General features: G+C 39.2%; 1 protein-coding gene across 1 annotated transcript; it reads left to right on the forward strand.

Moving 5' to 3' along the window:
• The first annotated feature begins 4,827 nt into the window (after positions 1-4,827).
• Orc5 (origin recognition complex subunit 5) lies at positions 4,828-54,970 on the forward strand. The gene is made up of 14 exons (NM_001271426.1): positions 4,828-4,979; positions 7,551-7,643; positions 8,598-8,798; positions 9,386-9,460; positions 15,160-15,271; positions 20,283-20,413; positions 26,358-26,406; positions 26,501-26,591; positions 28,775-28,827; positions 31,484-31,596; positions 32,911-32,958; positions 37,288-37,398; positions 48,699-48,811; positions 54,163-54,970. The coding sequence occupies exons 1-14, from the start codon at positions 4,908-4,910 to the stop codon at positions 54,206-54,208; spliced, it is 1,308 nt and encodes a 435-aa protein (NP_001258355.1). The 5' UTR covers positions 4,828-4,907; the 3' UTR covers positions 54,209-54,970.
• Positions 54,971-72,089: the final 17,119 nt, after the last annotated feature.

The raw sequence follows: 72,089 nt of genomic DNA on the forward strand, positions 1-72,089 counted from the left end.
TTGATAAACAGAAACCCACAGTTAAAATACTGAAGAATTGCCAGGCGTTGCTGGCACACGCCTTTAATCCCAGCACTCGGGAGGCAGAGGCAGGAGGATCTCTGTGAGTTCGAGACCAGCCTGTTCTACAAGAGCTAGATCCAGGACAGCCTCCAAAGCTACAGAGAAACCCTGTCTCAAAAAACCAAAAAAAAAAAAAAAAAAGAAAAAAGAAAAAAAAAAGAAAAAGAAAAAGAAAAAGAAAAAGAAAAAATACTGAAGAATCCTCACTCTCCTGTTCCCAGGAAATAATTGATAAATAAATGTAAACAGAAGAAATTCCTTCAGACTCTTTTTAGCTTGCTCAGTTATGGGACTTTTTTGCAGAGTTCTTTACTGACTTTAAAAGGGCAGTAAAGCACCACTTAGTGTTCCAAATAAGGCAATTTTATACTCTGTCAGAGTCTCACCTGTACAAGGTGTAAGAGAGACATGCCCAGGGATATGGCTCAGTGGTAGAGCAGTTGCCTAGCATCCTCAAAGCCCTGGTTCAATCCCAGTACATAATAAACAAAAGCAAAGAGAGACATGACTTACACAATCACCACACCACTTCCTGAAAGAAGCAAGAGCCAGATCATGTCCACAGAGTTTGATTATGCATAGAGATGTTTTCGTCATCTACTCGTAGTAAGAGAGGCATTCATTATTAGTGTAAGTGATATAACTCTGAAGGGAAAGGTACCTTGAAGTTGGGAGCAAGGAATACCATAAAGTCACACCACACAACAAACCCCACACAACAGATTTATTGGGAGAGACACAAGAGAGTTGCTGCCTGTGCTTGGGTGAGAAGCATCAGGGAACTGAGCAGGAGATAGACTTTATATAGGATTTCTTGGGGGAGCAATTTTACAGGGTGGAGATTTCCAGGTAAGGGATTGATGATATTTCAAGCCAAGCCCAGGGACTGGTGGGATTTTGAATTCAGGGACTAGTGGTCTTTGTTTTGAAAGACCCCGCCCCTTAGCTCTCTCCCCCTCGCTCTCGCGCACTCAGTGACACCCACACGCCCGGCCGCCAGCGCCCACCCGCCTGAAACCGCGCCCCGGGGCTGGGGTCGAGCGAGGAGCCCGCGAAGCGGCGAGAGGGCGAATGCCAGGCAGGCGGCCCGGCCCCCCCCCGCCCCCCCGCCCCCCCCTCCGCGCCCCCGCCCGATGGGGAACGCTCCGTCCCAAGGATATCTATGGTCAGCCATCTGGACGTGGAGGGAGGAACTGCCGGGAAGATATCTATGGTCAGCCATCTGGACGAGGAGGGAGGAACAGCCGGGGCTGTTGTAGCCACTGTGTACCCAAGATAAGATAGAGCCAAGGCTGCTTCGCCTGATTAACAGACCTTGAGAACATGCTGACTTGAAATAACTCTGTACCTCATTTAAATTGTCCAATAGAATCCCTGTAACTATGCTTTTCACTTCTGTACTGTGCTTTTTGCTATATAAGGACCCCTCTCCCTTGGCTCGGCGCGCTTGGCCTCACAGAAGCTAAGTCGCCCCGGGTACCCGTGTATCCAATAAAGCCTCTTGCTTTTTGCATCCAAGTTCGTGGTCTTGATGATTCCTGGGTACGGGTCTCCTTCTATGAAAGTACCTCTTCTGGGGTCTTTCAGTTTTTGTTTTTTTGTTTTTTTTTAAAGATTTTATTTATTTATTATGTATACAACATTCTGTTTCCGTGTATATCTGCACACCAGAAGAGGGCACCAGACCTCATAATAGATGGTTGTGAGCCACCACGTGGTTGCTGGGAAGAGCAGCCGGTGCTCTTAACCTCTGAGCCATCTCTCCAGCCTGACTAGTGGTTTTTTTGTGCTCAGGGATTGGTATGTTTTAGTAGGTTTTAAAATACAGAAGTGGACTCAGCTCTTTTACCCTACATTCCCCCCTTTTGTTGTTTATTTATTTATCTGTTTATTATTAAACAACCATAACTTAGGAAAAGGGGAAACATTACTTTACACCACTTCCTGCTGACTGGGGGCATTGACGTCCTTGGGGAGAACTTGACCTTCACCATCAGGGTATAATTGGGAGGTGCAGGCCTCTAGCTCTGTATCTAGGGAGCAGTAATCCTGTAATCCTGGTTGCAGCTGTTGTTGAAGATACTTAGACAAGAAATGTATAAGGCAGGATGTGACTGGTAGGATTAAGAAAAGGAAGAGAAAGGAGGTTAAGAAAGGCAGAATCCAATTCCATATTGGACTGTTAAAAGATTCACTGCCCAGAGGCATTGAGCTGTCCCCTGTGTTTTTAAAGATCCTTCTGGAGTCATTGAATCTTAGCTTTTACTATATCTGACTGATAGGCATAAAAGCAGCACTCCTCTCTGAGGAAGAAGCTGATACCGCCCTTCTCCTCTGTTAGTAAGTCTAATCCTCACTAATTTTGTAACACTATGGTGGAGAATGTATCTATTTGGCCCTGGAGTGTGAGGATGGTCTGAGCCACTGACTGGAGATCCTGGATGACTGCAAGGAAAACTGATAATAAGTAGTTAGGGGAGTAGTCAGTTGTACAAGGCTTTTCTTTTGGGTCACGGACCAGCTCCCAAATCATTACACAGAGATCTCTTATTAGTTAAGAATGCTTGGTCTAGTTTAGGATTATTTCTGGCCAGCTCTCTTTAGCTTAAATTAACCTGTTCCTCTTCATCTACGTTTTGTCTTGGGGCTCTTTACCTTTCTTTATATCTTACTTTCCTGTTGTCTCTATGTCTGGCTGGCTGGTGGCTGCCTGGCTTCTGGCCCCGGCATCTACCTCATTCTCTTCTCTTTTCTTCTTTTCTCAAGCCTAGATTTTTCCTATTAATTTTCTTTGTCTGCTAGCCCTGCCTATGCTTTCTCCTGCCTACCTATTGGCCCTCTGGCTTTCTATTAGACCAATCGGGTGCCTTAGGCAGGCAAGGTGAAACAGAAACACATCCTTTCATAATTTAACAAATGCAGCATAAACAAATGTAATACATTTTTTAAAAGATGCTTTAAAAAGGCAGCAGAAATAAATGTAACACACCTTTACACAGTTAAAGCAATATTCCATGGCATAAACCAAAGTAACACCTATTTACATAGTTAAACATCCCACAACAGTCAGTCCCACTGCCCCAGTGGCAACATCAGTGGTAATTACCAGCACCACAAGAAGGCGTAAGGCCTGAACCACTTGTGTCTTTCATGCTGTGTCACTAAAAGCCCTCTGATGAACGGGAAAGGGTTCCTTGCCAGGTACCACTCCTAATTTTTGGAAAAGGAACACCAAAGCACAAGTCCCAGACTACACAGAGGCTAGGTATCAATAGAGAGAGGATCAAGGGTCCTTTCTCTAGACTTCTAAGTTTGGCCCTAATGCCAGGGTAACTCTGGGAGAAGTATATCGTAAGGAATTGTTTCCCATCTTGGGTTTCAGGACCCAGACTTGTATTTTGCAAGAGGACCTTTGTAAGATGGTCTAGGAATTGACACAGGTATTTGTGTTTGTCCTGGCTCCTTGTTCCCAGGGAAGACACTATGTCTGTCTTCCAAGGCTGTCTGTTAGACAAACAGCATAGAATACAGAAACTAGAAGGAAAGAACCATTGCTGCCTTGTTTTCAAGGCATGGAGAACTCTCAGAGACCTTTCTTTACAACAGTGTTTTCCAGTACATTTTAAGGAAAAAATCCAGGAGTTATGAAGGAGTTGGGAAGTATTAATCAAGATAAATAAATATAAGATCTCAATTTTTTTTTTTGGTTTGAGCTACTAAAAAATATTGTCAAGTTAATGAAACGGAAAGGCTGTGGGAACAGATGGTCAAGAATTAACATCTGAGTCTGGGTCTGGGTAATTAATCAATAAAATTATAATGCTTATTGTATGTTTGGATGGCATTGTGTAAAGGATACTGCATGCATTCACTCTCTATGGACTGAGAACTTCTTACGTACTAGTCACTGTTGCAGGCTCAGGAGATGTAGTGCTCAGCAAAACCCACACAAACCCTGCCTGCTTTTGAAGCAGTTGTATGAGAGTAAGTCCCTTGGACAGAGAGAAACTCATTCTGAAGACTCTGAGATTTCTACTTTGTGAGATCATGATTGTACTCACACACACACAAACATACCCACAAACACACACACACACACACACATACATATGCATGCACACACACAGGCTTTGTAGATGAAGAAGCTAGCTTTAGAAAATAAAGATGCTGGAAGTCACAGTTACCTGGTATGTGAGATAAGATTGTTACCTAAATCTCTTGTAGGTATGCTCTATTATTTATCGTCTGAATAATATATTCATGTCTGTTAGTAAAACTAAACAGTATCTTCTAGTGTGTTAAATTACCCTGTCAAATAAGTTGTCTTTAGACACGCAGTATTAAACATTTAAAAAAGAAGTTATATGAAAAATTGATCCGGCTGTTGCAGTGGAAAATTTAAATTTGTTTTTCAACTTAGTTTGATGATCCCACTTCTGTATATAGTTTCAAGCTTGCAAAAACAAACGATTACTCTAAACTTATTAAATCCCAGAGTTCCTTTTTCGCGCAGATGGTCACCCGTTCCCACCTCCTCGCCGGGGGAAGCCTGGATCTCTAAGAACGCTCGTCCCCTCGGCACCTTTCCGTGAGCGACCTCCGGCGGGGACCAAAGCCACCGCAGGTGGGGAGGTGACGTCACGCCCAGCCCGCCTTCGTTCCGAGCATGCGCCGGGGAGGCTAGAGCGGCTGCCTCGCGGCGCGGTCTCGTGACGTCACTGGGTCGCGCCGGCCCCGCCCACAGCCTGGCGCCCGCGCTTCCGGGAGGAGAGCCCGTAGTTGTGTGGCGGGAGATACGCCGATCGCTGGGTCGCGGGCTGCAGCGTCGCGCGGTGCCCGCCAGGATGTCTCACTTGGAGGGCGCGGTGCTCTGTCGGGAGGCCCAGGTGTCCGCCCTGCAGGCGCTGTTTGGAGAGGTACTGTGGTGAGAAGTCTCCGGGTAACGGAAGCCCGCGCGCTGCTGGGTCTGAGGGGAGCGGTGAGTGTGTGAGTGGCCAGGCCGGGGACCGAGCCTCAGGCCGGGATGGGCGCTGCGGCCTGCCTGCCCCACCCACGCTCACCGCAGAAGCCTCTCGATCCCTTCCGGGACCCTGCCCGCGAGGGGTCGTCCTCTCCCTCGGCCACACGCGGAGATAAACGTGAGGCCCGAGGCAGCTTCTGCAAGCTGCTGCTGAGCAGGGTTTATGCAAGAAGCCTGTTTGCAAACTGTTTGCTAAGTGCAGGTTCAACCGCCGCGGTGAATGTAGATTAAGTCAGGGGCAGAGAGACGGTTGGCTCCTGGGATAACGCTGCGTTTTGGCCTTTAAAATCCTGCAGCTTTCCCAGAGTTATGAAAGCCAAGAGGTTTCATCTGGAATCCTCTCCCTGACTAGCAGCAGATGAGACGCGTTAGAGGGGAGAGGAGGCTCCTTTTCATAGGCGGGGTACCTCTCATTGCCTTTTGCTTTTGTACTCATTAGTTAGAATTAATTGCACTTTAGATCTCATCCGAAACGTGATTAAGTAAAATAACCATTTAGTTTGCTTTTAAAAATGCACTTTCATCCAGCTGAGTGTTGGGTGCGAGTCTGAGGTGCCCTGTGAAATATTAAAGGAGAAGTGCCCCCATCTAAAAGTGGCCACACGAGTTAAGACAGGTCAGCCGCATCCACTGTTTTTCAGTTAGAATTACCCATGTGATTGGAATACATCTGTGGTTATGCTCTATACATCCCTTCACTGGACTTGATAAACCCAGATAACTCCAACCAAAAGTGCTCAGAAAGAGGAGTACTTTTAGCAAATAGTGGTGGGTAGTGCTGATTTAGTAGTGGATCATAGAAAACGTTTTCATCCTTGCACTTTCTTCAGATTACATTAAAACAAAACAGTGTTTTTCTTCAAGGAAGTTTGCATGTGGAAAATACAAAGCGTCTCTATAGTAAATAACTACCCCCCCCCAAAAAAACCTACCTTGTGTTTCTTAGCAGATCATTTGTTTAGCAAGTGTGTATTTTCTGAGCACCCTCTCTGTGGAAGACACTGTGCAGGCCAGATTCTGGCTTATTACAGATGCTGGGGATTTTTATGAAGGTGAAAAGTAACAGTGTCAGAGTTCATTTTAACTTGAGAAAAGCATTATAAAGGAGGACTGTGCTGGTAACTGTTGACATCTGGGAAGAGAGACTCTCAATTGAGAAAATGTTTCTGACAGATTGTCTGTAGAGCATTTTGTTGACAATGATTGATGTGGGAGGGCCCAGCCCCCTGGGGAAGGTGGGAAAGAAATCCAAATAGCCAGCCATTATGGGGAGCAAGCCAATCAGCAGCCTTCCTCCATGGCTTCGTCATCAGTTCCCCCTCCCAGGTTCCTTCCTTGAGTTTCTACCCTGACTTCTCTTCATAATGAATTATAACTGTAAGCTGAAATAAACGCTTTCCTCTCCAAGTTGCTTTTATTCATGCTATTTATCACAGTGATAGAAGCCCGTTAGGGCAAGGAATATTATATTAGGCACCAAATAGTAGATGTAAACAGGTGTGGTAGGAGTCCAAAACTGATTTCATCTAACTTTGAATGTGGTCATAAGCTTCCTTTTTGCTTGTAAAATGATATCTGAAAATAGTTTTTAAAATTCATGTCTCCCCAGTAGATTCTAACCCTTCAGAGTCTGACCTGCCTTTAACTGATGTCTGTGCTGTTCACTATCTTATAGTTTTCAGCGTTTAATGACTATCATAAATATTGGTGTTCATCAAATAAATACAGCATATTGATGTTGGATAGGCTAATAATACCTTTGACGGTTTGCTTCTGGCTTAGTGTATTACACAACTATCTGCATGTGCATTTTGATTTAACTTTTTCATGGTACTGGGGACCAAATCTAGGACCTTGCATATTCTAAGCAGCTGATGTACCACTGAACTATATAACCCTGTATCCAATATGCTATGTAGATTTCGTCAATGTCAGATTTAATGAAATGTGTATACCAAAGTAAAGGTAAATGATTATGCTTAATTCAAAAATATATAAGATTTCTTAGGAATAAGACCTCAAAAATATCTCTTGTGTTGCATTGCTTTTAGTTTCAGGCAATAAAATGTATAATGAAATTGTAGCCTACAGTTTCATTAAATTCTTTGAAAAAGAATTAGATTCTTTGAAAAGGATTAAAAATGTAATTAAAAATTACCCTTGAAAACTCCCTTAAGTCTCTTACAAAGTTGAGAGTACAAGAGTTTGTATGTGGAAACCCATGTAATAATAAAAGTATGGTAATATAACATATAGCATATAATGGCCACTTATAATTTTACAAGATAATTTCATAAGGGAAAGTACTTTGAGTTGAGTTTAAGTTCAGAATATTAAGAATTTACCTGTATGCACCACTGAAATAACTTGGATTTACTATTATACTATACCAATAAAACTTTCTTACAAGTTTGTAAATGTTCATTTCTGGTTTCATACAGACAGAAACTCATCTCTTCTTTCCTAGAGACATCATTTCAGCTTTCCATCCATCTTTATTTATGGACATACTGCCAGTGGGAAGACCTATGTAACACAAACTTTGTTGAAAACTTTAGAGGTAAGCATAACCCTGAACCTGATGCTAATGGACCTTTATTCCTACATTGTTAAAGAGGGAATGAGTCTAGATGACTTCTTCCAATTTTCCTTTCTCTGGAATATCATCTATATAAAGCATTTCTGCCCAAGTCTTGCTGGAGTACTTTGAATGTGTATAAACTTCAAAAGCTATTAGTTATTAAGTAACTTAAACTCTGGCATTAGAAAGTTTTAAGTTGAGCTAAATTTTTTGTCTTTTATTGTCCAGTACTTGGACACACAAGTGATGCTTTTTTTAAAAAACATTAAAATTTGCCTTATAACATTATAAAATGTTTCTTTTCCATTTTCTATTTGTAATATTAATTCTGATAATTCTGATTTTTCACACATGTAAAGTTGTGCATACTTTGATCCTGTTCTTTTCATATTTCCTATCTGAAAAACCTTCACCATTAATATATTTGGCTAAATTTGCAATAAAAAACCAAAACAAAAAACTCTTCTCGTTCTTAAAGAAATCCAGTAAGTACATTCCACCATAAGGCAGCACTTCACCTATATTTACTCATGCCCATTGCTATTTCAGTTCTCTTACCGTTGTTTTTCCAAATATTTCTGCATAGTTCCTTCCCTATCTGTAAACTGGGGCAAGTAGTGACAATTTTTGGGATTGTCACAATAAGTAAATATTAACATGAAAAATGCATTCCACTCTGGTATTATAAGCAGTTATTAAAATTCAGATGCTATTTATGAATATTACCATCCCCCTGTTTATGGTCTAAGCCAGCAGTAAGCTGTGCCAATTTGAACAGGCCTGGCTGTGATCTTCAGTGGCTGAGTACAGGAAACAGATGTGCAGGCCCCAGGGAGGATGGAGAGCAGCGGGGTGTAAATCACAGAGTAATTAGAGACTGTCCAACAGAATACTGTGTATGCTTTTGTTATCCTGTTTGGTTTTGGTTTTCAGCTTCCACACGTCTTTGTGAACTGTGTAGAATGCTTTACTTTGAGGCTACTTTTGGAACAGATCCTAAACAAGTTGAGTCGTCTTAATTCTTCAGAGGCAGAATGTCCTACAGAAGTAACCTGTGAAACATTTAATGACTTTGTTCGATTGTTTAAGCAAGTGACCAATACTGAAAATCTCAAGGATCAGACTGTATATATTGTAAGTGATTTAACATGAGTATATCTTCTTTAATTTGAAAACTGATTGTGCAACAGATCCACTCCCATAGATTTATTTTGAGTCTTATTTTGTAACTATACAAAATATGGAAACTGCTTTGTAGTTCCAAAATGTGTTACTTAATATTTGAGTTATCCAGCAGTTTAAACACTGTATGTGTAGTTACCAAGTTCAATCAAGAAAAGTTCTGTGTGATGAATGTTAAAATATACTTCTGTCTTTCTTGGGTAATAAAGACTTGTAAATTTTTAAACTGGGAAAATGCAGTCAGAATTCTTCACACCATGTTTTTTGGGTGGTATGATTAGAAAGCAGCCTTTTAAAAGTAGAAATGATGTGTTTTCTCTTTGGATATTTGGATTACCATGTTACTAGTAATAGTTTTTAGCTTAATCTATTTGAAATATCTTTACAAATGTAAATAGCCTTTTGAAAGTAAATTTAAATTTTCTTTACAAAGTTATATTTTTTTCTTTGTGGCATGGAAAGTTTAAAAATCTTATGGTGTATCATGCTTTATAAAATACATTATGAATTGATTTTCATGTAGATGTCTCTTTTTAAAGGTTCTAGATAAAGCTGAATATCTAAGAGATATGGAAGCAAATCTTTTGCCCGGGTTTCTTAGGTTGCAAGAACTGGTGAGTAATAAATATATGAGAGTGGTTTTCCCTCGGGAGACCAGGTGTGCTCCCTACCCATTGTGTTGTCTTGTCTTATTTCTCTGTCATAATTAAAGTTCAGTGTTTCCCCCATAGTAATGTTAATTTATGACTTGATAGACTTACTAAATTATTTTAGTTTTCAATTATAAAGAAATTTGCTACTAAAGAATTTCAGGTGTTTAGTCATTAATGGGAGAGAGTTAGACATTGAATTCTAAGTAATTCTTAAATATCCTTTCATTTCAATCTATGGAAATCATGATGCAGTTATTCTGATCATCTGGATTGATGTCTGCTAGCCACTCAGAGTCAGCATGTGAGTCTTCACTCTACTATTTGAATCTCCTTGAACTGGTTTAAAATAACTGCAATGGTCATGGCAGTGCAAAAACAAAAATAGTAGGAAAGCTTTGCTATTCATATTATCAGATAGGAGAGTAATTATCATAGGGAAAAGCACAATAATTTGTGAGAACTCAGTTCTCACTGGTATCCATACAGGGATGCTGGGTCAGGATAGTTACGCATACCCCATTAGGGTTTTACTCACTAAAAGCAAAGCTCTGGCCAAACAAAACAGTGTCATTTGTCTTCTTCAACTAGGGGTAACTTAAACTTGGTTATTTTGTGGTTGATGTATATGTTTATTTTGGTTTTATTTATCAGTGGTTTGAACATAAAGCAGATTATACTTTCTAGCCGCACGTTTGTTTGTATTAAATTGTTAAATGCAGTATCCATCCAGACTTAATTTATGTTTTTCTTCATGTATGTGGTAATGGTGTTGAGGTGACCTTGACAGTAATTGGTGTTGTTCTTTGCTGCAGCTTTGGGCGTTGAAACACGATCCACCAAACTCAACAAACCCACATAGAGTTTACTGGGAAAGGGACCAAAGGGAGGTGTAGGTGTTAACCGATCAGGAGGAGAAATGGGAAGAAAGAGAGAGAATAGGCAGGAGGTGCTTGCTTATATAGGGAATGGGTATGGTTTAGAACAAGTCTCAACATTTGGGGCCATTGAAACTGGAGTCATGGAGCAGCCGTTTGCCCAACTCTGCATGGCCCCAGTTCCACATGGTTTCTGCATGCTGAGTCCTTATGCAGTCACCTAATGTATGCACGATGCAGTCCTGCTGGTTTCTGCATGCAGAGTCCTTATGCAGCCATGCAACCTTTGACAGCTGTCAGTGAGGAGTGATCACCTGTCAGAGATGGATCCCAGGGCGAGGGAAGGCAGCCTGGAGAAATGCAGTCCTGGGGCAGGGAGAGAGCCTGAGGATTAGAGAGTCCCCTTGACCAGGAAAGGTTCCCTGATGAGAAGGCCCAGGCCTAGGAGAGGGCTGGCACAAGCGACAGGTGCTAAGGAGAAACCACGGGAAGGAGAAAGAGACAAGTTGGGAGCAGGAACAGGGCCAGGTTGCCCTGGACCCGGGAAGAGGGAGAAGCCTGGATGTCAACAACTAGGACTTTCACTTTTGTTTTATTCTTAGTTATGGAAACTATTTGGAGAAAATTTCAGGTTCACTGTAATCTCTACTAGGACAGGGAACGTTTCTGAAAGGGTACTTGATTTTGAATTGTATCTCATTTCAGAGGAACTTAATAAAACCATTTCCTGTTTTTCACATTAAGTGTCTGAGTCCAAGGAAACTTAAATTATGATAAAACATTGTATACTGGAAGTATTTTAGGATTAACAGTTGAAAATATTACCAAATTCCAAATCGTTGATTTTGTTTTTAACTTCTCAATATGTGTTTAACTGATTTTATGAAATGCTGTTTTGAACTGGCAAGATGGCTCAGTGTCAAGTTGCTACCACGCCTGGTGACCTACAGACATTACCTGGAACCTAGATGGTCCAACAGTTTTTCCTTTGATGTCTACACCTGTGCTGTGCTTGGTGCTCAAGTGGGCCTACACATGTGAACACCAAATAAGTAAAAATAAATCTCGTGGTTTTGCATGAGCCTTATAGTCAGGAATGTGGATAGAACATATTTTTAACTCTAAATAAACTCAGAATTAGTTTTTAAAAATCAATGAATTTCTAAGGTAAAACCATCCAAAAAGCCTTCTTTGGGGCTGGTGAACAGCTCAGTGGTGGAACCTTAGCCTTGCATTTGTGAGAAATAAAGTCTTTTCCTGAGGGGTCCCTGCAGGTATCCAGGCAGGAAGTATTGGGAAGGGATGAAAATGAAAACCCGGTGCAGATTAACTTCCTCTACCTGGACCAGACCTCAGTGAATCTAATGTCAGGTGGCTGTTGTCAGCATATTTAAAGCTCAGTACAGTTTGGGAAAGGGTTTCTAGGCAACAGTCAGTTCATTCCCTGGTGTAGCAAGCTTTCTTGTTGGGCTGTCTTTGCATCGCCAGCCCCCAAATAAGGACAGGGAGACTTACTATTATTTATGAAAGTTAGTTGTTTAGGTTAGGCTTGTCCCCAAACAGCTCTTATAACTCAAATTAACCTGTCTCTGTTAATCTACCTTCTGCCACGTGGCTCTGTTACCTCTCCTCTGTACCTTATGTCTGACTTCTTCAGAGTCTCACTGGCATCTCTCTGGCATAATCTGCATGTCTAGATTTTTCCTTCTCTTCCTCTCTCTCCCCAGAAATCCCACCTATCTCTTCTGCATAGCTGTTTGGCCATTCAGCTCTTTATTAAACTAATCACAGTGATACATCTTCACACGGTGTAAACAAATATTCCACAGCAGTGTGACTACAGAGAAACTCTTTTACAAAGTATGCATGACCATGAGGGTGGGTTCTATAGCTAAAAGGCCTAGAATCTAATATAGTCTCTGACCAATAGCATAGAGGTCAGCAGGCCATAAAGTGCCTGCGAAATCTCCCTAAGGATGGGTAGTGGTCTAGGGAGGAAGAGTCTGGGATAATCATTCTGGGGATTTCGGGTGGGCTCTGCCTCTATAGCAGAAGGTGGGTGGGGTCTGTCTCTATAGCAGAAGGTGGGTGGGGTCTGTCTCTATAGCAGAAGCTGGGTGAGGTCTGCCTCTATAGCAGAAGGTGGGTGGGGTCTGTCTCTATAGCAGAAGGTGGGTGGGGTCTGCCTCTATAGCAGAAGGTGGGTGGGGTCTGTCTCTATAGCAGAAGGTGGGTGGGGTCTGTCTCTATAGCAGAAGGTGGGTGGGGTCTGTCTCTATAGCAGAAGGTGGGTGGGGTCTGTCTCTATAGCAGAAGGTGGGTGGGGTCTGTCTCTATAGCAGAAGGTGGGTGGGGTCTGTCTCTATAGCAGAAGGTGGGTGGGGTCTGTCTCTATAGCAGAAGGTGGGTGAGGTCTGTCTCTATAGCAGAAGGTGGGTGGGGTCTGCCTCTATAGCAGAAGGTGGGTGGGGTCTGACTATAGCAGAAAGTGGGTGGGGTTTGTCTCTATAGCAGAAGGTGGGTGGGGTCTGTCTCTAGCAGAAGGTGGGTGAGGTCTGTCTCTGTAGCAGAAGGTAGGTGGGGTCTGTCTCTATAGCAGAAGGTGGGTGAGGTCTGTCTCTGTAGCAGAAGGTGGGTGGGGTCTGTCTCTATAGCAGAAGGTGGGTGGGGTCTGTCTCTATAGCAGAAGGTGGGTGGGGTCTGCCTCTATAGCAGAAGGTGGGTGGGGTCTGTCTCTATAGCAGAAGGTGGGTGAGGTCTGCCTCTACAGGTAGCAAAAGATTCACCAGGTCCTTAACAAAATCCACTCTCAGCTTTCTGGATGGACTGCAGGTATTTGATTTTTATCTCCTCAATTGAGGAGACACCCCTGTATGATTAACATTCCTGGTTCTCTTAGTGCTACTCTGTGAGTACCAGGACCTCTGTGCCCCCAGCATCTTCCTTTCTTTCATAAAGATGATTGGTTTTTCTGTGGAATTATTCATTCATTAAGTTCAGCTGTTTTGGTTATTCAAAGGAATTACTTTTCTAAGTAATGCTAAACAGCATTCGAGAATCACACTTGCTAGGAATCAAATAGTGAATCACCCCCAAATGTGGTGCAGTTTGTGTATGAAATTGGGACCTAAGAATGCTTATAGACCGGAACAGTAACACATCTGCATTGCTAGCCAAAAAGAGTGCAGGAAAATGAAAACCTGTGTGGAAAATGAAGGAGTACGAAGATGAAATCTAGCTGTCATGCACAGTCTGTTCACGGATAATGGGCACATTCAGCTTTTATTACTCCTTTTGGTATACTAAGTGTAATTTTTAAATATATTTCAACACATACCTCTTTTACTTAGTATTGATGATTTAGAAGGATAGTATTAGTCATAATTATTTGTATTTTTAATATATAGTGGCCATTAGTGTTTCTCAATAATTTGAAAACAAATAGAAAACTAGTATTTCTTAATAATATGAAGTTATACAATATGGCATATCTACTTTTATCCAAGTCTATGTTTCCTTTTCTCTGAGTTGCTGTAACTATTTTATTGATGGGAAATGCCCAATTTTCTGTTGCTGCTGTTGTTGTTGTTGATTGAGCAAAAGCCTATCAAGATTTTTAAAAATTCTCACAAGGATTTTCACTTAATTTTTCCAAGCAGATGTGTTTTTTTTGTTGTTGTTGTTGTTGTTTGTTTTTTTTGTTTTGTTTTGTTTTGGTTTGGTTTTTTCGAGACAGGGTTTCTCTGTGGCTTTGGAGGCTGTCCTGAAACTAGCTCTTGTAGACCAGGCTGGTCTCAAACTCACAGAAATCCACCTGCCTCTGCCTCTGCCTCCCCAGCACTGGGATTAAAGGCCTGCGCCACCAACGCCCAGCCAGATGTGTGCTTTTTTTGTTTTTTAATAATTTTTTATTTAAATTAGAAACAATTTTATTTTACATCAATCTCAGTTCCCTCTCCTTCCATCCTCCCATTCCCCCACTGATCCACCCCCACGCCATTGCCCATCCCACCCCGATCCACTCCCCAGGGAGGGCAAGGCCTTCCATGGGGGAATCTTAAAAGTCAGTCTGTCACATCATTTGGGCAGGGCCTAGGCTGAGAGAGTATCCCTCTATGTGGAATGGACTCCCAAAGTCCATTCGTGCACTAGGGATAAATATTGGTTCCACTGCCAGAGGCCCCATAGACTGCCCAGGCCTCCTAACTGGCACCCACGTTCAGGGGGCCTGGTTCTGTCCTATGCTGGTTTTCCCCAGCATGGTCTTAACCCCTTTGCTCATCACTTCTCCTTCTCCACAACTGGACTCCAGGAGTTCAGTTCAGTGTTTAGCTGTGAATCTCTGCTTCTGCTTCCATCAGCTACTGGATGAAGGCTCTAGGATGGCATTTAAGGTAGTCATTAATCTCATTATAGGGGAAGGGCATTTAAGGTAGCCTCTCCACTATTGCCTAGATTCTTAGTTAGGTTTATCCTTGTGGATTCCTGGAGATTTCCCTAGTGCCAGATTTCTCTTTAAACCTATAATGGCTCCCTCTATTAAGGCATCTCTTTTCTTGCTCTGTGTACTTGTGTGTCTGCCCTAGTGCTCATGAAAACTGAAATGTTGACTAGATTATAGTTTGGTGGAAATTCCAAGCAACTATGTATGAAAATTTGCAAGTATTAATATGCAAGTAACGTGTTGCATATATTGAGCTTTGCTGAATTTAGTTGAAGATAAATCCAAAGGGAATTACGGCCCTCAAATTTTTAAGCACTAAGTTCCTTTCTTTTTGTTTATAGACTGACAGAAATGTGACTGTTATCTTTCTCAGTGAGATTATCTGGGAAAAGTTTCGTCCAAATACTGGATGCTTTGAACCATTTGTCTTATATTTCCCCGATTATAGCATAGGTAAGTTTTAATTGTTTAAACAAATAATCCTGTCTTTTGTTCAAAATGTTAAACTATACTGGGTTTAGACTGAAATACTTTGCTATCTCCAACTGTTTAGGTTTGTTGACAGTCTCAAGATGCTTGTATTGCTGCATTTACAGAAATTTTGTTTTGAAACTGTGAAGATCTGTTCTCCTAGTCACTAAATGAGCAGGTCTCATGTGTTTGCTCATGGTATACTTTCATCAGCTTTAGTTCGTTAATGTGTAGATACACTGTGATTATAACATCCACACAAGGAAAAGTCATACTAGATTGATAACGTGTTAGAATTGTAGAGCATCTTTATCATATACATGGATCAAGTTCCGTGTATGTTGAGTCAACAAATTTTATTTGTCATTGTTGTAACTCTTACTGTGCCAACTGCTAGTTCTTTTGTTTTCTTGGAATCTATTTAATCTTAAATTTTAGAGGTTCTAATAATTTTTCTATTTGGAAGAACACAGAACTTTTGTATTGTTTAATAAACTTGTAGATTAAGAAGTTTTGAGCTATGACTATACAAAGTTGATACATCTGACTCAGAGATTGACTGTGAAGCATAAGGTGCTATAGCAGGCTGTGAAAAAATAGCATCCCATGATCTTGGTTTCATTAACACTGTCCCTCTCAGCTAATGAGCTATAAACATTCATTGCCAAGGATAACACATTGTTGCCTGTTTTCACAAGAACAGGAGCCAAGTAACACCTCCTGCTTTAGCTGTTTTTTTTTTTTTTTTATTTAAAAGAACTCAAAATAGATGAAAACCTTATTTTTAATAGCTGTTCATTACAATAAGATAAGGAAAGAATAGGAAAGAAAGGCTTAATCAAAGGATTTCATTAAACAATTGCTTCAGATTTATGCCACCACTGAACTGACTTTTTTGTGCCCTGTTTTAATTTTAAATATTGAAAAGCTATTTTAAATTTAAGAAAATTATATGGGTGTATTGTTTATTCTGCATCATGAAGGTAAAAGTATGATATACTTGTAGAATCTGTTTTTTATAAAGTAGCATGAGTGGAATTTCAGGAAAAAATTAACATAGCAATTTTTCTAATTTTGTCATGTAGGAAGATAGTTTATTATGTATACAGTGTTCTGTCTATATGTATGTCTGCAGGCCAGAAGAGGGCACCAGATCTCATTAACAGATTTGCCATCATGTGGATTCTGGGAATTGAACCCAGGACCTCTAGAAGAACAGTCAGCGCTCTTAACCGCTGAGCCATCTCTCCAGCCCTGTTTTGGGACCGTTTTAAGTATAGCATAAGCACTATAATCATACATTTTCTATTCAAACTGAAGAATTAATTGGTAAATCAGGGCAAAGGGATTAGGGCTAATGCTACCCTGTCTTGTTAGCTTAATAGGTGTGTCATTTTTAGGGACAGGGTTTCAGTTTCAAGGACACCTCCTTTCTGGTTATAGCCAGGGGTTGTTTTTTTTCCCAGAGATCTAGCATTCTACTTAATGCCCATATATTCATCATTGTCTCTGCATCCTGACTAAAAAGTGGCATAAATTAAAAACCCATGGGAACTGGGAATTGTCTGCCCTTTAGTTTTCAATTTTGTTTTTGTCCTTTCTTCTGATTCCCAGTTTTGTCCTTACTCTGCATATACAAATTTATGTAAACTCAAGGCCCCTTGGCAGGTTTCTGCCCTTTTTTTGCTGTAACTCTGCCCTTGGATACACTGCCTGCAAATTCAAGCTGTCTTAACTCTACGCCATCTTCTTTCTCAAGTCAATGAGATTCTTGAGCTCCTTTGGGACTCTTTGTACCGCATTCTGGTTATAAAACCGGATTGAACCAGGCATATTGGCACATGGCTCTAAGCCCTCACTTGGGAGGCAGAGGCAGGCAGATCTCTATGTATTCACGGCCAGCCTGGTCTACATAGAGAGTTCAGGACAGCCAGGGCTACACCGAGAGGGAGGGAAAGAGAAAAAACTGGGTTGATGGTAGGACTCACCTGTTTTCCTTGCTCAGGTCCCACAGGCCTGTATTGCTGTTGTTTGAGGTTTGATTGTGTCTCTCCACTGTTGATTGTTCATTACAGAAAAGTTGTGTCTATGTCAGGGTGGCTTTTCTTTCTGTGGTAGATCGTGTCCTAAAAGCAAAATTCTAGGACACTCAGAACAATCATAAGGTTTTCTTTCCCTTTGTTTGCTACCTAGGATCCCAGCATTTGTTAGGAATGAGAGTTTTGTTTCCTTTATTCTTTGAGAAGTCCTAGGCTAGTGACATGACTTGAGTACAGTAGACTTACTCATTTTGTATGTACTGTATACTCAAGTAGCTGGGTTGTCCTTGTAGCAATTCAGTGAGAGTTTTGATTCTTGGGGTGTTCCTCGTGGCTGAAATGGGTCCATCACAATATGTTATGAACTTTGGCTCTGTTTATTGAAATGTTGATGGTGCCCCAGGAGTACAGTCTTGTGTTGGAAACCCCACTGTTCCCCAGACTCCCTCATCTGTGCATTTAAGCTAACTTTTCTGCATTTACTCAGCCACACAGCTCTTCCTTTTTGCTCTTCTTTCTGTCAGCTATTTAATAGCTTTTATATACAAATATCTTTATTTCCACTTGGAAATTTTCAGTGTACCAAATATTTTACAAGCATAGTTCAAAAAAAAAAAAAAGGTAGTGGCATTATATTTAAAGTTTGCTAGCAGATTGTAAAGGTACAAAAGCTACAAAGTCAAGTTTTAACTTTGTGGGGTTTTCTTTAGTAGTTTTGCTATGAAAATAACAATATTCTATCTAGTATCTAGGGTAATACTGTAAAAGTAAAAATAAACTTTGAAAATACTTTTTTCTTGTCATCTGTTATGTTTAAAATATCCCCTCAAGAGCCCATTCCATGTGGAGGGATACTCTCTCAGCCTGGACACATGGGGGAGGGCCTAGGCCCTGCCCCAAATGATGTGACAGACTTTGGGAATTCCCCATGGAGGGCCTCACCCTCCTTGGGGAGTGGAGGGGGGATGGGATAGGGGATTGGTGGTGGGGGGGAAGGAGAGGAGGGAGAGGGAGCTGGGATTGACATGTGAAGCAGGCTTGTTTCTAATTTAAATTAAAAAAAATCTTCACAAATTAATATATATATATATATATATATATATATATATATATATATATATTCTTGTATCCTTTCTGACCACAATGCAATAAATCTTAAGATTGACAGTAAAATAAAAGAATAAATAAAATATCCCCTTGAAATAACTATGTAACTTTTGCTGTGTTCCCATTGTTCTATACATTGTTAGTCCATTATTTGATCCTGTAGCTATATCTGAATTATGTCACAAATGAGAGAATAGTTAATTGAGATATGGTCGTAAGTGGCATGGAAATTCAATTAAGGACAACCTAAGTAAAAGGAAATTGACAGAATTAAAAAATTCTAGTTGAATTTATACCTAAAATTGTGCCTTAGACCCAAGTAGGCATTAAGATTCTCATTGTCATCTAAGAGGTCTTAACTGAAATGTCTGAGGAGTAGATTTCGCTATGAAGTCAAACAGTATTACAATGAGGAATGAATTACTGCTTCATTTTTGAAATTCTGAATAATAAATACTCAGTTCTCTTATTTATTTATTCGCTATTTTTGAGACGGGGTTTCACTATGTCTGGGACTCACTTTGTAGACCTGGCTGTCTTTAAACTCTGTGCCACCATGCCCAGCTAATGGTACTTTTTGTTAGTTTCAGCATGTTGAGGAATAAATAAAGCTAAGACCTTACACATGTAATACATGAAGAGTCTGAGCTATGAAAGAAGCATCTTTGTCATCTTTACAAGACATCTCACAGAAGGTCAGGTTGAGACTAGGTGGTGATTATTGCAAAAAGCATGTTTAATGAATAATTTTTAATTAGTGAAGAGCATTTCCTATATTGTTGGGAGTGTATATGTGTTGTCCACTTTTTTTCCTAGTTGATAATTCTTAATAGGTGAAAACATAAAACTAAAATGTAAGCTTTTCATCTTTGGTTTTTATTTTACCAGTGGTAAGAGTCTAGAGTTTCTCTCTCTGGGTGTCAGTGTTTTATGTTGGTGTCGATATATTATATCATTAAGTGATTTTTCTTAGACATTTGTAGGTTTTTAGCTTCACTTATGTTACTCTTTCTGGATTATTTCTACCCAAAACACTTCTTTTGAAACTTTCTTCCAGAAACCTTCATTAGAGGTTAGAGTCTCTGTCACACAGAGCTGCTTTTCTGGCAGATGCTAGCGCCAAGTGCAGAAAGAACTGTCTCCTGAACCCTGACTATAAATTGGGCTTCCCATGTCATCTATCTCTTCTGGTGTAACCATTTGCTGTAGAGCTCACAGGACTCAAGAAAGCACCATGCTTTCTTACTACTGCATTTACGACTGTCCGGTCATTGTAAAAGATTGGGAAGAAGAGAGATGAACAGTTGGATGAAGGGATACAAGACAGAGGTGCAGGGTTGTCCCAAGCCTAGAAACTATTGTCCCTGCAGAGTTGAGGTGTGTGTCCAGCATGTGGATTCATTTATCAGTCTGTGCTGTATCTGAACTCACTTCATTTTGAGGAGTTCATGGAGCTTCTTTGACATTGGTACAGTTGACTAAATCATTGACTAAACTTGGCCTTCAGCCTTTCTCTTCTCCCTGAAGACCAAGAAGTAGAAATTCTAGCAACTCGTTCTCACCTGTAAGTCCTCTAGAGACCCCAGTCAGGTTACCTCATTAGTGTAAGCTCAGGTATGTTTGGAAGGGACTTAACCCATCATTTAAGTTTTATGCTGTGAGGAAAAAGAAATACAAATTATTCTATCACAGAATTTCACCTTTCTAACTGGTAACCACTTACTTTCCTTAAATATTGTTGGACCTAAATGTTTTTTTTTTTTTTTTTAAAGCATTTATACAATTCTGGGACATAATGAATGTGTTTCTGTGCTGATCACCTGAGTTAGTTTTTGTTCTATGAACAGGAAACCTCCAAAAGATCCTGTCCCATGATCATCCTCCAGAGTATTCAGCTGATTTTTATGCTGCCTACATTAATATTCTCCTTGGAGTTTTCTACACTGTCTGTCGAGATCTGAAAGAGCTCAGACATCTGGTAAGTGAGCATTTTGTATGTGTGCACATACACATATGTCCTCTAATATTTTCTCATTTGGAAAATTTTGAGACAAGCCAGAAGCTGAAAAAGTATTTCAGAAATTGGATAATGATTGATGTCTATGAATTGTGAATTAGTGCATACTAAACTTAATGAGAAAATTTGCCTTCATTGTTAAATGTTTTCATTGTTATGAGTGTGTGTGTGTGTGTGTGTGTGTGCGTGCGCGCACGCATGCTCGTGCGCATTACATGTTTGTGCATGTGTGAGGGGCTGTGCACACAGGTTTGAGGAGGCTGTTAGTGTCCTGCTCTATAACTTACCTCTTTTGAGGCAGGGCCTCTCACAGAACCTGGAGCTTACATTTTTCTGCTGGGCTGGCAGTGAAGAAGCCCCAGAGAGCCTCGTATCTCCACCCTCCTCATTACTGGGTTACAGGTGTGTGTGACCCCCACACCTGGCTCCTTATGTAGGTGCTAGCTTGCAAACTCCAGCCCTCAAAAAAGCAAGTACGTTTAATTACTGAATCAAGCCCTAGTAGGAGAAACTATATAAATCTATTAAAATGCAAATGAAAAATAGCAGGGACCTCTAGTAACAAGCAAGTTAGTATCTCATTGCTGATTTTTGTAACACCTTTCTCCAGGTTTTATTTATGTAGTGATTGGCCTAGCAGCTTTCCATTTGAGTAAGACAAGAAACTTTACTTACAGCTCTTCACTGGCCAGTTATCTTGAATTAGTGATTTTATATAAAAGGCTTTAACTTTGAAAAAAGACTAAAATAGTTGTTTGTATTTTGCTAGAAGTTTAGGAAATGATCGTGTTTAACATTTATTCCATTTCTTAAGTTTTGGAGTTGTGAAAGAAAGGAGTCAGAATATCTGGTTTCCTTTTAGAAACCTCAGTTAAGTGGGAGGGAGGTGACTGGGTGGGTAAAGGGTGTGGCACCATTTGCATTTGCAATCCAGTACTGAGGGTGGAGACAGGTCCTCCTCCTCTGCCATTTCTGGGGAAATAACCTGTGGTTCACTGCTCCTGAACCCCTGAACCTCTGTGCAAGAAGGAAAATAATACCCTTAGGAAAACAAAGTAAAGAGTGAAAATATGTACTTAAATATGGTAGTGTTTTAAATTCCTTTGTGCTTTCCTGAAGGTTAATTTTAAGAATAACAGTCCTACTTTTGTGAACATCATATTCATCCTTTACCACTGATAATGCTAACAGATGTAAAAAGTCCTAAGCCTTGAAGAAAATACTGCACAAAACCTAAGTGTTCTTACTTTTCTCCATATCTAGAACATAAAGGAGTCAAGACATTTATTTTTCACCACATGCATACTTATTTCAAAGTTTATAAATGGCATATTTTCTGAAAATGTCATAACTAATTTATATAAAGTTCTTTTCAAGGTTTTTTTTTTCTGTGTGTGCTTTTAAATCTGCTTTAGGAGGCAAAGATCAGAGAAATAAACTGCTGTTTTGAATATTCATTTAGATTTGCTTTCTCTGAGAATGCATTTGGTAGTCTAAAAAATAGTAATTATAATTGTTAGAAAAGCCATCTAAAGGGGTTATTTTATACTCATCTAAATGCCAAATCAGAATAGCCTAATTCTTAAACTTAATTTTGCATATTTTTTAAATATGACATACATTTAAATTTCTTATATTTCAAACCTTTTCCCCCTAAAATAGAAAAATTAGAATGATTAGAAATCACTCAGAGATGACTGAATTGTGTAGATAGATGTAGGTAGTCTTTTAAAATGCAATACTAGTGTCTGCTTAAGCTGTCTTGTTTTCTTTGTCCCTTTGGGTGGTGGAAAGAGTTAGTGGCTTAGTGATCAAGAGGGTACCAAAATAAGGATAATTGGTAAGATGGAGAGGTGACAATGTATTTTGTATTTGATGGTGTTGCTGTAATTATAAGATAATGAAAGTATTCAGTAATTTTAAATTTTATTTTACAAATTTGAAAGCAGGTTTTAATTTATAGAAAGCTTAGAAAAAGTTCTCATCTCATGAAAGTAAGCCTTTACCTGATACCTTACTATTTCTGAATACTTCGGTATGTGTTCCCTGCAGAGACATACTCCCACCTAACTATAACACCACAATCAAAATGAGAGATTTGATTGGTGGGTGAGGGAGAGCTGGCAAGATGACTCAGTTGGTAAAGTACTTACTTGGCTTACAATCATGAAGAGCTGAATTTGATCCCCAGCCTCCCCACCCCACCCCAAAACTGTAATTGATGGCAGATGCTTATAATCCCAGAGCTGGGGAGACAGACGAATCCCTGAGTCCCCTGGTCACCCAATTTGCCTTCGTGGCCAGTTTCATGTCTCATAGAGAAATGTTGACAGGGGCTGGCCATTGGTGGCACACACCTTAATCCCAGCACTCGGAAGACAGAGGCAGTCTGATCTCTGTGTGTTCGAGACCAGCCTGGTCTACAGAGCAAGTGCCAGGACAGCCTCCAAAGCTACACAGAAAAACCATATCTCGAAAACCAAAAAAAAAAAAAAAAAAAAAAGAAAAGAAAAGAAATGTTGATAGCACCTGAAGAATGATACTCAGCTTGTCCTCTGGTCTATAGATGTATGTATGTACACACTCATTAACACACAAAAGAAAATTAATTTTTTCACAGTCTTCAGACTTGGTTCCATATATGTTAGTTATCCCAATGAATATGTTTCAGAGCAAAATAATCCATCCAGAATTGCATGTTGCATATAATTGTCAAGTCTCTTGAATTTACTTTCATCTGAAAACAGCTCTCGTTTTTAATTCTGATGATTTGGAGACCTTTAAAGATGACAGTCCAGTTGATCTGGAGAGCCCTCAGTCTGCATTTGTCATGTGTGTTTCCTGATTGGGCACAGGCTGTACATATGACAGGAGTGTCATGGAAATGTCCTGAGCAAAGGGATCCAGTTTACCTCACATTGTTCTGTTGACTTTTACCATTGATAGGATGGTATCTTTCTTCCTTTTTAATTAATATGTATTTGCTTGGGGAAATATCTTTACACTTGTTTACTTTAAGCCTATTTTCTCATTTCAAGCTGTCTTTGGGTTTCTATTTTAAGATAGGATGACTATCATGGAAGGGGTGTATCTGTCCTAATATTTGATTCATTTGCAAGCAGAATTTTCTGTGGTTACTGGAGATTTATATCATCTGTAAAATGGGCACAATAGTTATGCCTGTCACACTGGATAGTTTGAAGGACTGAATGAGTTAATATACATTAAACATTTAGAGTGGGAAGTTCTGGAACACAGAAAGAACTTACTGCTTGTTGGAAATTCCTATGTACTATTGGGTTCATTCAAGTGTTCTTAGTTCTGAGTTTTGTTGCTTCAGTAGTTAAGAAAGAGATACAGAGATTCTAAACAGGCAAAACAATTGAGAATTACATGTACTTGGCTCTGGGGTGTTTTTATTTTTATACTTCAGTGTGTATGTTGGTTTTCTGTTGCTACATATGAAATTGCCATATTTAGTATCTCAAATAGTACACATTTATTAGCTCACTATTCTATAGATCACAAACCAGGCACTGTTGCTAGGTTCTCTGTTCAGTGCTTGATAAAGCTGAAATCAAAATTTTCTGTGGGATGGATTTTCATCTTGAGGTTTTGGGGACACATCTGCTTCTAAGTGCATTCATCCTTTCCTTTGGGTTATAAGAATGAAGTTTCATGGCCCTGGTGACTGGATGGTATATGTCTCTCTCAGGCTATCGACAAGCCCATGACAATGCTTGAGTTCCCCTGTAATCACTGACTTCTATGACCAACCAGAGAAAAGTTTCTCCTTTGATTAGCTCTGATTCACATGACAATCTCCTCTATTGTGACTCTCCAATAGCTTATTCTTTGGAATCTTAATTTTATGTGCAAATTCTCTGCACAGCAATACCTAGATCAGGATCTGATTGAACTGGGAGAAGATGTGGGCATTTTAAGGGGCAAAGTCTTGAGGTCACCTTAGAATTCTTACTGCAGTTTACACGTATCAGACTCTTCCAGCATATGAACTTGCCTATCACAATGAAATTGTGCTGGAAATCTCACCCAGGAAGAGTTGGAAAAATGCCTTAACTTGCCAGCCATATATCCTTGTCAGTATTCATAATTGATTGTTTTACCACCTAAGGTAATGCAAATCTCTCCTTTAGAACTATGGGAAATATTCTGTTTACCTGAATTGGGCTTTAATTTTATTGATTTAGAGATACATTCTCATATCACCTCACAGATGGACAGTTAAAATCTAGGTAAACAGCCCTTTGTGCTTGTAGGCAGCTGTGCTTTGCTTCTGTTTGCCCTGGCCACCGGTGGTGTAGTCGAAGCAAAGTGAGTCAGCAGAGAGCTGTGATGCTTCTGCCTCCTGTTGCTATGCTGTCTTCCAAGTGTGGACACAGATGCTCATTGGGCATGTTGTCAGTTCTTTCTTAATAAAGTTACACCTGTGAGCTTCACTTTCCTGGGCTTTTGTTTGGTTTTTGTTTTTGTTTTGTTTTGTTTTTGATGAAACTAGTAAGAATATTTTAAGCTTGATTACTGGGGACAGATGAGGAGATGTGCAGTTATGGTAGAAATTTGTAATATCAAAACCAATCTAAAATGATTTTTGCTTGGTTTTGGAACAGTATTGTGGTTTTTATTAGCCTTAGAATTTTGTTTTTCTTGGAAACTAGCCATACAGCCTAAGGTACTAGTGAGTTTGAATTTCTATTATTATGCTGTAGTGAATCTGAGGATGGTTTGAATGAGAATGGCCCCCATAGATGCATATATTTGAACATTTAGCTCCCAGCTGGTGAAACTATTTGGAAAGGATCAGGAGGTGTGGTTTTGTTGGAAGAGGTTTGCCACTGGGGGCAGGTTTTGAGATTCTAAAAAGCCCCAGCTAGCTCTCTCCACCTCCTACTTGCAGATAACTGTGTCTGCCAAGCCTGCTGTCATGTTCCCCGTGTGAGCCCCAAGGCAAATGCTTTAGTTGGCCTGACCCATTAATAGAAAGTTAAGTAAGCTGAAATACTAATACAAAGTAGTAGAAATTTGCTGATATTTGAGAACTAAATGTAGGAGAAATGGGCATGATATTGGAGAGCCGTGCAGAATTTGGCTGGGCTATTAACTGGCTTTGTTAAGATGAAGCATTAGTATTAATTAGTTCAGTGCTTAGGTCTGAAAATCTAAAATTAATGCAAGAAGTTGGCTGTGCTATATAGCTCTCTTTTATTCCCTTCTCTTTGCAACTACTTGCAGTACTTATTGTCCTCTGAATTTGAATTTATACTATTACTATGTCTGACTCCTCTCTAGGCTTCATTATTAAATCATTGCATCATAAAATACTTGAGTTCAGATTCGTGTTAGTAAGTGACATTTTTGTGTATAAATACATTTTACTAATTCACTAAAACTGATTTCAGTAGGATTCTAGTATGGAAAGTATTAAGTAGTTGTGATTAATTAGTTTTCCTCACACTTCTTAATGCATAGAATTCCTGAAGAGATTGTTAAAACACGTAGTAGATTTGGGTCTTATCCCTAAATTGAGTTATCCTTAATTAGGTGATGCTTGGTTTATGATGGTATTCACATGCTGGAAAGTAGCAGTTAATTGTCTAGCTTTGATCTTTTTATTAAACATCATTATGGCTAAGAGTACAAATTAATGCCTTATCATTTATATGAGACTAATGTATTAAGTAGGATTTAACCAGCAGTGTGTATGCTGTTGTACTAACATTATTGATATTTTTGTTGCTTTATTGCAGTAATAAGTTAGAATTAGCCTGTACTTAAATACTGATTTTAAATAAAATTGCTTAATTTGTAATAAAACATTTTATGTGAAAAATTCCTAACTATAATCTTTGTCCTGCTTTTTTGTCTTCTCGTTTTAAATTTATAGGCAGTGCTTAATTTTCCCAAATATTGTGAACCTGTAGTTAAAGGAGAAGGTAACTAACTATAATTATTAATATTTCATTATATTGTTATTAGATTAATTATGTTATACACGATTTAATTATTGAAATTCTTTTCCTGGAGTAGCAGGTGAACGCGATACTCGAAAACTGTGGAGAAATATTGAGCCTCACCTGAAGAAAGCAATGCAGACCGTTTATCTCAGGGAGATATCAAGGTAATTATGTTTCTAGCATGTTAGATAGCATTTATCCGAAGTGGGTTACAGACATCAGGTTTGTGGTTTTGAATGTTTGTATAGAATTTGCTGATTAAGCTCCCTAATCCAAATCTAAGCTCTAGAATATTTCAAATTTGTAAACTATTTAATTTCATATCACAGCTGTTGTTCAGTGAAACTAAAGGATACACGTTCTCCTTTCCTTCCCCGAATTAAGTATGTAGAAAGAGAAGATTCAGCCGCAGCTATAATTGGACCTCATGGAGACAGGAAATGTGGGTTGTATGAGGTTCAGCACTAGAGTGAAGAAAACATGGTAAATGAAGACGACCTGCTTTCATGCACTGGAAGTGTCCACTGTCCCGGTTATCAGAGGGTCCTTTCCGAGACTCAGCTAGAATGCTGCATTCTTTTTTTTTTTTTTTTTCCCACTTATATTTTTATTTTGATCTATTCCTTGAGTAAAAAAAAAAACCTTATAGTGGCTGGACAAAAGGCTCAGTGAGTAAAAGTTCATGCTGCCAAGCCTTATGACATGGGACTGACCCTACTGTAGAATGCTGCATTCTAATAGATCACCACAGACACAGAGATTAAAACAATGTGTTTTCTTAGAGGATACATTCCTGCAGCTTCTGGTAGTTGCTGTATTCATCAGATTGTGGCTCTAAGTCTGCAGCCAAGCACTATCTCTTCTACCTGACCTCATCTCCTGCTGGAAGGGGTTTATTGATTTCACTGGGACTACTGGAGTAAGAGAAATTTTCTGTCTCAGGATCTGACTCAGCCACATCTGCTAAGGCCTTTTTCCCCACAAAAGGCAGCTTAATTACTTTATAGCAGCTTTGAAAGAAGCATTATTAAGTCTGCTATTGAGACTTGTAAACTGTTTAAACGGAAAAAAAAGGAAAGCACCTCTAGTATTCCAAGCAAAAAATCACTTACAAAAGCAAGTCAATAAAACCTGCAAATTGATGAGCATTTTCAAGAAAGTCAAAGAGAAGTGAAGCCAAATATTTATCTTTTCAACCTGTCAATCATGTATCAAAGCTGTAGAAAACAGGTTAAGCAGAATTAAATGGAGAACACTATTCATAAGGCATCTCTGAGCAATCTGCTAGTGACAGTCTTGGCATGACTGTGATAATATGGAAATTCTAGCCAAAAGACTATGGTAAACACTGAGTTTAACTTTGTCTCTAAATGATGTCAAACAGTATGCCAGTATACATTGCTTGCTGGATAAGCTGGAGATAGAACTTCAGAACAGTAGCGAGAGGACCCGCATGGTGGTCCATGCTTTGAATCTCAGCACTAAGGTGGCAGAGGCAGACAGATTTCTGTGAATTTGAGGACAGCCTGGTCTATAAAGTAAATTCCAGGCCACTACCTAGTGAGCACCCCACCCTGAAAAAAGAAGCAAGAGAAGTGGCGTGGGGAAGAACGTCTTGCCCTGAAGAAACAAGAGACAAATACATCAAAAGCTGAAGCTGTTACCCAACAGTGTACTCAAACACCTTTCTTCATCCTTCTAGCCTGGGCCTAACCACCTGTAGAGTTTCTGATTTTTCTTCCCTCTCTCTTTTGAAAAATAGGGATTTTGATAAATATGGATTCATATTTGGCTGTTTTTTGTTGTTGTTTTATTTTTTTTGGGTTTTTTGGGTTTTTTTTGTTTTGTTTTGTTTTTTGGCTTTTTGAGACAGGGTTTCTCTATGTAGCTTTGGAGCCTATCCTGGCACTTGCTCTGGAGACCAGGCTGGCCTCGAATTCACAGAGATCCGCCTGCCTCTGCCTCCTGAGTGCTGGGATTAAAGGCGTGCGCTACCAACGCCGGCCAACTGTGTTCTTGAAGGTCTCAGTGTTCTGATCATACATACTTCAGTTGATTACAGACTAGAATTGATGTGCAGTTGTATTCCATACAGTGATTAGAACTGCTGGGAGCTTATTGTAATCAGAGTGAAAAAGATAACTAAAAAATTAACACCTGAGCATTTTGTTACATTGTTAATATATTTCAAATGATTTTGTACAGGTAAAAACATGTACACGCGTATGTAAATTTTATTTTTCTATTTTCTGACTTAGATGAGAATATGTTCTGTGGGGCTCTTTTTACTAAAGGATATTGATTTCTTATATTTTCAATCTATTTTTCCTTTTTTGTTTTATTTTAGTTCCCAGTGGGAAAAGTTACAGAAAGATGACACAGACCCAGGACAGCTAAAAGGTATCAAATACAATACTGAGAATTACCAGGGGAACTGTTTAAACTATTATAAAATAGTGGTTAGTGATAAAGAGTCTTCAGTTAGCAAATGGAGTTTGAAAAGAGTTTACTTTTGATTCTGGATATTTTCATTAGTGATTTTTCTTCAGCTGAATACCAATTTTGTGTTTTCTTAGATTCTGTCATGATTGGATTCTACCATGTGAAAAATCAATTAATACTTCCTTTAGTGTTTTCACCTAAATAATCCAATTATATAAAACAACTTTTACTTAGCATATGTAATATTTCATGAGTTTTATGAAATAAAATCCAACTTTATATTAACTCAGTATAGAGGTACTCTTCAGTGGTTGTATTTTCAAAGTGCTTTTGTTTTCTTTAAAGAAGGTATTTTGTATTTTTATCACATTGAACAAATTTTACTTTTAAAAATGTTATTTTAAAATTTTAAGATTTCTATTTAGGAAAGGGTCTGATGCAGTGGTATTGAGGTGGTTTTGCCTCTTGGTTTCTGAGTGCTTCAGCTAACTTACAAGCAATTTCTAGTACTGTACTGTAGGAGACAAAGATAAAGACTAGAGTTAGAAAGTGATTTCTAGTAGTGTAAAAGTTAGAAAAAACTGCTCTAATTTATCTGTACTACTGCTCTAATTTATCTGTACTACTTCCCATGTGGCTTCAAACTGGGCTGTGTATTCATTTAAAAAATGCGAGGACTAGCTAGCTTTAAATTGCTACACAGATTTTAAGTAATACTCATGTTAAGGTTTCCCACAGTGTGTTTCATGCTTTCTTTTTTTTTTAAATCTCTATTTGTCTTTTTTATTAGTTTTATAATAAATGTACTTTTACAAAAACTTAAGTTTTATTAGTTTTACAAAATAATGAGTTTAATTATGGTGATTTACTGATAGGTATATATCATCATATCTTACTCATAGGCACACCCCTACTGTTCATTCTGATTCCCTCACTCACTCACCAGTCCCCTCCTCTTTCACTTGTCATTTGGGAGAAAGATGGATATTTCTAAATCTCTACTTCATAAAGAGCTATTTTTTGACTTAGAGATAATGAGAGGGTAACACTGACTACAGTTTGGTGATGGTTGGTTTTCTCCAAGAAATCCATTTCTAGTGCTCTATGTGTTAAGGCTAGTTCTCTCCTGGAAGTCAGCTTTAGAAATGAGGAGTACAAGTGTGTTATTTGGAATGTAAGTTCCTGTGAAAACAGATAGTCTCACACACTCTTGATACTGCATATTTATCAGGACATAACAGAAATGAGACCACAGGTTGTAATTTTGAGATGTTAAAGAAATAGGGACTGAGATGGGATGAAGATAGAGAAATTCTCAGAGATTTCCTAAAGAAGTAGAATCTAAAATGTATCCAATCAGGGAAGTCTGAAACTTTCAGATTCTGATCAGGTTTCAATACTCTGACAACCTAGCATGCACTAGATAGCTCAAATGGCATTGTCACCAAGGTAACCCTCAGCATCATGATGTTCTATGAAACTTGCAAGACAAAGCTGGTCTACTCAATATGGGTGATTACCATGCAACACACATTAAAGCCAGTGAGTGAAGAGACGAGGGGACAGGGCACAGATTTCTAGAATAGGATACAGTTTACTCTGCAGTGACAGGAGCACCTGTGAAGTGTTGTCAAACAAAGACACTGAACTTGAGCCTTGACATTCACGGTTTCCCTGAAGAGCCCCATGCAGACAGCCACTGACTGAGATGCTAACACCTTCAGCATCAAAATTGCCTGCTACCCAGGTCACATTTCTGTCCACCTACATAGTCCAACAGGGACCAAGACTTCTTATTGTAATGGAAGTAATATCCCAAGAACTGTCTTGAAGACAGTTTTTGCTATGCAGTGAATGAGGAGGGTTTGGTGACCTAGATATGCCAAATGAGCCTTGCCGTGGTCACTAGAATCTTCAACAGGTCATTTCATGACCCAATAAATAAATTTGACCTTTAAAACTTGTGTTTCATGCTTTCTTATGTGCATCAATTGTAGGTATAGAAAACTTGTATACTAGAAACGGCTTCTTCAGTGTAAAGTGTTTGTCAGTAGGGGTTTTATTTTTATCTAAGTAGCTTTTTTCTTTTTTTTTCTTTCTTTTTTTTTTTTTTCTTTTTGGTTTTCGAGACAATGTTTCTTTGTGGCTTTGGAAGCTGTCCTGGAACTAGCTCTTGTAGACCAGGCTGGTCTCAAACTCACAGAGATCCACCTGCCTCTGCCTCCCGAGTGCTGGGATTAAAGGCGTGCACCACCAACGCCCGGCTTATCTAAGTAGCTTTTAACATATGATATAGTATTTCATGGGAAATATATGTGAAAGAGATAAAAGAATTATAGTAGAGGTAAAGTTTCCTCTTTGTGGTCATATAATGCCTTCGGGGAATGTTTAATGGAGAAAATAATGTTAAAGGGAATAAATAAGGGTTTACACTTCAAATTGGGAAGAGCTGATGACATAGAGCAAAGTATGCCATTGGTAATGGTCAGCGTTGCGGCACCAGTGTCAGCCGTAGTAGCAGAGCAAACTATGGCAGGCCAAAGGTAAGCTGGGAAGTGTACTTAACACCTACTGGTAGCCTGATAAGTATTGTCATGGATGTTTCATTACATAGGTCTCTCAGCATACACCCACGTGGAACTTCCATATTACTCTAAGTTTATTCTTATTGCTGCATACCTCGCCTCTTATAACCCAGCAAGAACTGACAGGAGGTTCTTCCTTAAGGTAATAGTAACATACTTCTTTTTAATGAAAATCCCAGGAGTTCAGTTGGTCTTGCAGGTTCAAACATAGGAACTTCAAAAATATTGCATGTAAAGACATTTTCCTGGTCATTATTTTATAAATAATATATTAACTATTTTTAGAGCATTTAAATTAGGTAATCTACAGATGATTCAAGAGCAGAGTATATTATACAATTAGAATTATACAATGAGAAACGAGTATTTTGGTAATGGTATTGGTTTGGAATTGTCTGAGTGGTCCTCAATCTTCTGTGCATACCAAGGAAAGACTACTCTGAAGTTTCTCTGTAAACTTCTGCACGTTACAGATTACTGTAAGTATCATGTTACTGAGATTGCTAAGTATGGTTAAGACTGTTTGTGAATGATCTACACGCCCAGTCTGAACTTTGGGAAAAAGTAGGTACTTTACAGAAGACAGGTACTCAAGTGTAAGCTCTTACTCGAAACCTAACCTTCCCATTTCCTCAGAACATTCTTTTTATTTTCCATTTTCATGTGTGTGTGAGTATTTTCATGTCTGTGTGCACATGTGTGGGCAAGGTAAGTATGCATATGTGTGTACACGTGTGTGGAGTTTGATGTTGGAAATCATCTCAGGTCTCTCCAAGCCCTGAGCTCACCAGTCTGGTTAGTTTGCTTAGCTGGCTTACTCTGGGCCTCCCTGTCTCTTCCCAAGGCTGGAATTACAAGCAGGCTGTCACACCCATCTGACATTTGTTTAAGTTGGTGGGGGTAGGTCTGAACTCCAGCCCTCAGTAACCCTGCTTTATTCTCTGGATGGAAAATATTTAGGTTTTGTTGTTTTGGTTTTGTTTTTGTCTTCCGTTAGTAGTCTTGGGGAGCAAGGACAACCCCTATCCCAACTACTGAGTCTTGAGTGTTCTAATGTTCTCAGTCAGTGTATAGTATATGAATATATATGAATTCACATCCTTCTTTAAGTGATGAATACACATTTGTTTATCTTTGGAATTCTGTTTTTATAGCAGTGAATATGTAGTATTAAAATCAATGTAACAAATTCTTTTAAGAATTATCACTAATGTCTATTGTATTTTATAACTTTTATGTGCAAAAATAATCCTGTATCCAGTCTAGTCTAAGTCCATCCTAAAGTATATCATAATAAGTAAAATAACAAGTAATAACATAATAAAATGAAATTGCTGAAAGTCATATATATACACACACAAATATATATAATTAGCATTGTGTATGTTATCTTTTCAACAAATTGCCTTTTCTAGTTGAGGCTTCTTAATTAAAATATTATTTTCCTTGATTTCAGCATCATGGGAAAATCAAGAAAACCAACTTTCTAAAGAAACATGAGAAGGTATTTATGTTTTAAATTCCCTTAACTTTTGAGTTTAGAGAAACTTATGAATTTAGGATAATTAAGGAAATGGATGAATGTGTAATTATATTTGCACATGAACACTTTTTCTGTTGATAATGTTACCACTTAATGTAATGGTATACTTAACAAAATACCTTCTCACACTATGTGAAGCACGTTACACTAAGATTTGAGACAATTGTTGTTGTGAATTGCAGTGTTTTTACTACACATATAAAGTTTCCTGCTCTTAAAAAATACAATAGTTTAATTATAGGAAATAAAAATCTTTAATATTTTTCTACCATCATTTCTCAACATATAAGTATCAAACTTAGTTTATTTTTGGATTGTTTCATTTTAGAACACTTGATTTTTTCAGAATTACTGTTTGACATGCTTGTTTGAGTTAAATGAAGTTTAGATTGGGTTTAGGACAGAATTTCAGACAATTTCATTTTATCTGAAATGTGTTTGCAAAGGGATGTTCTCATCACTTGTGTGTATAAAATCAAAATATAGATCAACTTTGTAGGAAACTGAAGCTGCTCTACATCTTGCATCAAAAGATTCAGTTACACAGGGCAGTGGTGGCACACGCCTTTAATCCTTGGGAGTCCAAGGCCAGCACAGGCTCTAAAGCTACACAGAGAAACCCTGTCTCAGTAAAACAAAACAAAGATTTAGTTATTTAGGTAAACAAGGATATCTCATTAGTATACAGATTAGCTTGTCTCTAATAAATGGCAAGATTTCAGCAAAGAATGATTTTTAAGTGAATTTATTTATGTTTTGTTTGCCTTTTTATGTCTTTAGTTCCAGCACTCAAATTCAGGAAGCCGAGGCAGGCAGATTCCTGTGTATTCAAGGCCAGCCTGGTCTACAAAGAGAGTTCAGGCCAGTTAGGGCTGCAGAGTGAGACCCTGTGTCCAGTGTGAAGAAAGGGATCACAAGTGGAGTATTTATGAGATTTCTCAGACTAGATGGATATTCAGGTCATTAAGCAGATGGCAGGGTGTTCATACCACAGTTCAAAACCATGCTGATTTGTCTGAAGAATCTAGAAAAGCTCAGTTATACTCACTGAGTACTTTTCACAGTTGGCTAGTGAGTTTAGGGTAAAAATCAGTGCCTAGATCATTTAGGAGGTAGACAGCTCCAGCTCCATGTATGGCATACCCAGTCTGCTGCTGACTCTAAGCTAGCAGTGGAGAACTTTGAACTGAAGTCTATCCTGTTAATGCTCTGAGTTGTTTTTCACTCAGTCTTAAAAGCAGATTAGTATGCACTTCTCAATTATGGGTGTGTTTTCAGGACTTTAAGAAGCAAAACTATTTTACTATCCTTTGCCTTTCATTGTTGCTGCTGTAAAAATGTTTACTCTCATTTTTGATACTTATATTCTCTATTGCTCAGCAGTTTGCTTCCTATGTTATTGTTAGAGTTGTGCTGTACTGTATCTAGGACTAAGTTTCTTTTTATTTTGGATTAGTTTTGCCTCTGAACATTAACTTTTCATATGTTGCCACTTTTCCTTTTATGTGTCTTCTTGAGACATTGAGTAGATACATTAGACATTATTGTCCCTTTCAAAAGTTGTTCAAATTCATTTCCTTTGGTCTCTGTATACTTTATTACAGGGGAAATTTTTTCAACTCCATCTTCTCTTTGGTTATGAAAAAATTCAGTTATTTCCCCACCGTTTTATAGTTTGAACCAGGATCCAATTCTAGGCCTACAGCAAAGCAGTCTTCAATTGTGCTCCTTACTTTCTTGAACTCAGAGGCAGTGATTAGAGTGTGTGACTATTTTTACAGACCTGTTACAAAATGACAGAAAGAGTAAATGATACAAAGAGAAGCTTGAATACTAACAAACATGGTATAGTTCCTGACTGCACCAGTAAGCTGCAAATTAGAACAACAGTGAGACATTTACACTCTTGGATTGACAACACTGACAAGAACTGATGATTGTAAGTGCAGATGATACGACAAATCAGTATAAAACAGAGCCTGCCTACACTGTAGGTTACAATATCTAATCAAATTAAATATGAATGCAATTTGTATATTTGTTAATGCTAAGGCTAGGCTGCACTGCAGAAAAAAAAAAAAAAAGCAGAACAAAATTACAAATCCCAAAACTCTGGAGTGTTTTTTGCACAGCAGAATTTTGCTCATAATGTAAGTGACTATGAGTTGAATGGCTTCTTATATCCAATTGTGAAGTCAAGTGAAGCACAGTGGCCTCTGAGGTCAACAGCAAGGGGAGCAAGGAGGGACAGACCCAGTGGTGTGAAAAGTTCTTCTTGGAAGTTCTTGCATCACTTCTACTCGTACTCCAGAGCTCTGTCCATTTGTCAACATGGATAAGTCTTCCAAGAAGAACAAAGCAAAACAAAAACCGCTATTTACAAACTCCCAGCAGTGTCTTTGTTCCCCTGTGTGTACAAGGAAAAGTGTACAAGATCGCCATTTACAGCGCATTTGTAGTAGTGATGGCTTTCATAAGCAAATCAGAAAACATGTTAAAGAGAAAAGCAATGTGGTAAAAAGCTGCATCCAAAATTATATAATTTATGTGGAATTTATAGTCATATCGTGCTGTATACGTCTAGTAGATGCATAAGCACTGGTACTGTGAAAACCAGCGTAAGTATAAGAACATCACATTTTAGATTGGAATTCTTTCCAGGGACAGAAAGGGACAATAAGATAAGACTTCAGTGGGTTCAACTTTTTAGTAACGTGGTCTAACTTTTTGTTTCTCTGCATATATTGCATGACATCTGGATTTGATAAAATTAGGTAGTGTCTACATTGGTATTTATTGTATTAAACTTCTGTACTTTCCTAAATGTTTGAAGTATTTGGTAGAAAAAGCACACAGATTTAAGAACAGGAAAATAATTTCTAACTTCTCTTTTACTCTAAATAGCTGAAGTGAATACTGCATTTTATACTTTGATCAGGTTTTGGTTTATTGCTTACAGTCATTCTTCTTTTAAATATTAAATTTACTCTCATGCATGGACTTTCCCAATTTACTTTCCACTGTTGATAGGAAGTCCTTAGATTATTAACCTGTTTTTAAAATTATCTGTTAATAGAATGGAATTTCAAGTATTATGATTTCCTAATGACATGTGATTATACCATATGAATATTAACTTTTACAGTTTTTCAAGTATTATAAATTTTAAATTATTTCAGGTTGGCAGCTTATTCACTAATTATACAGTTTTATTACTTTACTAAATTAAGATGGTATTTTTAATTACCTTTTTGAAACTGTGTTCAACTAAATGTTGAACAGATATATTTTAGAGGAATTGATCTGAAGAGGAATTGTGGGAATTGAGCAGTATTCTCTAGTCCAGAAATTAAGAGACTGGTTTGGGAGCCTGGAGAGGTAGCTCAGCAGTTAAGACCACTTGGTGCTCTTGCAAACTGATTGAGATCAGTTCTCAGAACCCAGATGGTGCCTACAACTGTCTGTAACTCCAATTTCAGGGAATTCAAAGCCTCATGACCCTCTACAGACAACTGGATGACTATCTTTGGTGCACATGCATACATTCAGGTACACACACACACACACACACACACACACACACACACACACACACACACACACACCACATAAAATTAAATTAAAATAAAAGTCTTAGTTTTGGTTATACATTATCTTGAAAAATCATTTGGCAGAGCCAGCAGCAGGATAGCAGTGCAAATGTCTAAGTTCTCTCATGTTGATTGGTACAGAGAAATTTTAAGGTATGGCATTATCTGCACAAAATAGAGCCCTTCAGCATGGAGTTGGCAGGGGATCTTGACTCCCCTAGCTGGGGATTTATAGGAAATTGATATTTGCTGGAGGAAGGACAGACATTTCTTCAGTGGTGTAGACCACTGGTAAGGTGCCTGTTCTCAGTAACCCACCCCTTACCTATGCTCCTGCAAGTAGTAACAGTGAAGCTCACTGGTTAACACAGTTACAGATGTCAAGGAAGGCTGGGTAGGAAGAAGAGGATCTGCAGGCGTGGGAAGGTAACACCACATTGTAGTGGGTAGGTATGAAAATGGTCAACATGCATTATGTGTGTATTAAAATGTCATAATGAGACCAACTCTGTGTAGTTCATGGATGCTAATAAACATGGCAAAAGATAAATCATGATAATGGGCAATGTTTTAAGGACTTTAGGTTAAATTTGTTAGTATGTTTGAGAAAAACTGTAAATATATTACTACTGGGAATTTATAGTGTAGAAAGCATGTGTTATGGTGTAAGAAAAAGTTTCATGTTCTCTTTTCTTTATAGACAAGCAATCACCTCCTTGGGCCAAAACCATTCCCACTGGACAGATTATTAGCCATATTGTATAGTATTGTGGACAGCAGAGTGGCTCCAACAGCAAATATCTTTTCCCAGGTAGGCCTTGTTTGCTCAGTAAATGTTAATACTGCAACTGGACAGTGCATATTGTTCTTAGTAAGTCCCTTATATGACTCAGCTTGGAATTCATAGTCAGAAAAAGGAAACAATGACTTGTGAATGAGCATGTGCAGGCCTTTTCTTGTTATTATTCAATGCAAAAGTAGTGTAATATCTGTTTCTGTTGCATTAACATTAAATTACGTTTTATAAGCAATAGAGAAATAAATGTCAAGTATACTGAAGATGAGGTTCCTTGTATGTAGGTATATACTGTTTTATACATGGGAGTTGTGCACCCTTCTGCTTTGGCATCTATGGGGTCCTTTAGCCAAGCCTCTTGAGGATGCTGAGGGGCAGCTGTAGTAGGAATTCCAAACACAGACTGTTTGTGGGTAACAACAGTATTTATAAATATAACTAATGACAAAAGCAATTTAATGTTTCAGGGTTGTTTTTTTGTTGTTGTTGTTTTTTTTTTTTTTTTTGTAAAGGAATTTTAGAAATCAGTGCTGATTAAACAAGTGTCTTTGTCTTGATGACGAAAGTGATCTATATTATCTTTATTTCTCATAAATATACTTTTCAGGTTGACGTGCTCTTTTTGTTCTGTCTTCTAGAATAACTAGATTTTTAGAATTTTACTAGGTGGCAACCTAAGTCCAGAGGTAGAAGATGAGGATTTTGGTTTGGGGGTTTTGTTTTTAAATAGTTAGGGTGTATTTTTCCACTCCCATTGACATTTAAAGACAATTCTATAAGTATAATCATATCAGATTTCTTAAATGATTCACAAAGAGTTAGCATGTATCATGACTAGAAAAGGCAAAATGATGTAGCTGGTGTCTCAGATCACAGATATGCAGTGAGCAGTTTGTTTTATGGTTGGAAATGTATAATTAAATTTACATCATAATTGCTTCAATATAAATTTGATCTCAGAATGGATGTCTCTCTTTGTCACTTAGGATGATAGTTTTTAATTCATTAAAATAAGACTTAAAGTACCAAGAATAGATAGCAGTCTCAACACTCTTGCATTGGATCTCTATCATTGTTATATAATCAGCATTTATAGAAAATTAGTATCTGCATTGAGGGTGCCGTTGAAGAAAGGTATTCTAATCAGTTATGTTCTATAGATAATAATCAGGTGCTAATAATTTTTAAATTTTAATTTAGTTTTAATCTGTGTTAGGAGAGATTTCCTAATTGTTCTGGGGTTCTGACTCTGCTAAGCATACACACCAATCTTTGTGTGTGTATTCCTGGTACTAATGTAGTTAGAAACAGCTTGACCCAAAGTGTGTCTTTATCTGTCAAGAAACAAAATTCTTTTCATTTTTAGAAGTGAAAACCATTGACTTTTTTGTTATCTCTTCTCATTAGCTCTTGCTATTTGTAGTGTTTCAAATATGTAAAGCATATAAATGAATATGCCTGTGTTTGTCTATAAAGTCCTGTTAGGGACTTGGTCATTCCAATTACTAGGATATAAAGGATGGGAGAAAGCATGGGGACAGATACACCTAGACATATGGACTTGACCTTTGCTTTTGCCTGGTCAATAGATTATCCAAGAAAAGAAACCCCATGTGCTATATTCAAGAATAAAATTTGGTAGGTGGGAATCACATCCCAAAGGAGGTTGCCTCACATTCCCCTTGCTTTTGGTCAGCAGTGACTCTCAATGCTCTGTTCAGTTCTTCTTTCTCCTATTACTCTTCTATCAACTGTACACTTGCCCACCAGAAGCACAATTAAAAATTTATGTAGACACAAGTAATGTAAGCACACATCAGCCGTAACATTTGCACTAAAGTTCTTACTTGATGTCACCACTAGGTGGCAGTGCTGTTGCATTGTAGCGCTTAGTTGCCACAGAAACCAGCTTTAAGTATTGTCTCTCATACTTAGAAAGTGATTTTAAAATCTTCCACATTGGGTCTGTCTGAGTGAAAATAGAATGACTTGAAATAAATTAATATGCGCTGTGCGTATACATGCATGTTAATACCTTTTCATGAAAAGTAAGTATGAATTGTAAGGAATTAGGTTGCTTTTCTATATGAGTTGATCATATATTACTTTTCTGTTTATTATGTTAAAGATTTATTTCTTAGTAAGATGCTGTTTTGTAGTTTGATTTAACACTGTATCTAAAAATTGATCATTTATGGTGTATATTTAAAGTTATCACAAAGACAAATTTATTTTATTTCATTTAAATCTCTTCTATATCGAAACTGTAAAAATCACATCTTACTGAAGATTCAGGGTTCTGAGGTCTGAAACTAATTCATGATGGTAAGTAACACTGATCATTGTCATGGGTGCTCTGAGTTCACTCACACATGCTTTTGTGTCTACATGAGTAGGCGGTAGTAGCAGCACATTGAACATCCTCAGATGTGTGAGTGCTCAGCTTTACTGAACGTTGATTTGAAATGTTTTGGACTTTTAGATATTAGTCATACCTAATTTTATTTTAACCATGATCATGAGTATGGTGGAGTTCTCATTATGGTAAGTGCAGCGTCCCCATGGTGGCTGCTGCTGCCGACAGGGACTTTCCTGGAGTTTATCACCCTCTCCTTTGCTTTGGTGCACGATTGGGTGGGTGTGCCGTACCACAGTCACGCAGCAAATGGGCAGAGCTATTTGATGGCATGGGACTTTTGAATATAGCTATCTTTTTTCCAGTAGCATGTTAAATCCGCATTATGCTTTATCTTTTCCACAAAGGGTGACATTCCTTGTTTAATTCTAAAATTACTGGTACAAAGTTGTAAAGTAATTTTGAAAAGGAAAAAAAATTAATAAGTAGACATTGAATTGCACATGCTTACAAAATTTTTGAAAAATAAATTTAAAACAATTATGATTCTTCCATGTAATTATTTAACATGACAGTTATTTTACTGTTATAAAGATTTGCTGCGAATTAATAGCAAGAAATGGTTGAAAGGTAAGGAAACAGATATAATTGTGATAAAACAGTTTTATGCACCATGCTGACAGTTATATTTTCAGTTATGTGCAGTTTCTGGGTACTTTCATATTAAGCTGTATAGAATTTAATAAAAATATTTAGAGTTCCCTGTAATTTATTTTACTTGTGTGAACATTAATGAAAATATTTTAGAGCATGAGTTACCATATAAATTTTATTTCTTAAAGTAGATTTTTCTACTTTCTCTGTGTTTAGTTTACATTTTTAGGTTATATTTGCATTTATTTGCTTTTTTATTAAACATTTAATCTTTTCTCTCAAATGTTCAGTTAATTGTATTTAAATAACCTTAAGATTTCTGCTCATCTGACTTGCTTTATTTGCTAAATAGGAGGTCAGGAAGCAAAATGGTGTCTTCCTTTTCATTACCAGAGTGTATGAAGCAAAGGCTCCAGTGCTTGCTCACCGGAACTGCAAGGAAGACTCCTCAGTTGATTAGAGGAGCTAACGTGTTAGTTTTCTAAAGCCAGAGTCTTGACAGTTTCCATCAAATACAGACAGACATGCATTGCATTTGCTTCATTTTCCATTGTTTAAAGGAGTTAATATTTTTTTCAGTCCTGAATCTTATGAAGTTTGTTTTAATTGAATTAAATTTCAAAGTCAATACTTTTCCCTGCTTGTAATTGAATTTTTCTTTGTTTAAAATGTCTTCTAATAGATAACTTGTGTCAGGTACACTTCAGGCACTGTGTTGGATGAAGAAAATAAAAGAGGAAATAAATGTGTGTGTGGCTCCCACAGCCTTTTCTGTGTCTGGTGAAGATAGTGTGTTCTGAGAACAGAGCAGTGTCAAAGGGCAAGCACCTAAGCCCTGTGTGCTGGAGGCTTTTCCTCTTACTTCAGTAAGCCCTGATGTGATAACTCAGCCCTCAGATGTCTTCTGGGAGGTGAAAGTCTGTTCAGTTTTCCTTATGACATGCCTGGAGTTTGTCTTTTAAAAAATAGTTCTGTTAGTACTACTGTAAAGCTTTCTTTGTTATTTCTCTGCTTTACCTGGCTTGTACCAGCATTCCATGTTTTAGTAACACCTCACTGAAGTGCTTGGTGCTGTTGAAGTATTTTATGTAAATGCTAACATTTCCTAATCTTACTATATCACTTGTCCACTCTCCTGAGCCACAACAGATTTGTGTGGCATTCCGCTCCATACAGGGTAATGGAAGGCTTACTTAACGTCCCCTTTGCTGATGACTAGGTCAGCAGGGATGCAGTTTGAAAGGGGCTGGCTCTTCCCTGGCAGCTAAGAGCACTACCCTGATGCTCAGCCTCCATTGATGCAGCAAATGCGATGCTGAGATCTCCTGCTTCCCCGGTGTGGGTGTGTTACTGTCCCACTCTTCCACTACTGCAGTAGGTGCCGACCTCAGGAGATTCAAACAAATAAAAGTAAATAACAACAATAGTTTGGGGATGCTTTATGATTAGAAATGGTAAATTTGATCAATGATTGTCACTAGCTGCACCCTTCTTGTCACGAGGAATGCTAATGCAGTCCGTTACTATTATGCTACTAGCTCAGGATAAAGGCTGTCTTTCTGATCCTCATTTGTAAAAGAACTGTATTTCTTCCTATTTTAGTTTTAAATTTCTTCAGCATAACTATTTTGCCTTTGTGAATATGGCAGTCCAACTCTAGGTGTTTTTACACATCCTAGAAAAAAATAGAACTATCACTTAAGGGTGACATGTGAAATACTGCCTAAGGGATAAAAAACATTGCATAAATTGTGCTCTCTACTTTTGTAGACTACATTGATGCCTTATGTCTTATAGGCAATATTTTATCACCACTTTTTTCAAAACATAGTATTGCTTCTGATAAATAGCCAAATGTGTACCCATTATTTATATTTGGTGGGGGAGTTATTGAACATGGGTACATTTTATTTAACATGGCACATTTTTGGCCGAAAATACAGTTTGTATGGATATTTTCTTGCAAATGCATATTTAAGAGATTCCACACTATTGATATAGTGACTGTATAGACAGATCTATATATTAGAACTAGATAATTTTAAAGAGAAAAGGGAGTTAAATACGTACTGGTTAGGGGAAAATTTACTGGTGATAATCTCCACTATGGAAACGAGTGCTACATTTGCACTTTGTGTATATACGTATAAACATACAGTAGAAGAATTGGCCTGCTTAAGGGGGTTTCCCCTGACAGGTTAGTGCACAGCACATTGGAATTCTCTTGGGAGGAGATTGGCCACACCAGGCATCCATAGAACACAAGCATATTCACAGACTGCTGCTGCCCATTCATAGATATGCTACTGCAGGAAAACTATCCTTTCCCTTGATGATACATTAGGGTTCTTGGGCTCAAGTCACTTGTAGAACCTAATTGCTCCCTCGACATCAGGCATTTGGCATGTGGTGAGTTGAATTCTTAGAATGGTAGCTAAACAAGCTCTGATTTTTCAGAATAAAAATGAGAGCTTATCTAGAACTGTCTTGTATAGCTGTCTCCCTTTTCAAGTGCTGCTTAAATGTTGATGGTGTATGGACTGTGTAGCTCTTATCTTCTTATATGCCTACATCTCAAGTTCTCCATCCAAATTATTGATCTGAATATCCCAAACATGTCCTCTACTGATATGATAAATCAGATCATTACTTAAAACTTTTCTGTGGAGTTTCAACTTTCGATCTTAAAACTGGTCATAAAAATAAGCAAATTTGCATATTAACAAAGTAAAACTGGTAATCTATACATTCACCTTCTGTGTGTGTGTGTGTGTGTGTGTAAAACACCACACACTGTTAGTAAAAAAGTAATATGTTTCTAGATTTTACTTTAACAAATGGGAAATAACTTCTGAGTTTTTCTTTTATCCTGTTTAATTGACCATATCCAATATGCTTTTCCTCCTAAATATTAACTATACTCCATTCTTTTTATTACCATTACAGCTGTCCTGTGTCATTGGCTTCAGATCTTAGTCCTACACCAGCTCCTGCCTGGCCTCTTTGTCTCGAGGCTACTTTAAAGGCACCAGCACAAACTGAGTTGGATCTTTTTTCTTCTTCTTCTTCTTTTCTTTCTTTTTTTTTTCTTACACTTTTTAATGAGTTATACTATCTAAAGAACCAACTGTCCACTGCAGAAACTTTTTTATAAGTCTCTGCTCAGTCTTCTCAATATTCGCCTCTCTGTTTCTCCTCCATCCCATTCACAGTAAGCTGTTTCTGATGTCATACTAACTTCTCTTGTCTTTGTATTGCTGCATATAGAATTCTGTCACTGTGGATGCTTCAAGGTCTGTCCCCTTAGTGGCACGTCTCAGTGCGTCTACACTTTGCCCTGTTTGCTATTGCTTTGATCCCTTCTCTGGAATTGGGTGTTTGTTCACTCATCTCACACCTCACACATCACACCTAATTGCTGCCATTTATTGTCTGTCTTTCTCCAGCTTCCCTGGATGTGTAGACTTTTTCATGCACAATGTCCCTAAAAGAATGACTTTCCATTCTCCTCGTCTGTGCTTTGGATCCTCCAAGCTACTAAAGGTTTCCAACCATTTCCAGAGATTATAGGCATTTCTTTTATACAAAGTTCCTTTGTATAAAAATACATGCCATTTTTGTTATCTGAGCAACTTTCTCCTTTTGGAGATAAAACAAGTAAACAATCACACAGTGACAGTTTCAAACTGAACTTCTCTGACAGTATTTGCCCATCATCTCTTCGTAGTGCTTTGATCTCTCTCTCTCTCTCTCTCTCTCTCTCTCTCTCTCTCTCTCTCTCTCTCTGTGTGTGTGTGTGTGTGTGTGTGTGTGTGTGTGTGTGTGTGTGTGTGTGTGTGTATAAGTGTATAAAAGTCCAAGCCAATCAGCTAATTTATGGCACAAACCACCTCTGATACCAAACCAATTATGATATTTTGGGAGTTTCGAGGAACTCATACACTGGTACTTTGTGTTAAGTTTATTTAAATAATTTAATATGTTTTGGAACATATAGTTTTTCCAAAACAGTTAGAATATGGACTATCTCATAAATCAGTTGACCTATATACCATCCTATAAAAGTATAAAAATAATGAGCCTGCTAAAAATTAATTACAGTTGTAAATTGATTTCCTTTTGTTGGCACGAAGAACAGTTTGTTAGCCCAGGAACAGGTTCACACTGTTTTTACATTAAGCGTTTCCAGCTGAAGCTTGTTAGTGACTGCCTCTCAGATTAAGAAAACAATCCTCACTGTGGTACATGAACTCCTATTGTTAAGATATAAATAATCAGCTCATTTCCCTCAGGATGAGAACAAAGAACACAAAAATAACACAGTGAAGATGAACTAAGCAAATATCTCATGGCTCCACTTAAGACATAAGTCAAAAATGTTGTACACAGAGATTTTCGTTTTTAAATTTTCTTTGCAAATATATGTTATAAGAGCTAGTTAAAGGAAGTCATGCCATGTGGTGATGAAGCCATACCTCCTGTCTCGTTAGATGCTGGTACTTGTTTTCTGACTTCCTCTGGTATTTCCTAGCATCATTCGACTTTTATTCTACATTCTACTTTTGCAAAATCAAATTTTGCAAAATCAAATTTCTAGCTTTTATATATAAGGAACATTCAGTATCTGTCTTTTTGTGCTTGGTTTGGCTGTTGAACCATGACACAGCAAATAATAGAACACTTCAGCTTTTAATCCAATTATTCTAAGCTAAGGTAAAATAAAGTAGAAACAGTGCCCAGATTCCAAAATAGCCAGGTGAATACTATTTATTTTGTTAGCAAGATGCTTTTAATTTGTAGACTTTTTTTTATATCCCTGAACTGAGGGGGAAAAGACAGAATTTTCATTTTGAGGAAAACCATGGGTGGCAACACAGTTAAGCATATAAGAGGTAAAGTAAGACATTTACGTCTGGAGCATGGTTTAGGGGCTGAGAGCATGTGTTGTGCTAGCAAGAAAACCTAAGTTCAGATGGCAGCGCCTGTGCAAAAGATGGGTGTGGTCATACAAGCACATACAGCCCCTACACAGTTGGGATTGAGACAGGAGGAATATTGGGGCTTTTCAGCAACCGGCCTACCTCCAGGTTCAGTGAGAGATCCTGTCTCAAAGGAGTAAGGTAGAGACTGATGAGTAAGATACCAGACATTGGAACCAGTTGCATTCCATACTCTTCTGCTCTTCATTCAGTTATCATCAGCAGCTCACTAACCTTGTTGGATGTTCCTGAATCTGGAAAAAGGAACTGTTTTTAATACCTAATTAGAAGAAATTATGAGGCCTAGAGAAATTTAGGTGCCTCGCACAGGAGCTTCAGAGACCCTAGATAAGTGTTCCAATCCATTTTCCACACTGCTAATATCCCATGCTTACTAATATTAGTAGGTAGTTCTCTTAGCTCCTTCTCTGTGTCTCTGTCTCTGTTTATGCCCTTGATTTGGTCTTGAGGAATGATCCAGACCCTGTCTTCCCATGTGCCCTACACTAGTGTCCCCCTGACAGGGACATTTTGCAAAATGTCCAGCTAAAAGTATCACAGTCAAGAAGTTGGCATTGGTGCAGTCTGCTGATCTTACTCCAGTTTCCCCACTCTCCATGTAATCACTTTCTGTGTGTTTGGGGTTGTTTTGGCTTGTTGCTGTTGTTTAAGAAGCAGAGGTATTGTTTTTTAAAATTTGTTTTGTTTTGGTACTGAGGATCAAACCACCAAGCTACTCCTCCAACCCCTGCATCTACTCATCTTTAAGTACATCTCTGCATCTTTGGTTAAGGAATTTTTTTTCCCTCTGTAGGTTTGCATATTTATCACCACAATCAAGGTACAAACCATTTTCATCATCTTAAGGATCTACCTACCCTATTGATAGCTGTACCCTTAAATCTTCTTTTTCTTCCCCAGTCTATGGTAGCTGAGGTCCACCTTCCATGTTTCAGTAGTTTGTTTGTGCCTGTGTACAGGTGTGCATTCAAGAAGTCCATGTTAGGAGTCTTCCTTATTTGCTGAGGCAAGATCTCTTACCAGGTGACTAGCCCTCAAGCTCTTGGGATCCACCTGCCTTCACATTCCCCAGAGATGGGATTGCAAGTGCACATTGCCATGCCAGCTTTTTATGTGGGTGCTGGGGAATCCTAACTATGTCTCAGGTCCCTTATGCTTGCTAAGCAAACACCTTACCCACTGAGCAGTCTCCGCAGCCCCCTTTGTTTTTATTCCTTAGTACTCTATGATGTGACTGTACCAGGGTTTGAACATTAGCCCATTAGACATAGAAGTTATTTAAAGTCTTTTAGTTTGGAGGTAGTTGGTGGAGGCTGTTGTTTTGACTTTTATAACTGAAGCTACTCTGAAATTTGGTGTGCAGGGTTTTATATGAAGCTCTTGACTTGCTCTTCTACTTAGGTCTTTATAGCATACCCTTGAATATACGATGCTGTTAGAATTTTGTTGTGCAATGGAATATTTGTTTAACTATGTAAAGATATGGTGTATTTGTTTACCTTGCCTGCCTACGGCACCTGATTGGTCTAATAAAAAGCTAAAAGGCCAATAGCTAGTCAGGAGTTATAGGCGAGACTTCTGGGCAGAGAGAATAAGTAAGAGGAGGAATCTGGGCTTGAGAGAGACAGGGAGAGAGAGAAACACCAAGGGCCAGCAAGCCAGGCACAGAGAAAGCAGGACATACAGAATGAAAGATAAAGGCCCCAACGCAAAACATAGATAAATAGAAACAGGTTAAATTAAGAGAGCTAGTGGGACAAGCCTGAGCTAAGGCCAAGCTTTTATAAGTCTGCATGTCTTTATTTGGGAGCTGGTCAAAAGCCCAAAGAAAATTCCAGCTACACAATTTTTAATCAGATATTAGACTCACGAAGAGATGTTGCATTTTCTACCTATCTGCGCTTTGTTGTTGTTTTTCTTTTTGATGCTTAATGCTCTTTTTAAACTTTTGTTTAAAGAATTTCCCTTGGCTTTTCTTTAAAGGTAGGTCTGCCAGTGGCAGATTCTCTAATTCTCTCTTTTTTAAGAATGTCTGTTTCCACTTCATTTGCAATGATAGTTTTGCCAGACACAGACTTATCAGTTCATTTTCACAGTCCTGTCTTCCATCCATAGGGAGAATAAGGCTGGCCAGAAACCTTGTTCCTGGCGCGCACACCAGCTGTGCTAGACCTGGCTTCCTTTTTACTGTTGGACAAAGAATTTCCAACTTTTCCCATTTGTATTGCTCCTTGAGGCCTGGTGTCCCTGTATTGTCACTGTCCTTTGTCCTTTCTGAGCCCTTCCTTGGTTGACCCTTATATCCTGGTTTCTAGCTGTACTCAACAGGGAGAAGCAGGGTATCAGAATCTGTCATCTGCTGGAACTGAAAATTTCTTCTGTGGATATTTTCCAAACCCTGTAAGCCTTTGTTAGTATTTGATTATGAAATATGATCAGGGTAATTCAAAACTCAATTGAATGACAAGCATTCTGTAATCTAGACAGTGTTAAAAATAGATTGCACTGTTCAAGCAGAGTACGTTTTGTTGTTTTTAGGGAGCTTTTCTCCCAACAAAGATTAAATCCTTCTAAGATGTTAATTTATAGGCTATATACCGTTCTCTGTTGCTTTTCTTGCTGGAACTAGAGGCTGTATAAATCAGTTTGAATGCTCTTTTTTGTGTCTCTTTCTTGGGTGTCAGAGTTGTCACTGACTCCTGAAGAACTGGATGGGAAAACAGCCTCACCTGTCTTATGCATGCCTATACATGTGTGCTGGAGCGGTCAGAGGAGCTTCCCTGTGTAGAAATATCTGCCATGTGTTTCATCTTTAAGAAAGTACTTGCGAGTATGAGGACCTGGATTTGATCATCTTCAGACACGTGAACAGCAGAGCTTGATGGCACACATTTGTGATCTCAGAGCCTAGGAGAAAGAAACAGGCAGATCTTTGGTGCTCACTAGCCTACTAACGTAGCCAAACTGATGAGTCTTGGGTTCTAAGAGGAGAGACCCTGTCTCAACAAAAACAAAACCAAAACAAACAAAAAATACTTAAATCTATCTTTGGTCTCTACATGCGAGTGTGCAATGTTTACATGAGAAAATGCTATAAATATTTTGAATTATCTGTTAACAAACTAGGCCTAATGAGTACCCTTCATTGTTAACTAAGTTTTTTAACATACGCACAAATTTGTGTGTACAAATTTTAAAATACTTGTATTCTTTGTGGATTCATTTATGTCTTTATTAGTAGCACTGTATACAGGTATCATTTGATCTCATTAAATTTTCTCATAAAAATATCATTTCAATTTTAGATTACCTCCCTAGTGACTCTACAACTGCTAACCATAGTTGGTCACGACGATCAGCTTGATGGACCAAAGTACAAATGCACAGTTTCTCTAGATTTCATCAGAGCTATTGCGCGGTAAGTTAAGATTGTCTACTAATGCAAAATATCATGGTTATGCAGATAATATGCTAAATAAGACTGTCCTTTCTAATATAATAAAGTCATTTAAACAAGAAAAGATCATTTAAGTGTCAAGAATGAAAAAGTTCAGTTGTAACACCCTCTAATCAAGTTTACTAATGATGTAAAATTAGAAGTAGTAGCTAGTATGTTAGATGCCAGAAATGAAATTATTGAAAGTTCATATGTTTTGAAACATGACACGTTAGACAGCAAGCACACCCTGTTTCCACATCTCTCTTTTACTCTTGGGTAAGATTTGATGCTTCTTTTGTGCTGACTTGACCTGTTTCTCTTTCCATTCCGTGTGCTAAAACTGTCTCCCAATTCTATTCCTTACTTCCTTAACTAAAACTTGACTCTGGGTATATGCTACTGTCCCTGCAGCTATCTAGTGGCGGCAATTTCTTCTCTCCAAGTCAAACCCTTCAGGACTATTTCATTTTACAAGATCATTTCAGGGACCACCTCGTCCTTGTTGACTCTTCGAACTGCCCTGCCCCAGCTTCAAGACTGGTGTCCTGCATATGCTTCATTACTCGCCTGCTTCAGGCTCCCAGACTGGACAGTCACCCAAAGTTCCTCTTTAACGTTGGGGCATCCATCTTCAGCCCATAGGCCACAGTGTGTCTGGCAGACTTCTCCATTGTGACAGGGTATTGCACATTCCAGTCCACTTAAATAGGGTGGATAAGAAAGTAGATGTAGCAAGCACAAGTTTAGCTTTTGTTCTTTTATGCACTTAACATCCATGATCCCACTGTAGGCTTTTCGAGATACAGAAACAAGTATGATGTAGCTGCAGCATGTGTGTGTTTAGTTGTTAGTTTTGTTTTGAAAATATGAATATATTTAAATGCTGAAGGAAAAACAGAGGAAAGTTAATTGTACAAAACAAAAAGAAGGATTTAAATCAAAATCTTTGCAGCACTGTGTAAGCCTGGCCTGGGAGTTGAAAGAGCCCAGGATGGGACAGAATGTCATAGCATCAGGTGCTGACTTTGTCAGCAGAAAGTCGGGGAATTCTCACTGAATTCTTCTGCTTTCTCCATGAAAGAGAAGGCAGAACTAGTAACAGCTTGAGAAAAGTGTGTGCTGTTGACATCACCGGTTGTGTACATGGAAGCTAGTGCTCACAGGGAAAAGCTACGTGATGAGAGGGCTTGAAATTCTTAGCCTTGAATTTACGGTGGCATCAGTCTGTGAAACCTGTGATCTTTTCCAGCAGCATTCCATATGCTAGATTCCAGGGCTGCAAAGAATAATAATTGAAATCACATAATATTGGGGTTTTGCCAGATGAGTTCAGTAGATGCTAGCAAATGAATTCATGATGAGCCACGGAGTCAGAACTGGACAGAAAGGAAGGCAAACCAGCCAGGAACCAAAAGTTTTATGTCTAGCACATAGACACTCAATATCTGTAGGTCAGAATAAAATAAAGGGGTTTGTAATCTAATTATCCCTAGTTGTCCCAGATACCTGAAATGGAACAAATAATATCTTAGAGAGTATGTTTTGAGAGGTAGAATATTTCTGAGTATATTTATTAGAGATAAAACCACAAATATGTAGTGAATTTACAGGTCTTTCTTAGGATGCAAAGCAAACTAAAGTACTAAATTTGCAAACTAAAGATGCTAAATTTATTCAGTGACTAGGAAATGGTAATCAGGTAGAGAGAAGGGTGGTAACTGGGGGGCAGGTTTTTACACAAGGACACCAACTTCACTAGAGTGAACTGTCTGGCATATAGTGGAGAAACTGACCTTCATTAGCATGAACTGAAGAGAAAACTGCCCTTCTGGGAGACCCATGTTTTGATTCCCAGAATGAGAGAAAGGAAATTCAGTGAGGACATAGAGGACCAGAGCAGTGGAAAGGTTTGCTTAGAAAAGCCACCAGTAAGTGCTTCCCAAAAAGAATCAGAATTTGAGAGTGAAGAGAACTTACCTCCAAGTAGCTTTTGTGAGTTGTCCGTGGAATGGTCTTACTGTGAGATGAAAGGTAGGTATGTATAGGTCTCCACAGTGGGAAGCGCTGCAAGATGTCTCAAGGTTGTGAAATGAAGTTGTTTTTGTGTGTGTGTGTGTGTGTGTGTGTGTGTGTGTGTGTGTGTGTACTTGTTTAGTTTCCTTTTTTTCTAAGAAACAGATTTCTAAAAGAAGCCAAACTCAAAACTCCCTACATAGTAAGAAAGCATGAGAAAAAGCTTTTCAGTGAGTAAAAAGGATTGACACATGAGTAGATAAAGAAATAGAGACGGAACTAAATCCTTAAGTGTATGTTACATGATTAGTTCTGTTGGTCTCAATTCTGATCTAAGAATTACCCCTAGGAGGGCTACGAAGACTGCACAGTGACTAAAACCTGTCTATGCAAGCTAAGGGCAGAGATCAGACCACCAGAACCCAGGTTAAGGCTAGCCGGATGTGGCAGCTTGCCTGTGTCCCAGCACACTGGAGGCAGGGATAGGATGTCTGGGTAGAGCTGGCAGCTAAACTAGCTAGGATTGGGGAGGTCCAGATTTAGCAACTGATTTTGCCTCAGTGAGTAAAGTGGAAACTGGTAAGGGAGACACAGAGTCAACCTCAGGTCTCCATGTGCATTTTGTAAGCATATGTACACTTATATACATGCAAACCTGCACACACACATATATTCCACACACATACAAAAAGAATTAGGAGAAGTCGTCATCCACATTGTACTTCTCCTATTTCTTTCTAGCTGCTTACTTGAAAAAATAGTGTTTTGTAGGAAACAGAACCTCTTGCACTCAGTAAATGTTATTTGGAGGCTAAAATTGTATTTGTATGCATTTAATATGTATCTAAACTCAAGAAAGATCAAAAGCAATTGCAGTTGTACAGTTGTATCAATCAAAGCTTTCTTTAAAGTGGGTGTTTGTCCTAGAAGGCAGTGACTGTGGTTGTATACAGTGTGGTTGTGCTGTCGAATTCAGACTTGCTTCAGAAGCTGTTTATGGGGGTCAGTCTCTTGAGGGCTGGGGGAACTGTAGAAGTAAATGGACACCTTGGTTAGTAAATGCAGCGTAAAGTGCTGCTCTTACACATTCAGTTCCCTGGTCACTTCGTCGTTATCCAGTTGTAAAATTCTTAGGGACCCTGGTGGTTAACAGCATTTTCTGCTCTTGCAAGAGGACCTGACTTTGGCTTGCAGCACCCACATGACTGCATAGCAAGCAGCTCACAATTATCTGTAACTTCCATTTCAGGGCATTCTGTGCCCTCTTCTGGGCTCTATGAGAACTACATATGAATCTGTTATTTTTATATTGGCTCTCCCTGAAAGCAGAAATGCAGGCAATTGTGAGCCACCAGGTGTGGGTGCTGGAACTCTAACTCTGGTCCTTTGCAAGAGCAGTGCACATTTTTAACCACTGAGCCATTACCCATTCCTAAAAAAAAATCGTTAAGAAAAGGAAATTATACAATATGATGATTTGATTTCCTTGGGGCTGGCTTACTGACAGAGACATGAAATACAGTTCATCTACAAATGAATGCTTTTAAGTTGCTTAGGGTGTTTAAATCATACCATTTATTCTGTTAGCATTTTATTGCATAAACTGTGCCATAGCCATACACATTATTACTGAAACACATAAAAGAATCCTATCACATATACCTGTTTTCATTTGTTTATGCATTTTAGTCATTACTACAACATAGTTGTGATTCTGTGTTCTCTCTATATATTCTTAGTATTGTAGATTCATATTGATCATTTTATACACTATGCAGTAGTCCATCGAATAAGGCTTTGGAATATAGAGATCCTCCTAATGTTGGAATTTACGTTGTTCTTAATTTCTTTGATGCTTTTTGTTTTTACCTAGGACCAAAACAGAAAAAAGGCATTAAATTCATTTCCTTTGTTGCTTTATAACCTTACAATCCAAAGCCATCAGAGGGAATGTGTTCAGAGAGGTGTACAAATAGAATGCTCTTCATTATGAAAAAATGTAGCCTGCTATATCTGTTTTCTCTCACAACTTTTGATAAGTCAGATTACTGGCTGAAAACAGTTTTTTTGTTTGCTTGTTTGTTTTTTTCTTTTTTTAAAATCATTTTTGTAGGGACTTTATTGCCAATAAATTTGAGAAGGAAGTGAAAGAAGGGCATGAAAACAGAGCAGTGTTGTGATGTCTTTGTGCAAAAGAAATCTTAGTTTAGGTGATCATCTTTTTGGTAGTCTTGGCACTGCTGATGTTGACAGGGTATCTTATGCTACTTAGAAAGCGCTGGTGTGTCTTTTCAGGGAGGTGCTGTTACAATGAAAGACATTTTTCAATCTAATGTTGGGTACCACAGTAGGCAGAGCATCTCACAGTTTGAGCTATTTTTAAATGTGTTTTCAAAAGCAGTGTCTATAGTTCCCCATTCATATTTTTAAAAAATATTTGGTATGTCAGTCATTTGTGTAGAAACTGTTTTAGAAGTGTATTGTAAGATGATAGACAAAAAGAATAATTGGTGATAGTTTAATAAATAGGAATGAGCAATTAGTGACTCTAAGAGGCTATTCTCACATGGATGATTATTTTTGCAGAACTGAATACTTAAGGTTTAATTTTATACTTACTGCTAGATCATTATATCTAATTATTTTGACCATTTAGACAAATAATAAACCTCCGAGTCTGAATATTTATAGTGAAGAATGAGTTTGGAAAAAGGAAAATAATTATATGTCTCTCCCTCTGTTATTTTATTCTGCCTGCCATCAGAGTATAAAAATATACATTGCCATTGTTTGTTGTATCATATTCTTGGATCATACAGATTTAGTTGAAATGTGCATACAGGTCAGCTGCTGTTAAAAGACTGAAGATAACGAAAGCTACAAATGAGGACAGATGAGCTGTGCGTTATGTGATGATAAAACAGGTGTTGTTTTGGAAGATAAACAATGTTCTGAAGCAAACAAGATTTAAATACTTTTGCATCTCTAATTACTTTATTCCGATTATTAGGCAGAAAGCAAGTGTCTTTCACATAAAATCTAAACTTTCTGCAGTATAGTTCAAATACAGAATGTTGAGTAGCTCTAACTTTTTTAAGTAACTTTCTGTGTGGTCAAAAATGGTTTTAAAAGTGTGTGTTTAGTTATATTTTAAAAATTGGTGCCATCTCTACCCTGGTCATCTGACAGCACCGTCCAGTTGTAGACAACTGCCCTCATGCTCTGCACTCATACAGAGCTCAGCAGTAAAATGAGGATGCTAACACTGAGGAGGCTAACACACCGAGGATGCTCATACTGTCTGTTTTTGTTTCTAGGACTGTGAACTTTGACATAATAAAATACTTGTATGATTTCTTGTGAAAACAAGCTTCAAAGCCATATGGACACTGTGACAATGACTAAGCCAAGCTGTGTTCATCCAACTACTTAGCTGGCCAGGGAAAGGAGTTCTTTGGCTCTATTGGATTTGTCCAAACAGGTGCTGGCCCAGCATGGAACTTGATGAAAACACTCTGATTGGTCTGGGTAGATGTGAGCAGAAGACTATTTACCAGGGGCCCCGGAGTATTTGGAAGCAACGTGTTAATTATAAACAGCAGGGTTTGAGCACAATCTGTTCTGCTCTTAATGATGTTATCTTAACACTGAAATTGCCTGAAACCCATTTACTTAGGACTCTGTTCTGCTCTCTGAACTATCCCCTGTGCTGTGGATGTGCCAGCAGCCCTTGTTTATATGCCCAGCCTTTTCACTTCCTCTCCACAGGAGCCTCTGTAGTTTCTTGCCAAAGCAGATTTCCTAAGGCCACTATTTTAAAAGATCATCATTGCAAAATATATGTTATTTTTTTTAAGATCTAAGCTGTGTATGCTTATCTTTTTATCCTAATTTTCTCAAATACAAGGCATTCTGTTGAGATGTACACACACCAGATTTCTGTCTAGCTCTGCTTGCTAACACTTATGTAAGAGAGGCTTCTCTGCTCACTCCCACAGTTAACCACCCAAGCTGGCTTTTTATCAGCATTTTGTTTTCCTTCCTTCATTTGCTCCCTCCCTCCTTCTTTTTTCTTTTCTTTAAATTGTTGGCTTTTGAGAGCTCCACAATAAAATCCTTCCGCTTACATTAGTCGTGTGCTTTGGTTCTTACTGCCTTACTTGTTCATATTTTTAAACTAGTTTCCTGTTATCATTGAATACTTAAACACTGAATGGGTTTAAAGTACTTAATTATAATTTAAATTCTGATGTCATTTTACTCTATTTCATTTTTTGAAGAAAAATCCTCACAGTCGGCATTCCTAGGTAGGAAGCCATTTTATGTAATGATGTTCTGACACTTTTCTTGTTCAGAAAAAAAAAAACGTCATTGCCCTCTCACTTTTATTCTGAGGTAAGAAGTAGAAACAGGAGGAGCGAAATTGCTTTTTGCCTTCCTGTGTCAGATAGGAACTTTCCAGTCAGAAGGGTACCACCCACTGCCAAGGAGTGTGATTCATCATTCTCTTCCAGGAAGTTGTTTCTGTGCTTCCTGGGATGGTAGGTGAAGACCAGGGGAGAGCTGAGCACAGGACAGAGCCCCACTTGGGTGTCCAAGTGCAGAGATCAGGGGAAAACAGACAGTCCTGTAGGACACTGTTCATACCAGAGCCTCCTGGGACACCTGGTTTGGGCTCCTCCTATTTGGCTAGGCCTATCATGATCAAGCTGAAGTGTGAGGTAAAACAGATTACCAGAATTGAGAGCAATTAGCAGATAAGAAACAGGATAAGAAGAGAAAGGGGTGGGGTTTCTGGTGGGAGATGCCATTGCTCCTCTTGGCAGCTGCTTTCCTGTCTCCCACACAGCACATTTCCTGTCCGGAATCCTCTCACACCGTATTGCTAGCCCTAGAAGTAGCTCTCCTCTGCCAGTACCCTAATAATGTCTCCCTGCCCTGACTGGGCCTTCAGAAGTTTGCTATTTTGTAATTTACTTTCTAATAGCTTTGCTAAATGACTCAGTAATGTGATCAGTTTATTTAAATGAAGACTAATAGAGCTTAATATGTATATTAGCATTTTAACAAGGGCCATCTGCAAATGAAATCTTCTCTTTGGAAGATTTATTTCTCTAATTGCAGGGATAAATCTAACAGTGAGAATCATGCTAGCTGGTAAGCCAGATAACTTCTGTTAAGAGAGGAGGCGATTTACATTATACTATCTACCTTGGTCTAGTCTAAAAGTATTGTAGGTGGTAATGTTGAAAGTTACAAAGCTGTGGATTTTTAGGCTTTCTTATGTGAATCTTTAACTTAATACATTCCTTAATTTACCAAGAGCCAGGCCACACAGTTAAAGGTCACCCTCCCTTTTCCTCCTTCCCAGACCAGCCTTCATAGATGGGGAAGTTCTTTTCAACTGTTTTGAAAGGGCAATGTCACTGGAGGCCATACTTCATTAAGCCTGAAAGTCACAAAAGGAGCATTTCTCCATAATAAAGCAGCAGTTAAGACTTGCCCTGAAATCATGAAGTGTGACTGCCTTGAGCCAGCTAGCTATCACTGTGGATTTGTGGCCCTAGTCTTGGCCTCTTGTCTTCTCAAAGCCAGGGTTGGGGTATCACACATAACATTAAAAGCTTAGTCTCCAGCCAGAAGCACTACTGCAAGATAGTGGAGCCTTTAATCTTCAGCATTGTGGGAGGAAGTTAGGTCACTGAAAGTATGATCTTGAAGGTGATACTAGGATTCTAACCCCTTCTCTGTCTTTGAGTCTTGGTTGTCATGAGTGAGTGACTTCCTTTACCACACATTCCCTTCTTTAGTATACTCTCAGCCACGAATAACAAAGCAATTGGGCCACAAGATTTAAACTCTGAGTCAAAACTCTCAAACTGTGATATTGTTAGACCCCCGGAAAACTCAGGTATCTGGAGTCCCAGGCCAAGGACCTCGGTCACCCCAATCACCAGGCAGATTCGAGAGCTTGATGCAAACAGCATGAGGCTTTATTGTAATTTAACGAGCTAACCCCATGTTAGCTCAGGTCTTTCGTCCACCTACCATGGCGGATGGCTACAAAAGGCAGTTTAAACCGGATGCCGAGAGATCTTGTAGGGCAGTGTAAGGGGAGTGTCTAGGGGTACGCACAGGCTCAGGATTGGTGTGCCTCCAGGCTTGGAGGGCTTGCCCTGAGTTGGTTGGCCAACTGGTTGTTATGGCCCATAGGCCCTCCCAGGGTGGTTGCTATGCTCCTCGCGTCATTGCTGTGCACTTGTCCATAAATCACACCCAGTGCCGTAAATCACACCCAGTGTCGTAAAGCATAGCGCCACCAGCTAATTTCTGATTGGTTCCTAGCCATGAGGCAGGGATCTGACTTTCTAGTGACTAAGACAAGGTCAGACAAGCTGTTATGGCTGCCGAAATGGGGAGCCGGACCCTTCACTATAATAAACCCTTTTTCTTTTGAATTGGCCATTTTTGGTCTTTTATTACAGTAATACAAAGCTGACTGATAATCATTGGAGAATATAGTTTACCTCACAGAGTTGGTTCACATGATTAAATAACTTCATATAGTGAAAGCACTTTTTTTTCCAGTGGGGGCAAATTTGCCTGCCAGGAAACATTTAGCATTTCTAGAGATGTTTTAGGTTGTCCAGTTGGATCAAAGGGAAACAGAGAGGCTAGAGATGTTGTTAAATATGGTAAAATACACATTCTGTAGCAAAATTAATCACCAAATAATGGGTGAGACAAAGCCCCAACTAGACATCTCTTACCACTAAGTGAAACCTCCAGTACCAGGAAGGGTTACATCTAATTGAGTTATTGACCAAAACGACCACGTACAAACCCCTGAACAACCTAGGCTATTGCCAAGGCCCTCCACAAACTGATGAAAAGTCCCTGTTCCTGAAGACAACACTTACATAACTCTTTAAACACAGTAGCCAAGCGGTTGCCTACCTAGAGCCTTCACTTGTACTGACTAGTTAGTGTTCATAGTACTGGAAGGTATTCTGCATGCTATCAGAGGAGAAATGTAAACACCAAGCCAGCTACAAACCCTTTGGTCTACAATGTCAGTATGCCTGCAAGACACATTCATGTTATTGTGGTACAAAGCTTATGAAAGTAACCAGTCACTATCAGATTGGATTTAAGGTCAATTCCATGAGTTGGAATCCATGCCTGACACTGCTTGTGTGGCCAAGAACATGAGACTACAAATGCCAGGGAGTGAGGAGAAAATCAAATACTATTGTTCTAAGGAACATACCATTAAATGACTTCTAAAGATACTCTGCTCTACTCAGATCAGTGGATTGTTCACACCTCATTAGAGAAGCTTCTGCCTGTAGTAGACAAGAATAAGTACAGAGACCCACAACAGAGAGTAAGAGACCTTGAACACTCAGTCCTAAATGGATGTCTTTATCAAATCCCTCTCTTCAGGCCTCAGGGAATTATGTAGAAGAGGTAGAAAGATTGTAAGAGCCAACGCAGGTGAAAGACAAGGAAACAAGGTCTTCTCAGCACAGCAAGACCAATGCACATATGAAAGCACATAGACTGTGGCAGTAGACACAGGGTCTGCACAGGCCTAAGCCAGATGGGGTCCCAGTGCTGTGAGGGGAAATTGGCACATGCCCACATCCATAACGCCAAAACACGGTCTCCAATTGACAACCATTCACAAAGGAAAAGCTATTTTTCTCCAAAGGAGTCTCACTGGGTACAAATCACACTTAAGGGTAGGCCCCAAGTTAGATGGCCAACACAAAATAAACTCAATGAGATTTTGGGAGGATTGATTTTGGTGGTTGTTGTTGTTGTTGTTGTTTGGGTGGTTTTTGTTGTTGTCTCAATGCTTTGTCTGGCCCCCCACCCCCTCACTTTGCAGGTCTTTGCTTATATAGTATAGTTTCCAACTTTGTGTCTTTTGGAATTTCTGTGTGTACCAATGTGTCTCTGTCTGTATTTTTCTTTGGCTTGCTCTGTTTTTGTTTTTCTTTTCAGAATTGTTTTTATCTTTTTTTCTTTCATTTTTTTTTTTTTGAGACCTGTGTTTAATAATGAGAGAGCAAGAACAGCTTAGAAAGGAGTTGGAAGAGTTGGGGAAGGGAAACCATAACCAAAATATATTGTATGCAAAAAATGTATTTTCAATTAAAAAGAGAGAGAGGCTGGAGAGATGGCTCAGGGGTTAAGAGCACTGACTGCTCTTCCAGAGGTCCCGAGTTCAATTCCCAGCAACCACATGGTGGCTCACAACCATTTATAATGAGATCTGCTGCCCTCTTCTGGCCTGCAGGCACACATGCTGGCAGAACACTGTATAATAATAATAAATAAATCTTTAAAAAGAGAGAGGGAGAGAAATATCTGTTGTACCGATATTGAAAAGCCCTGACCAGGCATGTGACAAGTGCTAAGGTAAGTGTTAGCTGTCCTCATACAATGGAGTGCTGTACCTCAAGAAATTATTCCCTAAAAATTTGGAGTTACTCAAATGGTCATAGTGTCATGTTTCTATTAGAATTGAAGTTACCCACTTCGTGTAGACTTCATTACTTATTTTTCAGGATTCAATGAGAATGTCAGAATTTTAGCTAAGAGTTCAAATCAGAGAACTGGCAACCTGGGACTTACATTGTTTGCCCTCATGTGTTATGATGAAACACTGCTGGACTGGGTGTATTAACCATCTACTGATATATGCCATTAATATTTTCTAAAGTGAAAAGCTAACATAGGAGAACAATCTATTCAGTATATGCCATTCTGCTCATGCCGTGCAGAGAAAAACAGTGTTCCACATCCAGGAAGAGTGTATCTTTTATCACACTAAGCACCCAAAGTTTTCAAAATGGTAGACTACAGGAATGGCAGTCAGCTGTGACACTTCCTCCGGGCTACCTGAAGACTTTCCCTATCCTGCAGGTAATTGTTTGCATTTCACACCTTCCCTATGAGCAGAGTGTTGGATTGGAGGCAATTAGGCAGAAGCTAACACTTAGCTTCATCTCCTGCATTTTTTAGTTTCATCTTTACATGTGGCTGCCTATCATATGTGAATAGTGTCGATAATTTTGCATGTAATTTCAATCTGCTGACACAATTTGCTTTCAAAAATGCTTAGTAGAGCTCAAAGAAATCTTTCCTATCAAGATAGCAACATTTTGCTCAAATTTGCCATTAGCTGCCCTGAATACACAGTTAGTGCCCATTCTCCAGCAGCGGCGTGCATTCATGAGGCACAGTGTGAGAAGCGGGGATTTGGTAGAGCAGAGAAAATGATAATCAATTCATTCATTTAACTGCATGTTGATGCACAGTAATGACAGGACTTTTCAAAGGCATTCCAACTGTTTGAATAAATAGTGGTAGCTTTGGGATAGTGAAAAGAGCCTGGGCTTTAGAGGCATTAAAGATTTGCTAGGGTTTGGGATAAACTAATCTGTTTCATTGCACTTTCAAGAAGTTGGGGGTCTGATAAAATGGCAATTTCCACGATGTGGCATGTGTGCATTAAAACTAAATACCAGCTACATGGCCACAGCGTGTCACATTCAAGGTAGACAGCAGTGAGCAGTGAAATCAGATCTGTGGACAGCAGTTGATGCCAGTATTGACAAAGCCACCCTTTGAAGTAGGGCTTCCCAGGGTCCACCCCGCCTGTGGAACAGAGGAGATTATGGGTTCGGTTTTGGACATGTTGCCACTGAGATTCTTGTGTGAAGTAGGTACTTGGATCTATGTGAGGGAGGTGGTGTTGGACTTCCCAGCCCCACAAATAGTGAGAAATACACTTATTTTTAACCACCCCAAATCAGGTATTTTGTTAGAGCACCACAAATAAATTTAACAGAGTATGTAAATGGAGCACCAAAACAAATTTGAAGTTCAGAAGAGAAGCACATGGGAGAGATAAACTCATGGGGTTACCATTGCTTACATGGAAATAGGGAAGGAAAATGTGTACATAAATGGCTGGCCCTTCTGATTAGAAAATGGCACCTATTTGCTGGGAAGGGTGGAGGAGTTTGGTGCAGGAATTCTAAGAGGAAACCCCTCCCACCCCCCACTCTGAAAGGAAATTGTGGTCATTCTTCTCCATGGGAAGGGAGGACTCAACTACACTGAATTTTTAAATATAAAAGTTTCAAGTTAGTAAAAAAAAAAGTTTCAAGTATTGCCAGGCAGTGGTGGTGAACGCCTTTAATCCCAGCACTCAGGAGGCAGGGCGAGCAGATCTCTGTGAGGCCAGCCTGGTCTACAGAGCGAGTTCTAGGATGGCCAAGGCTGTTACACAGAGAAGCCCTGTCTCAAATCAACAACAGCAACAACAAAAATTCAAGTATTAAGTTAGTAAAAAAACAATACTATAATTTCAAATAATCCTTATGAAATAGAGGAAAGGGAAAGGGCAGTGGAGATAAGAGAGGAGAACATTCTTAGGTTTATCAGTGTGCATCATCCTCAGCCCAAGTGAGACAACTCCTAAATACTGAGTTCACAGATTAAATGTGCTAATTAACGTCCACATGATATTTGCTACTGAGTATTTACATTCTTCCCTTTCCTAAACTATAATAATTGAATTTTACCATTGAATATAAAGTTTCCCTCTAAGTAGGAAGTGTTCTGTTACTAACCTCTCCTCTTCCCATGGGTGCACCCATGTGTTGCTGTTGTTTCTGCAGACTGTGTGCTCAGTAGAGGCCTCCTTCAAGCAGATCGGAGAAGGTTGAACTGGTAAGCTGAAGAGCTTAAAAGTCACCTGACATCTCGTCTCCACAGGCGCTCGCACATGTGTGCCCACGTACATACATGCATATGTACACTTTCCCCAACACACACAAAAAGAAAAACTGTCCATGGCATCTCAATTTACCGTATTCAAAACTGAAAACAGTCAAATATGTGTAGAAGGAATTTAAAAACCTCTTGTTCTTAAAGACTGTTATATAAGATGTTAGTTTCCTATACATTATGTAGAAGTAAAAGAAGCCAGAAACTGGAAATTTAATCTGTGGTCTTCTTCTGGGTGCAGTTCATGGTGGTGGTGGCAATAGTAACTGGTAGGGGATATGACAGCTTTCTGGAGTGATTAAAAAAAAATCATTTATTGTTTACTGCCAAAAGCCGCCTGAGCCCTACTGCCACATGGGCGCTTTCCGCCAGCCGCCCGAGTTCTGCTCGCCAAGTTAGGGCCCCAAATAATACACAGAGACTTATATTAAGTACAAATGCTGCTTAGCCAATTACTAGGTCTTCTCATCTGTTAGCTCAGTCTTAATTATCATAAATCTATATATTTTATAAGACTTATGGGATGCCTCCCACTGGCGTCCTCATCCCTGGGATCACATGGTAGCTCAGTGCAGAGAGCAGGAGGAAGATTGAAGGGGAAAAGGACCACTTCCTGCTTGTCCTTGCTTAAATATGAGTCTCCCTGCTGTGTCACTTCCTGCCTGGTTCACCACTTCTTTACTACATTTCCCAGAATCCACCTTGACTCCTAGTCCCGCCTAATTTATTGCCTCATTGGCCAAACAGTACTTTATTAAACGATCAATAAGATGAACATACACAGAAGTACATTCCCCATCCGTTTATCTTTGTGTAAGCGGTGGTACAATGGTGCCACTGAGAATTCAGTTGGACTAAGCATTTTAAATTTATGTATTCTACATTGGACTTCAAAACAACCAACAAAAACCCTTAAATGTAGTGATGGTTCTGTGGTTGACACATATTGAACTGTCCCCTGGAATCAGTGAGTACCACTAGCTCAGGGTAAAAACAAAATAAACAACAAATATATATATATATATATATATATATATATATATATTCAGTGTGGGAGGTGCTCTTCTGTTTACACCAAGCCTTGTTTTTCCTTGTACTGGACTTGCTTGTGGATCAGGCAAGCAAGCTACAGCTGAAGCTTGTCACCCTGCAGTGGCTCTCAGAAGGCCTATCGAGCAGGCAGGGACCCTGTGTGGGTCAATTATCATGGGGATCTAACTTTCAGATGCTGACAGAGAGGAGAAGAAACTGCATTTATTAAACATACTACTTTAAAGACCTGTGGTTCATAATGCCTAGAGAACATAATAGACTTAAAACTAAGAAAACAGCAAGACTTAAAAATTAATACCAGGGCCTGGAGAGGTGGCTCAGCAGTTAAGAGCACTGACTGCTCTTCCAGAGGTCCTGAGTTCAATTCCCAGCACCCACATGGTGGCTCACAACCATCCGTAATGAGATCTGGTGCCATCTTCTGGCCTTCAGGGATGCATGAGGAGGAATGACATATACATAATAAATAAATCTTTTAAAAAAATTAGTACCAGCATGTCATAGCCTTATCTCAGTAGATTCACAGATGTAATGAGTGGGAATTGTTAGATATGTATATTAGGATAAAATGTATGGAATAAAGCCTCTCTTGTAAATTCATGCATCCAAAAGTGCACTGACTAAAATAGCTGACAAAAAAGATTCCCAACAGCAGCATACTGAATGGTGAGTGTGCTTTGGAGGTCAAGGGTTAGGTCAGGACTCAAATGAAGTAGGTTTGTAAATACTTCCCAAGTAAAACATCCTGTTTGTCCCTTGATCATTCAGATTATAAGCAGGGGCAACAGCAGTGAAATCATAAATACAGGAGTGAGGAATCCATAATATAGAAACTAGCCAATAAAAAAACAAATAAGGCCTTGGCCCCACACCCCTGGAAAAGGTGAGGGCCTGGATCCCCACCTGGAGCCCCCTACCTTCTAGGCCCTATGATCCCATGGAACTTCACACTCCCCACCCCCAAGCACTGAAGCCCCAGAGACCTGGGGGAAGCCTCCCCATACCCAAAACATCTCACAGGGCATTTGTCACCATCATAGCCTTGCTCCCACTACACTTAAAAGAGCTCCAGAGCTATAGCAGCACCCAGCAGAAGCAGGGACACATCTCCACCTGTAGGAAGAATGACCACCTAAACCAATGCCAATACCAATTGGAGGAAGCAGAACACCCTGAAGCACAGGCCCTACCTACACCCACTGGAGGAAAAGGTAGGTAGATAGCAGTATAAGAATACGTTCATCTGGCGTTGGCGTCGCACACCTTTAATTCCAGCACTCAGGAGGCAGAGGCAGGCAGATCTCTGTGACTTTGAGACCAGCCTGGTCTACAAGAGTGAGTTCCAGGACAGGATTTAACATTTTCTTTGGTTGATGAATCCATTTCTGTTATTGTATCTTCAATACTTGAGAGTCTCTCTTCCATCCACACAATTGAAACAGAAGGGACACTGCCAAACTCTTTATGAGACTGCAGTTACCCTGATACCCAAACCACACAAAGATGACACTAAGAAAGACAATTACAGAGCAATCTCACTCATGAACATTGATGCAAAAATACTCAATAAAATACTGGCAAATGGAATCAAAAAACAAATCAGAAAAATCATCCACCGTGATCAAGTAGGCTTCATCTACAGATGCAGGGATGGCTTGACATATGAAAATCCATCAATGTAATCACCATCTAAACAAACTGAAAACGAAAAGCCACATGATCATCTCACTAGATGCTGAAAAAGCCTTCGACAAAATCCAACACTCCTTCATGATAAAGGTCTTGGAGAGAACAGGGATACAAGGAATATACTTAAACATAATAAAGGCAATATACAGCAAGCCAATAGCCAGCATCAAACTAAATGGAGAGAAAAACTCAAAGTGATTCCTCTAAAATCAGGAATAAGACAAGGCTGTCCACTTTCTCCATATCTATTCAATATTGTGCTTGAAGTTCTAGCTAGAGCAATACAACAACAAAAGGAGATACAAATCGGAAAGGAAGAAGTCAAACTCTCACTATTTGCAGATGATATTATAGTTTACATAAGTGACCTGAAAAACTCAACCACGGAACTCCTACAGCTGATAAACACCTTTAGTAATGTGGCAGGATACAAGATTAACTAAAAAAAAAAAATCAGTAGCCCTCAAATATACAATTAATAAACCAGCTGAGAACGAAATCAGAGAAACATCACCCTTCACAATAGCCACAAACAACATAAAATATCTTGGGGTAACTCTAACTGAACAAATGAAGACCTGTATGACAAGAACTTTAAATCTTTGAAGAAAGAAGTTGAAGAAAACATCAGAAAATGGAAAGATCTCCTATGCTCTTGGATAGGTAGAATCAACATAGCAAAAACGGTAATCTTACCAAAATCCCAGCACAACTCTTCACAGACCTTGGAAGAACAACATTCAACTTCATATGGAAAAATAAAAAACCCAGGATAGCCGAATGATCCTGTACAATAAAGGAACTTCCAGAAGCATCACCATCCCTGACTTCAAGCTCTACTATAGAGCTATAGTAATGAGAACAGCTTGGTATTGGCATAAAAATAGACAGGTGGACCAATGGAATCCAATTGAAGACCTCCCCTATATCAACCCACACACCAATGAACACCTAATTTTTGACAAGGAAGCTAATCATATAAAATGGAAAAAAGAAAATATATTTAATAAATGGTACTGGTATAACTGGGTGTCAACATGTAGAAGAATGCAAATAGATCCATGTCTATCACCATGCAGAAAAGTCAAGTCCAAATCGATCAAAGAACTCAATATAAATTCATCCACACTGAACTTCATAGAAGAGAAAGTGGGAAATACACTTGAATGCATAGGCACAGGAGACCACTTCCTAAATAGAACACCAGTAGCAGAGACACTTAATAAATGGGACCTCCTGAAACTGAGAAGCTTTTGTAAAGCAAAGAACACAGCAAGACAAAATAGCTCCCTACAGAATGGGAAAAGATCTTCACCAACCCCACATCTGACAGAGGGCTGATCTCCAAAATATACAAAGAACTCAAGAAACCAGAAACCAAATTAGCAAATAATCCAATTAAAAATGGTGTACAGATTTAAATAGAAGATACAACAATCTCAAAGGACAGAAAAACCCATAAGGAAATGCTCAACACCCTTAGTCATCAGGGAAATGCAAATCAAAACCACTCTGAGATTCCATTGTACACCAATTCAGTATGGCTAAGATCAAAAACAGCAATGACAGCTTATGCTGGAGAGGATGTGGAGAAAGGGGAACACTCCTCCACTGCTGGTGGGAGTGCAAACTTGTATAGCCACTGTGGAAATCAGTATGGAGATTTCTCAGAAAATTAGGGATCAACCTACCTCAAGACTCTGCAACACTGTTGGGCATATACCCAAAGGAGGCAAATTCACACCACAAGTATATTTGCTCAGCTTTTTTCATAACAACATTATCTGTAATAACCAGATCTTAGAAACAGCCTAGATGCCCCTCAACTGAAGAATGGATAAAGAGAATGTGGTGTATTTACACAATGGAGAAGTAAGAAACAATGACATCCTAAAATTCACAGGCAAATGGACAGAACTAGGAAAAAACTTCCTAAGTGAGGTAACCCAAAACCAGAAAGACAAATATAGCATGTACTCACTCATAAGTGGATACCGGTCATAAAGCAAAAGATACCCAACCTACAATCCATAGCCCCATAGAAGCTTGAACCCTCTTCTAGAAACAGATGGAAGCAGATGCAGAAATTCAAAACTAACCCATGGTCCAAGCTCCTGGAGTACAAGCAAAGTGAGGGGGGGAGAGATAATATGAACACTGGAGTCAAAACCATGATGGGGAAACCCACAGAATCAGCTGACCAGAGCTAATGAGAGATCTGCATAAGATCGAACTAGACTCCCTTAAAATAGGTAACAATGGTGTGACTGGGACAATATATAAGGCCACTGGCAGGGGGTCCAAGATCTAACACTAATGCACAAACTGACTTAGTGGAGCCCATTCTATATGGAGAGATATCTTGCCCAGCCTAGACACAAGGATGTGGGGGTGGAGAAGTGTCTTGGTCCTGCCTCAACTAGATAATGGGACAGACTTAGTAGACTTCCTAGGGGAGGCCTTACCCTCTCTGTGGAGCAGATGGAAGGAGGGGGGCAATGGGGGAGCAAGAGGAGAGAAGAGAGGGGGAATTGGGATTGGAATGTAAAAAAATAAAATATGAAAGATCTTCACTAAGCCCACATCATACAGAGGGCTGATGTCTAAAATATACAAGGAATTCTAGAATGTAGACACTAAACACCAAATAATCTAGTTTAAAAATGGAGTACAGATCTAAATAGATAATTCTCAACAGAATAATGTCAAATGGCTGAAAGGCACTTAAGTAATTGCTCAACTAGCCATCAGGGAAATGCAAATCAAAACAACTCTGAGATACCATCTTACACCTGTCAAAATGGCTAAGACCAAAAACACTAATGACAGAGTATGCTGGAGAGGATGGTGAGTATGGAGAATACTCCTTCATTGCTGGTGGGTGTGCAAACTTGTAAAGCCACTTTGGCAATCAGTGTGGAGGTTTTTTAGAAAATTGGGAATCCTTCTACCTCAAGACCCAGCAATACCATTGTTGGGCGTATACCCAATGTATGCACACTCTTACCACAAGGACATTTGTTCAAATATATTCATAGTAGCATTATTTGTAATAGCCAGAACCTGGAAGCAACCTAGATGCCCCACAACCAAAGAATGGATAAAGAAAATGTGGTAGGCATAAACAATGGAGTACTACTCAGCTGCAAAAAACATGGCATCTTGAATTCACAGGCAAGTGGATGAAACTAGAAGAAACCATCCTGAGTGAGGTAACCCAGACACAGAAAGACAAACATGGTATGTACTCACTAATATGTGGATATTAGACGTAGTGCAAAGGATAACCAGCCTACAGTCCACACCACCAGAGAAGCTAGGAAACAAAGAAGACCCACTCTCCACAAGAAGGGGAAATAGACAAGATCTCCTGAGTCAATTGGGAGCATAAGGGAAGGGGAAGGGGAAAATGAGGGATGGGGAGGTCGAGCTGGGGGAAGAATGCAGAAGGAGAGCAAAGAAAGAGATACCATTATAGAGGGAGCCATTATGAGGTTAATGAGAAACCTGGTACTAGGGAAATTCCCAGGAATCCACAAGGATGACCCCCAACTAAGAATCTAAGCAATAGTGGAGAGGGTGCCTAAAATGCCCTTCCCTGATAATGAGATTGATGACTACCTTAAATGCTATCATAGATCCTTTATCCAGTAGTTATGGAAGCAGAAGCAGAGATTCATGGCTAAGCACTGGGCTGAACTCCAGAGTCCAATTGTGGAGAGTGAGGAGTGATAATTTGAACAAAGGGGTCAAAACCATATTGGGGAAACCCACAGAAACAGGTGACCTGAGCAAGTGGGAGTTCACTGACTCCAGACTAACAGCTGGGGAATCCACATAAGACAAAACTAGGACCCCTGAACATGGTGTCAGTTGGCAGGCTTGGACACTCTATGGGGCCTCTAGCAGTGGAACCAGTATTTATCCCTAGTGCACGAACTGGCTTTGGGAGCCCATTCCTTATGGAGGGATACTCTCTCAGCCTAGATATTGGGGGGGGGGCTCCTAGGTCCTGTCCCAAATGATGTAGCATATCTGATGATTCCCCATGGGAGGACTCACCTTCGCTGAGGAGTGGATGGGGGTTGTATTTGGAGATGGTGGGCAGATTAGGAGGGCTGGAAGGAGAGGAAATCGGGATTGGTATGTAAAATAAGATTGTTTTAAAAATAAAATAATTACAAAAAAGAAAAACCAAATAATATTCAAATATCAGTAGAAAAAAAATGGTACAGTCTTTCTAGGTCTGACAGAGTAATATACTTTAAGGATCATCCAGCTGTGTCCTTGGTGAATTCAGCAGTTTCACTTATAGGCACTGTCTTTATAACCAGGTTCTACTAAATATTTGTTATTGGCTGAAAGAGACCTCAGGAACTGAAATAGCAAAGCATGTGCTGGACTGGCAGTTCGCACATCACCCTCCAGAGCATAGTGACTGTCTGAGTAGGCGGGCAAGAGCATGGAGCTTTGAGTGGAATATGTATAATGATTCTCTGTTCTTTTTCTTCAGGGTTGCATCTCATGTCAGGTGACTGTATATCATGCTCAGTGATGAAAGATTTAAATGAGGATGCTTACTTGCAGTTTTTGATTATACCCATAGAAGCCTAAACAAAATGCAGAATTAAGGCAAGCAATCTTGGTGGAAAGTAGGGACTGTTTAGAAAAATCAGTCATATTAGGTGGCAAGGCCTGAAAGCAATTCAATGACGTAGAGCTCCATGATTTATGACTTGGGATTTTTCAGGTTTGTCGCTCCCTATGCTTGACCTGCCCTTACAACTTTGTGTCATCTTTATGAAGGTATTTCTGGCAAAGTCTGGAGCTAGCGATAGACTTGGTAATTGTCAGTTTGTGGGCTGTCAGGGAAGTTATGGCCATCACTGATCTTCTACTGAAGGAAGTAGTGAAATGAAGAGAAGCCCAAACTATATTCAGAGATGTTTACATAATGGAAGCCAAAAATGAGATCTGTCTCTCAAGCCAGGCATGTGTACAGGTAGTACACACCTGCAATCCCAGCACTTGGAAGATGCCTTAGTTAGGATTTCTGTTGCTGTGAAGAGACACCATTGAGGTGGAGCTTACAGTTTTAGAGTTATAGTGTGTTACCAACATTGCAGGGAGCATGACAGCATGCAGACAGACCTGTTGCTGGAGAGGGGCTGCTACATGTCGATATGCAGGCAACAGAAAGTAGACTGAGGCATTGGTTGTGGTTTGGCCATATATGAGTCCTCAAAGCCTACCCCCACAATGACATTCTTCTAACAAGGCCATATTTATTCCAACAAAACCACACCTCCCAATAGAGCAACCCCTATGAGTTTATGGGGGTCATTTACCTTCAAATTACCACATTTAATTGTGGTGGTTCACTTATAGTTCAGAGGTTTAGTCCATGATTGTCACGGTGGGAAGCAAGACAGACATGGTGCCAGAGAAGTAGCTGAGAGTTCATACATCTTGACTCACAGGCAACAGAGGCGCTGATTGTGACTTGGGCATATATGAGACCTCAAGCCGACCCCCACAGTGACACACTTCCTCCAACAAGGCCATACCTACTCCAACAAAGTCACACCTCCTAATAGTACCCCTCCCTATGAGCTTATGGGAGCCAATTACAATTCAAACTATACCACAGCAGGCTTAGGCAGTAATATCCTGACTTTGAGGCCAGCCTAAGCTATATAAGGACACCCCATCTGTCTCTGTTTCTGTCCCTGTTATCTGTCTTCTTCTCTCTTCCCTCCTCCTCCCTGTCCGTCCGTCCGTCCGTGTGTGTGTGTGTGTGTGTGTGTGTGTGTGTGTGTGTGTGTGTGTGTGTGTTAATAAAGACAAAATGCATATATTAAATTTAACAAGTAGGTTAGAGAACTTAAGAACATTCTGGGTTTAGGTTGGTTAAAAGGCAGACTGCAGTGACTTGAAGGATAAATTCCAAATCAGGGAACAAATAGTAAAGATTGATTTCACATTCCAGAATTTTAACTCCATGGGGAAAACAGGTGTTATCAGCTCCAGTGTCTCATCCAAGTGAGTCACACATCAAATTCCCTAGTACCTCAGAATACGACTTTATTTGGAAATGGAGCTATTCAAATAAAAGGGGTTAAGATACGGTGATTAGAGTGAGGTATAGCCCAATATGACTAGTGCTTTTATAAAAGGAGAAATTAAGACAGAGTGTTGTGTGAACATAAAGATGGCAGTCAGCACAGCAAAGAGGAGGCCTGGGCATGTCCTCAGAGCACTCAGGAAGAGCTGCTCTGCTGGCTCAACATCAGACTCCCACCCTCTACAGCCCCATTGTGTTAACTGACCAGCAACCCTAGAGAATAAACACAGTATGAAGAAGGCATTTAGAAAAACAAGGCGTTGAGAAAAGGTAATCTCTTCAAAGAGAGAGAAAATTGAATGTATTTTCATTTTAAGAATGAAAAGAGGAAGGGGGGTAGACCACAAAATAGTCACAGGGCCCTATGTCAGGGGTAATGTATGGACAAGGGCTGAAGGGAATGAGCACTGGCCAGGAGGGGTAGGAAACTGAGTACTTTGTAGGTTACAGATGGTTGTGGGCTGTGTGGGTGCTGGGGACCTTGAGTGTGTCCTCTGCAGGCCCCGGAAGTGCTCTTAACCTAGAGGCCATCTTCCCAACCTCCATAACCAGGGGTTTTTAAGCTCATAGTCAACTACTTACAGCAAGATAACACGGCTCCATGCACTTTGCCTACACATAATTTACACTGAGTTCTGCCTACTCTTTCTATGTGTAATACAATAGAAAGTAGGATCAGCTTCAATAGAAAACACAGTTTACTATTTAACACAGTATATGCTCCACAAAATAAAAGTTAAGATGAAAATGCTGGTTAAAATCAATTATGTCAATACACAATGTGTGAGATATTTTTGGACTCATTGATACAGTTAGTAAAAGCAGTCGCTCTCAAAAAGACCCTTTCCACCCCAATGGAACCGTGTTCCAGAGCCCAGAACACACTGTTACTTAAAGAGTGTGAGGATGTTCAGAGCAGTGTTCCTTGAGTGTGCCCTGAGCAAGACACTGTGTGTTGACAAGCAGGTGGGGAGCACTAGTTAAAGGTGTAAAGTCACAGGGCAGACAGAGTGCACTAGTTAGTGTAAAGTCACAGGGCAGACAGAGTGCACTAGTTAGTGTAAAGTCACAGGGCAGACAGAGTGCACTAGTTAGAGGTGTAAAGTCACAAGGATCTGTGACTATGTGATTCTGGAGGGAAGGGATCGGCACCATGTTACACTATGCTGAAATCAAAGTGCCCTTAAGCCTGAGTTCTAAATCTGTTTCCTTTCCTTTTCTGGGTTCTAGAAGGTCCCTGCATCCCTTGCCTTGGCACCTTTTTTTTTCTTTTTTATGTTTCCTGCACAGTGTCTTCAGCGCTCTAGCTCAGGCTCTTCTGCAGTATCTGCATCATTGCCTTGCTGGACCTCCCTTTACCTTGTAAGAAGACTTGGCATTACTTTGAATTCAGTTGAATAACCCAAGCTACTCTCCCTGTCTTTGTAACTGATTTAGTCATATGTGTTAGGTTCATCTGTCTGGGTAAGGGAACCCCTAGGTTCATCTTAGGGTGAAGGAACTTTTCTGTCTCATTTGAGGTTTCCCCTCTTTGTAAAAGAGAAAAGCAACTAGATTCTAAAATATCAGTGT

This window comes from Cricetulus griseus (assembly GCF_003668045.3).
Source record: "Cricetulus griseus strain 17A/GY chromosome 1 unlocalized genomic scaffold, alternate assembly CriGri-PICRH-1.0 chr1_0, whole genome shotgun sequence".
NCBI classification, from domain to species: Eukaryota; Metazoa; Chordata; class Mammalia; order Rodentia; family Cricetidae; genus Cricetulus; species Cricetulus griseus.

Excerpts from the sequence above, each read along its gene's own strand:
- Orc5 (NM_001271426.1), top strand. The coding sequence starts at position 4,908 with ATGTCTCACTTGGAGGGCGCGGTGCTCTGTCGGGAGGCCCAGGTGTCC. Across the intron at positions 9,461-15,159 it reads TTCTTAGGTTGCAAGAACTG|ACTGACAGAAATGTGACTGT; the intron begins GTGAGTAATAAA and ends TTTTGTTTATAG. Across the intron at positions 26,407-26,500 it reads ACCTGTAGTTAAAGGAGAAG|CAGGTGAACGCGATACTCGA; the intron begins GTAACTAACTAT and ends TTCCTGGAGTAG.